Source organism: Bos mutus, chromosome X (genome assembly GCF_027580195.1).
Source record: "Bos mutus isolate GX-2022 chromosome X, NWIPB_WYAK_1.1, whole genome shotgun sequence".
Lineage (NCBI taxonomy): Eukaryota > Metazoa > Chordata > Mammalia > Artiodactyla > Bovidae > Bos > Bos mutus.
Window position 1 is genome coordinate 119,241,118 of NC_091646.1, and position 72,089 is coordinate 119,313,206.

Genomic DNA, 72,089 nt, shown 5'->3' on the forward strand with positions numbered 1-72,089 from the left:
ATGTTTGTTCAAATATCATCTCCTAAAAGAGGTCTTCCCTGAACCTCAATTTATTGTGGCTTCTTTTTAATCCCTTTTTAACTCTTTACTCTGCTTCATTTTTTTAATAGTACTTTTTATTAATCATGATAATGATTTCAAGCTTTGAAAAAAATGCACATTCGTAACAGTACATGTTTGGTTTGTCTTATTCATCCTGTACTCTCATTGTCTGCAACAGTCTGAAAAGTAAGTTAGTGAAGGAATAGATAGTCTGGTTGTTTTAAATAAGTGCAAGTTCTGTGTGAGCCAGTAGTGGGGTTATCAGATATGCTAACACATACTTACATTCCATTAACAGAAATACATTCCCTTAAATAAAGGAAAAAAAAAAAGAATAGACTGATTTGGCCATTGTCTTACCAACCAACTTCTGGAGCTATTTGTTAATCCTGATTACCACGTTTTTAGATGTTCATGTAAAAATTGAATTTGTCTAAATGAATGCAATCAATTATAATGTATTTAGAAGCCATCAATTGGAAATTAAGGGAACTGGGCATGATTGTCCTGAAGACTTGGGGAGATCTTGATAAATGGCTTTTAAGTATTTGGCTCATTTAAGTTCTCCAATAACTTTGATAGCCTGTGATGTGCCAAGTACTGTGCTCAGTCCTGGAAATGAAAAAAGTAAACACATGAATGAGGTAAAGATTTCTTTTTCCTCCTACAAGTGTTATTGGCTTTAATTTGTGGAAGTTTTAGTTGTGAAGATTTTGATTTAATGTAATAAAACAAATTTTTTATAACAAACACTTAAAGGAATATTTAAAAGCTGACATTGGGTTCCCTCAGTTCAGTTCAGTTCAGTCACTAAGTCGTGTCCGACTCTTTGCGACCCCATGAATCACAGCACGCCAAGCCTCCCTGTCCATCACCAACTCCCGGATGTTCCATGTCAGTTCTAACTATTTGCTTCCTGACCTGCATACAGATTTCTCAGAGGCAGGTCAGGTGGTCTGGTATTCCCATCTCTTTCAGAATTTTCCACAGTTTATTGTGATCCACACAGTCAAAGGCTTTGGCATAGTCAATAAAGCAGAAATAAATGTTTTCTGGAACTCTCTTGCTTTTTCCATGATCCAGCGGATGTTGGCAATTTGATCTCTGGTTCCTCTGCCTTTTCTAAAACCAGCTTGAACATCTGGAAGTTCACGGTTCACATATTGCTGAAGCCTGGCTTGGAGAATTTTGAGCATTACTTTACTAGCATGTGAGATGAGTGCAATTGTGCGGTAGTTTGAGCATTCTTTGGCATTGCCTTTCTTTGGGATTGGAATGAAAACTGACCTTTTCCAGTCCTGTGGCCACTGCTGAGTTTTCCAAATTTGCTGGCATATTGAGTGCAGCACTTTCACAGCATCATCTTTCAGGATTTGAAATAGCTCAACTGGAATTCCATCACCTCCACTAGCTTTGTTCATAGTGATGCTTTCTAAGGCCCACTTGACTTCACATTCAGGATGTCTGGCTCTAGGTCAGTGATCACACCATTGTGATTATCTGGGTCATGAAGATCTGTTTTGTACAGTTCTTCTGTGTATTCTTGCCATCTCTTCTTAATATCTTCTGCTTCTGTTAGGTCCATACCATTTCTGTCCTTTATCAGGCCCATCTTTGCATGAAATGTTCCCTTTGGTATCTCTAATTTTCTTGAAGAGATCTCTAGTCTTTCCCATTCTGTTGTTTTCCTCTATTTCTTTGCATTGATCACTGAGGAAGGCTTTCTTATCTCTTCTTGTTCTATTCTTTGGAACTCTGCATTCAGATTTGTAAGGCCTCCTTATATCAATTTTCTTTTTGCATTTCCTTTTCTTGGGGATTCCCTTCTCTTCTTTTCTTGTGTTGTTGGAAGAGAGTGTTTGTTATGACCAGTGCGTTCTCTTGGCTTAACTCTATTAGCCTTTGCCCTGCTTCATTTCGTACTCCAAGGCCAAATTTGCCTGTTACTCCAAGTGTTTCTTGACTTCCTACTTTTGCATTCCAGTCCCCTATAATGAAAAGGGCATCTCTTTTGGGTGTTCTAAAAGCTCTTGTAGGTCTTCATAGAACCATTCAACTTCAGCTTCTTCAGCATTACTGGTTGGGGCATAAGCTTGGATTGCCGTGATATTGAATGGTGTGCCTTGGAAATGAACAGAGATCATTCTGTCGTTTTTGAGATTGCATCCACATGCTGCATTTTTTATTCTTTTGCTGACTATGATGTCTACTCCATCCCTTCTAAGGGATTCCTGCCCACAGTAGTAGATATAATGGTCATCTGAGTTAAATTCACCCATTCCAGTCCACTTTAGTTCGCTGATTCCTAGAATGCCAACGTTCACTCTTGCCATCTCCTGTTTGACCACTTCCAATTTGCCTTGATTCACAGACCTGACATTCCAGGTTCCTGTGCAATACTGCTCTTTACAGCATCGGACCTTGCTTCTATCACCAGTCACATCCACAACTGGGTATTGTTTTTGCTTTGGCTCCATCCCTTCATTCTTTCTGGAGTTATTTCTCCACTGATCTCCAGCATATTGGGCACCTACCAACCCGGGGAGTTCCCCTTTCAGTGTCCTATCACTTTGCCTGTTCATACTGTTCATGGTGTTCTCAAGGCAAGAATACTGAAGTGGTTTGCTTAATCAGTGACTGCCTCGTTATCTTCCTACATCTTAGGAGAAAAAAATTCTTTCTTATAAAAAATAAAAACTGAACCAGTTACCTCTATATTTCTAAGTCTAAAATTCTATGATTCTAGGGAATTCTAGATTTTGTGTGATGATAGCATAAGCTGTTAGGTACAGTAATCCTAAGATCCTACTTAGAAAATGCCACATTTTTCCTACTGCTGGGAGTAGAATGCTTAACCAATATTTTTTCTGTGTGGCATTCTGACAGCCTTAGGTGCCTGCAGTATTTCAGCAGAGACAAGATTAGATTAACTATTGTTAAAATTCTTTATAAGGAAGTGGAGGAGGTCCAAGACTTGATTTACAATCTGATTTCCTTGGCAAAAAAAAAAAAAAAGAAGAAGAAGAAGAAGAGGAAGAAAAATGGGCCTCCAAAATGCTCTCTTTATGCTGCAATTAGAGCCATGATCTCTCTTCAAATGGGAAGGATAACTAAAAAAGATAATGACAATTAGACTGCTGAAAAGTGTCCAATAACTTCAAACTCCCTTCTCACTCAAGATGCCCCATGGTATGGTAAAAAATACTAAGCATTTACAGAGTTATTTTCAAAAGAATATTTGAGTGGTAGTAGAGGAAAATAGAACATATGGCTGAAAACCTTCATGGCTAGAGAAATGTAAGAGTGGAAAGTGTGTTGGAGCTTTCTGTTTATATTGCTCAAGATCACAGCAGGACATAGGTGACATGTCCCAAGGAATAACTGAAGAGTTTTTGTGTATGCTTTTTAAAAAGGAAGTGAGTATTTACAGAGGACTAGGCAGGGTTCGGAGAAGGAATGGCAACCCACTCCAGGACTCTTGCCTGGAAAATCCCATAGACGGAGGAGCCTGGAAGGGTGCAGTCCATGGGGTCACTAAGAGTCAGACATGACTGAGCTACTTCACTTTCATTTTTCACTTTCCTGCATTGGAGAAGGAAATGGCAACCCACTCCAGTGTTCTTACCTGGAGAATCCCAGGGACAGGTGAGCCTGGTGGACTGCCGTCTATGAGGTCGCACAGTCGGACATGACTGAAGCGACTTAGCAGTAGCAGAAGCAGCAGCGGGAAGGGTTAAAGGAACATTGTTGGATGGTCAAATACTTAGTAACAGCAGGAAACCATCCCTACCCCTGGGCCTTAAAGGGAGAGGGGAAGAAGTTGTTACTAGAACCCAGTGAGAACTATGACTGTGCCCGTAAACCTGCCTGACAGGGTCTGTGGTCAAAGGTAGTTGAGTTCCTGAACTGCACTGAGAGAAAGCAGGGGAATGAACACTTCAGATTCTCTCTGTTCTCTGATCTCCTGCTGGTGCTTCTCTCTAACCAGACTTAACCTGGAAGCCAGAGGACAAGGAAGCCTTGCTGATAATCCACAAAGGTCAGCATCCTGGGAGTAGTGTGGAGAAGAGAGTGGATTTAAAGAGGCAAATGGAAAAGAACCAGCACTCTAATTGTCTCCTTGATAATGACCTTCATGGACTCCAAAAGCAAGCAATACCACTTTTGCAGACAAGTTCAGGTTCTATTCATCATACCATGTTGCCATCTCCTGGAGCGCTGTTCTTATTTGTATGAAAACAATTTTCTTCCCAGTTCTAGGTCCTTGTTTCAGCCTGGAGAACAGGAAAGAGAAGTGGAGGCACATTGTTCTGTACTTACGAGGATGTTGGACACATCATTCTGTTCATAGTCGAGTACCACAAAATCATTCACATTCATTTATTTAACACATGTTGATTAAATGCCTATTGCATGCCGGGCACTCTGGGCACTTGAGATGCCAGAGAACAAAACAGAGATCCCTCTCTTTGTGGTGTTTGCATTCTAGTAGGGAAGACAGACAATATATAATACTAATTTAGTAAATTAGACTGTCTAAGGAAGTGGTAAGAGCTATGAAAATAATTAGTTAGAACAGGGTAAGGAGTAGTGGGATGCTGGGAGAAGAAGGATTACAATTTCAAACAAGGTAGGTAGTTAGGCCTTTCTCTTAGAGTGGTAAGTGAAGTGAAGTGAAGTCACTCAGTCGTGTCTGACTCTTTGTGACCCCATAGACAGTAGCCAACCAGGCTCCTCCGTCCATGGGATTTTCCAGGGAAGAATACTGGAGTGGGTTGCCATTTCCTTCTCCAGGGGATCTTCCCGACCCAGGGATCGAACCCGGGTCTCCTGTATTGTAGGCAGACCCTTTACCATCTGAGCCACCAGGGAAGAGTGGTAAGACAATATCAAATAGGGTTTTGTAGGACATTGTGAGTTGGATTATACAGCAAGTCAGCCCTGGTGACTCAGCGGTAAAGAATCCACTTGCAATGCAGGAATCTTGGGTTTGATCCCTGGGTCAGGAAGATCCCCTGGAGAAGGAAATGGCAACCCACTCCAATATCCTTGCCTGGGAAATCCCATGGGCAAAGGAGCCTGGCAGTGAACTCCATATGTGACTATATATGTGTATCACAAACTTGATGTAAATTGACTAATCTTTTAATCTTTTCAGTTCAAAGAGTAAGATTGAATTTTAAAAAATCATCCAGGTAAATCATGAGAAGCATATCTATCTCAAAAAAAACTGTTGAGCCTTGAAAGTCAAAGGGTGGAAAAACATACCATGGAAACACCAATGACAAGAAGATTGATCTAGCTCTCTGAACATTGGCTCTCTGAATATTTTCAGGTAAAAAGTATTACTAGATATGAATAAATTCAATACCTTTAATAAATAATTAATAGATGGGTGAGCTCAGCAGGGAAATATGACTTATTTTTAGTTGCATGCTGCTAAAAGCATAGCTTCAAATATATAAAGCATTATGTCAACAACTAATATTCCTTGAATACTTTTTCAACTAAGCAAAAAAAATAATCTATACTCCAAACTGAGGAATGTATTTTGCGTTCTTCAAAAATATATGTGAATTTGTCTCTTACCAAATATTAATGAATTGATATCTCCTAGACCACATTGTCCTATCACAGTAGAATTAAGTTTCAAAAGAACTAGATTTTTACATTTAATAGCACCTCTAAATTGCTTGTGCATGAAAGAAGAAATCATAGTAGATATAAAATAAAACCAAATCATAATTATACTGTATATATAAAAATTTGTGTCATACAGCTAAAATAATAGAGAAACATTTATAACCTTAAATATGTATAGTAAATGAGAAAAAGCAAAATGATTTAAGCCTCCAACTTAAGATGTTAATAAAAGAACAGAGTAAGCTCAGATGATGCAGGATGAAAATAAATACAGAAAGCAGAATTAAACAGGAAAAAACATGTAGTAGCCAAAAGCCATATATTGTGTTTTTTAAAAGAATAACAAAATTTACAAACCTCTGGCAAGACTGATGAAGAAAGAGGATACAAAAAAGAAATAAATTGGAGACTACAAATAACTATAAGTGCCAGAAAGTTTGAAAATTTATGTAAAATGGACAAACTGCTAGAAAAATATTACTAAAAGTGAGTCAGAAACACATCAGTGGATTAAAGACAATCTCTTTAACAAGTGGTGCTGGGAAATCTGGTCAACCACTTGTAAAAAAATGAAACTGGACCACTTTCTAACACCATACACAAAAATAAACTCAAAATGGATTAAAGATCTAAACGTAAGACCAGAAACTATAAAACTCCTAGAGGAGAACATAGGCAAAACACTCTCTGACATACATCACAGCAGGATCCTCTATGACCCACCTCCCAGAATATTGGAAATAAAAGCAAAAATAAACAAATGGGACCTAATTAACCTTAAAAGCTTCTGCACATCAAAGGAAACTATTAGCAAGGTGAAAAGACAGCCTTCAGAATGGGAGAAAATAATAGCAAATGAAGCAACCGACAAACAACTAATCTCAAAAATATACAAGCAACTCCTACAGCTCAACTCCAGAAAAATAAACGACCCAATCAAAAATGGGCCAAAGAACTAAATAGACATTTCTCCAAAGAAGACATACAGATGGCTAACAAACACATGAAAAGATGCTCAACATCACTCATTATCAGAGAAATGCAAATCAAAACCACTATGAGGTACCATTTCACACCAGTCAGAATGGCTCATGATCCAAAAGTCTACAAATAATAAATGCTGAGAGGGTGTGGAGAAAAGGGAACCCTCTTACACTGTTGGTGGAATGCAACCTAGTACAGACACTATGGAGAACAGTGTGGAGATTCCTTAAAAAACTGGAAATAGAACTGCCTTATGATCCAGCAATCCCACTGCTGGGCATACACACTGAGGAAACCAGAAGGGAAAGAGACACGTGTACCCCAGTGTTCATCACAGCACTGTTTATAATAGCCAGGACATGGAAGCAACCTAGATGTCCATCAGCAGATGAATGGATAAGAAAGCTGTGGTACATATACACAATGGAGTATTACTCAGCCATTAAAAAGAATACATTTGAATCAGTTCTAATGAGGTGGATGAAACTGGAGCCTATTATACAGAGTGAAGTAAGCCAGAAGGAAAAACATAAATACAGTATACTAACGCATATATATGGAATTTAGAAAGATGGTAACAATAACTCTGTATGCGAGACAGCAAAAGAGACACTGATGTATAGAACAGTCTTATGGACTCTGTGGGAGAGGGAGAGGGTGGGAAGATTTGGGAGAATGGCATTGAAACATGTAAAATATCATGTAGGAAACGAGTTGCCAGTCCAGGTTCGATGCACGATGCTGGATGCTTGGGGCTGGTGCACTGGGACGACCCAGAGGGTTGGTATGAGGAGGGAGGAGGGAGGAGGGTTCGGGATGGGGAACACATGTATACCTGTGGCGGATTCATTTTGATATTTGGCAAAACTAATACAATTATGTAAAGATTAAAAATAAAATAAAATTAGAAAAAAAATAAAACTAATTAAAAAATAAAAATAAAAATAACAACCACAAAAAAAAAAAAAAAAAGAAACACATCAGTGGTTCTATAGCCTTTTAAAAAAAAGTTGAATCATTAAATCCAAAAATTCCTACTGCAAACACAAGGTCCAGATGATCTACCAAGCATGGCAGGGACTGATAAATCTAATCTTATACAAACTCCCCCCAAATTCTTCAACTCATTTTATGTGGCAGGTGTAACCTGGCTACCCATTACTAAATCAGGACTGTGTAAGAAAGGAAAATTACAGGGCAACCTCACTCATGAATATGGATGTGAAAACTGTAAACAAGTTATTAGCAAGGAAACTAACAATGCACAGTATTCATAATATGTCATGACTAAGTTGGGTTATTTTAGGAATGCAAGGTTGTTTCAACATTGGAAACATCTAATAATGTAATTCGCCACATTAGCACATAAAAAAATGAGAAAACAACCATCTCAGTAGAGGAAGAAAATAGATTTAATAAAATCCAACAATTCATGATTAAAAAAAAAAAACCTAGCAAAATAGGTAACAAAGGGAATTTCCTATCCCAATAAAGTGTAGTACAGAATATCAAGGGCTTGCTTAGTCATTATGTCCAGACAAGACTGCCCATTCTCATTCAGTGTTGTAATGGGGTCGTAGGCCATCCATTTGTGACAACTCAGGCAAAAGAAGATGCAAAGATTGTAACTGAAGAAGCCCAGTTACCATTCTCAGTTGATGTGGTTTTCTACCTAGAAAAGACATAGAAGAACATGCAGAAGCACATTTGAAACAAAGAAGGATGTTTAGCAGGGTGACAGCTGCATTTAAATACACTGCAACAAACAGAATATAAAATAATATGAAATAAGAGATAGCAACTTACAAGTTTTCAAACTTGGTGAAGGAGCACAGGTGGATAGTTCCCTCCCTCAAACTCAGACCTATACAAACCACAGAAATGGAAGCAAGCCTGGATCAGAGTGACTAACAGAAAATCTGTGGGCTTTCCCTGGGGAATCTGAAAGCTATTGGTTGGGTGATGGTAGACTGGAGCGAGGGCAAGCAGATACAGTGATGGACCGAACTTGCAGGAGACAGCTTTTGGGTTTACTTCGTGCTTCTCTCACAACGCCTGGAGAGTAAAATTGCTTGTTCCATCTACCTCAAGACAAAAGTCAGAAGTGGCTCATCAGATGTGGCCTTTGTATGGAAGTATTATGGCAGCACCATAGCACTGCTGGAGGGTGAGGAACAGATGAAAATTATGGCAACTCTCTCAGGATCTCTTGGGGGAATCTCCACTGCTACCCTATCAACCTATAGGACTACAGCACTGCTTCAAAGTGTTCAGAAGAGAATCCTCGAGCCCTGTGGAAAGGCAGCAATGACGGTAGGCCAAGGTGGTGGCAGTGAATTAATTTGCTTCTTTCTTATGGAATTACTATTGGATACATGTTGGATCTCTTAGTTACACTCTTCAAGTCTTTTAACCTCTAACCTCCAAGTCTTTTAATGCTCAGTCATGTCCAACTCTTTGCAACCCCATGGACTATAGCCCACCAGGCTTCTCTGTCCATGAGATTCTCCAGGCAAGAATACTGAAGAGGGGTGCCATTTTCTCCTACAAGAGATCTTCCTGACCCAGGGATCAAACATGCATCTCTTGCATCTCCTGCCTTGGTAGGCAGATTCTTTACCACTAGCACCACCTGGAAAGCCCCTTTGCTGCTGCTGCTGCTGCTAAGTCACTTCAGTTGTGTCCGACTCTGTGTGACCCCATAGACAGCAGCCCACCAGGCTCCCCCGTCCCTGGGATTCTCCAGGCAAGAACACTGGAGTGGGTTGCCATTTCCTTCTCCAATGCATGAAAGTGAAAAGTGAAAGGGAAGTCACTCAGTCGTGTCTGACCCTCAGTGACCCCATGGACTGCAGCCTCTCAGGCTCATCATCCATGGGATTTTCCAGGCAGGAGTACTGGAGTGGGGTGCCATTGCCTTCTCCGGCAAGCCCCTTTAACCTCTAATATTTTCTATTTATTTATAATTTCTCTATATTACATATACATAAATATATAATATATAAATCTCTATATATTACATATACATATATATAATATATAAAAATCTCTATATTGCTTTGTATCTTGTTTTTTTATTTTCTCTTTTTATTTTTTTAAATGCTGTTTACTTCTTTTTTATTCATTTCAGTAACTTTTATTTCTGAAAGTTCTAATTCATTCTTTTTTTAAATGTACCTTTGTCATGATATTTATTTCTTATGGCTTTTAAAAATTTAGGGGAATTCATAACTTTAAATACATGTACTTTAAAGATTCTTTCTGATTGCTAGTATGTTAGGTTATTGGATTTTCATTTCTCTGCTGTGTTATTGCTAATTCTCACTGATGGTGATGGGATTTTGTCTTGTCTCCCCCATCTCCTGGTCCCTCATGAAAATCCTGTGATACCAGGATTTGGGGTAATGGAAGTATTACTCCAAAGTAGTTTTGCTTTTGCCAGGAGTCCCAGCATATCACCATCATATGACAAATATTTATTGTTATTTTCCCAGTTTGAGAGTTTCTAGCCCATGTAGGTTGTGAAAATTTTAACTTAAACCTTTATGAGATGCAGAACTCTGGCAGAGGGATCTTCCTCTTTAAACTTCTTTACCGATGGGCAAACTTTTTCTTGCTAATCCCTTCCCCAAAGGTGTAGTCTCTTGTTCTGGGACTTCTTTGAGTCTCAGTGCCATCTTGCTCTTCATAGAGACTAGGGCTTACCTCCTTTTTCTACATGAGGATTAAAATCCAATCTCCTGTATTACTGGGGCTAACAATCACCACTACATTTGCTTCTGTTTGAAATACACAGTAAAGATTTTTCAAATGATGAGTGAATTATGATTGATACAGAGCAGCATAGAAGGCAAATGAGGATATTTTTGGGAAAAACATAACTCTTGGGTCTCTCAACCACATATTAAATGGTGGTGGTGGTTGGTGTTTTAGTTGCTAAGTTGTGTCTGACTCCTGTGACCCCATGGATTGTAGCCAGCCAAGCTCCTCTGTCCATGAAATTCTCCAGGCAAGAATACTGGAGTGGGTTGCCTCTCCAGGGGATCTTCCCTACCCAGGGATCAAACCTGTGTCTTCTGCATTGGCAAGTGAATTCTTCACCACCGAGCCATTAGGGAAGCCCAAATTATCTACTACATTTTAATGGTCAAAATATGGGACTATGTTCCATCTAAGCAGTTCTTTTCTTTCCAGTTGTGTTTTTTTGACATTTATCTTTTGTGAGTCTATATGTTTATATTATTACTATATTTATAAGCACAATTTTAGGTCACCTAAAGCTAGAACATGGAGCATTAAGCATTATACTGCAGTTATCTCAAGTTTGGGACTACATTTGGAAAAGGGTTGTATTAAAATGGCATTTATTTGTAAAATCCATTTACTTTATTAAATCATTTGTTAATTTTAAGATTTGACTTCATTGTAAATAACCCTGAGATTAAACACACAGACATATCACAGTCTTCATTATTTGCAAAGTATTTATGTGTCTAGGAAAGCAAATGTGCTAAAATAATATAGTTTGAGCCTGTGGTGAGTCCTAAATTAAATGATGCCTGGATTGCTGCCAATATATAGATTTTTATCAAATTTATATTCTCTTTTCTATTTATCTGTCAGATGAGTATATATTAGATCAGTAAGCACACTTTGTATGGCTACAGTTGTGATTCTGAATAATATAAAAAAGCAGTCCTGATTTGGTTAGGATTAACCAAACAATACTGTAGTAAGAATATTACAGCGTGACAAGCATGGACATAGATACCTGTATTTCATTAGTGTATATGGAATCATCAAAGTTCTAGAAACCAGAAAGAATATGTAAAATGGTGTCTGTTTTGTGTATGTGTGTATGTTGAAGGAGAGGGGGCAGAGAGAATCCTCACTGGTTAGGAATCACTTCTTTAGTAGGTCAGTGGTATGATGACTTCAGGGTTGTGTGTTGGCAATGCCTGAATCAGAATTGCTTGTAGATGTAGTTATGTTGCTGCTGCTGCTACTGCTATGTCGCTTCAGTCGTGTCCCACTCTGTGTGACCCCATAGACGGCAGCCCACCAGGCTCCCCCGTCCCTGGGATTCTCCAGGCAAGAATACTGGAGTGGGTTGCCATTTCCTTCTCCAATGCATGAAAGTGAAAGGTGAAAGGGAAGTCACTCAGTCATGTCCGACTCTTCGCAACCGCATGGACTGCAGCCTACCAGGCTCCTCCATCCATGGGATTTTCCAGGCAAGAGTACTGGAGTGGGGTGCCATTGGGCTTTGCTTATAGATCCCTGAGAGAAGAGATTTCTAAATTATACCATTGGTCCTAAGGGCAACTGTTCACTTTGATCCTATGTGGAAAATAATTCTGGAGAGGGTAGTTCCACTGAGAACTTTTAGTAAAACAACATAGACTTCACTTTGGTTTTCCGATTGCTGCTGCTGCTGTCACTTCAGTCATGTCTGACTCTGTGTGACCCCATAGACAGCAGCCCACTAGGCTGCTGGGATTCTCCAGGCAAGAACACTGGAGTGGGTTGCCATTTCCTTCTCCAATGCATAGAACTGAAAAGTGAAAGTGAAGTCGCTCAGTCGTGTCCAACCCTCAGCGACCCCATGGACTGCAGCCTCTCAGGCTCATCATCCATGGGATTTTCCAGGCAGGAGTACTGGAGTGGGATGCCATTGCCTTCTCCAGGTTTCCAGATTAGGCCAACACATTTTATTCTACCATTAAAAAACCATGAAAAATGATTGCCTTCATAATAGCTAGTGTTTGCTCCTTTGTGAACCAAGGATTTTATGTTGGATGCTAGTTGGTTGATTGTTGGATAAGAGCAATGTGAGTATTTTCTACTCTTCCCTTACTTTTTAAATTTTTTTATTTTTATAAATTATGAAAGTATGATAACACATTTACAGGAGACTTGAAAAATACAGAACAAGTTTACATAATAGTTCCACTATGTATTACAGTTATTTTTTAAGTAGGTAAATTAAGATACTCTTCCCTTGTTGTGAGTGTAAAAGCAAGAACAAGTGAGCACTCTCACAGTGTCCTTAGACATAAAGAACAATTACAAACCAAGAACTAGCAACCAATTAGCAATTCTTTATTAGAACCCTGGGTCCATTTCTTCTTTTATTAAATCAGCACATTGATACCCAGGAGTAAAGAATAATGCTTTTGAAGTGTTTGTTTTGCATTTCAGGGAAGGGGTCCAGGATTATTTAGCTTTTTCAAGTACTGATGCCTTAAAACAAGATTTATTTAGTCTAGTTTAGGTCATTGACCTATGACAGTTTGAAAGCATCATACATGCCAGTATTTTTAGCTTTCATAGATTGTCTCATCTCATAATGTCTGTTATCTTTGAAAGCAAACTTGAAATTCTTAGTAAGAATTAACTAGACAAATCAGAAAACATAAAAAATTTTAAAATTTAGATAATTGTAAAGAATAAAAACTAGAGGTCACTGTGATTCTTGTTTGCAACAGGCTGCCTTTAGGATAATGTAGTTTTTATAAAATTTTATGCAAAGTAGGTGCTTCCCTCATTCAAATATACTATACTTTAAAAGAGGAATTGAACAAATTTGGTATATTGTTTAAAAATCCAGATGCTAGGTTATTTTCTTTTAAAACTTCCAACCTTTTAACTTAGACAACTCTCTGCTTAAAGGAAATAGTCTTTGCTATAGCTGTTTCAGAACAGCTTCATGGAGGTGGGAGAAATTAATTTCAGCTACAATAAACATATGGCATTTAGTAGGCAATTGGCTTTTCAACCTTAACCATAGCAGTCTCCTCCATATATGGCATTATGTTTTATTAACGTAATTTAAATAGGGATGTTCTGGGTTATCATTTACACAGATTAAATTCCCCACCTAATGTACATGTAACTAAATGCACATTTACCCACATAATGGCTATTGGTCACAGTTTTCATGGTGGTCATTCAGCCAGAAAATAAGGCTGTAGTTCTTTATGTGTATGTGTTAAAGAATACATGTATACATGCTCCTTCACAAATCCCTGGGCTGGTATGAGGACTACCCTCACTCAGCTCTCAGCAAGCCCTGCTGATTGGTTGACATCATCTCAGAAACCAGCAGCAACCTTTCCGTCCCCCAATCAGCTGCTTCAGATTTCAAGAAGTTGATCATTTTGTTTTCACTGAGGAAAGTGTTTTAATTGAATCATTTGCAATCAAAACCGTTCCTCACTTTGAGCCAAAACAGAATTTTAAGAGTGCACGTAGTCACTCAAATTGAGGACTACATGCTATAACCTTTCTCAACTGGACTAAATTAAATATGTAATATTCCCAGGAGCAATTTTTGAGAAGAGTACTCGGCCCTACTTTAACTAGTAAATCATTAAAACACATGTGGAAACATTCCATATTATTTTGATTTGACCCTTTGACAGTAAATGGCCACTTCCTTGCAACTTATATTATTTTTTTTTCCAAAAATAATTTATTGCCACCTGGTTTGCCTTTAGGCATTTTCCTGTGTGTTCAAAAACATTGATATGTTTCTCTGGATTTTTATAAGATCCATATATTCTTTTGAGTCAGCTTCTTCTAATTTCTTAATATTTTATCTGCATAATATCTAAGTGTTAGTGACATGAAAACTCTGATTCTATGGTTTTAAAGAGGGGACTATAAGCTGTTTGCCCTTTAATTAGTGAACTTTTAAATATCCTTCCTTTGTTTCTTACATGAGCAGAGAATAAAAATGGCATAGTTTTCATTAGTCCTGACTTAAAGTAAAATTAATTGCTGATATTCTTTTCTTTCTAGATATCTTCCTTATTGCTGAGACCAGTATTAAATTCCGTATCAAATAAGTACTTCTAAAAAGATATTCCTCAACATGACAAATTCATGTAAAAACTACTCTTAGGTCAGTGTAGTGCTATGAATTAAGTACATATGAATTTCAGCAGAGCCTTTGAGCAAGTCTCTGATGATAGCCAGGTTATTTAGATGGTGAAATAGGGCCTATCACCAAAGACAGTGAAATACACTTGACCTCTTGGTGTTTTGAACAATCTCCTAATCCCTGCTGAGGTTATGAAGCTGAATCTGGCCTCTGTAACCCAACACCGAATTAAATCTCAGAGACAAGAGTTTGGAGTGAAGTAGAAAAGAATAGCTTTATTGCTTTGCCAGGCAAAGGGGGCCACAGTGGGCGAATGCCCTCAAAACTGTGTGTCCCCATCAGAAGAGGGTAGTAAGAAGTTTTATAGTAATGGTTCAAAGAGGGCATGATCAGCTCTTGGACATTCTTTTGACTGGTTGGTGATGAGGTATGTGGGCATCAGCATCATCAGTGTTCTGATTCCAGCCAGACTGGGGTATAGTGCTTGTGGGCAGCACACAGTTAACTTCTCCCACTTGGTGAGGGTTTCATTCTCTGCAAACAGTGCAAAGATAATTTTTTGTGTGTATTCTTTGAGAGGGGACCAGGACCCTGCCCCAAGGCTGTTCTTTTCTTCTGAAGACTCCTCCCCGGTCTCTGCAACCCCTCCCTTCCCTAGTTAGCATCTGTTTGAACCTGCTCTTTGGAACTCAGGGAAGATCAGGGAGACTGAATGAAGCTTATTTCCTGTAGTCAAAAAATGGGGGACACAGAAATAGTTTTGTGCCCAGGAGCCCCACAGGGTCCTGCTGGGTATCATTTACTGAGAATTCAAGCCTCTAAAAGTCTCTTGTCTCCTCCCCACAAGTCCTCCTCATTCTTATTGTTGATAGTATTATTGTCCTAAGTTATGACAAACAAAAAATAAAAGGGAGAATTACAAATAACAATAAAAAGGCATGTTACAGAACTGTTGGATGGCTCTGGAGAAAATATGAAGACTGAGCACACAGACAAAAAATATGAAATATGAAGATGAAAATGTAAGAGGCATATTAGGAAATGGTGAAAACTACTAGCATAGATATAACTGGAGTCAGAAAAGATATTTTGTATATAGATAGTAAAGTAAATATCATTTTAAATTGTACAGCTAATTATTATGATATGCCGTTTATATTTATTTTTTTAATATTTTGAAATTTACTTTAGTCAAAGAAGTGAGAAGAGGAATTGATTTTTTAAAAAAATATCATTAGTTTTCCTGACATCATTTAGTATATAATTCATTCTTTCCACAAGATATTAAAATACCCTCTTCGTATGTACGTGTTCAGTCATGTCTGACTTTGTGACTCCATGGACTGTAGCCCACCAGGCTCCTCTGTCCATGGAATTTTCCAGGCAAGAATACTGGAGTGGGTTGCCATTTCGTACTCCAGGGGATCTTCCTGACCCAGGGATCAAACCTACATCTCTTTCATTTCCTGCGTTGGCAGATGGATTCTTGATCACTTTAAATAATAAAATAAATTTAGGGAAGTAATAGTAAAATACCCTCTTTAACATATATAAAATATTATATATTTTGGTATTTCTGAGCTTGCTATTCTGTGTAGGAATGGATCTTCCTCGATCCGTGTGTATAATTGAGCAATGGCTGGATTTTTAACTGATGTGGTTTTATGTTTAAATAATTGATAGGATGAAGTCCATTCTTCGGAGAAGGCAATGGCACCCCACTCCAGTACTCTTGCCTGGAAAATCCCATGGATGGAGGAGCCTGGAGGGCTGCAGTCCATGGGGTCGCTGAGGGTTGGACACAACTGAGCAACTTCCCTTTCACTTTTCACTTTCATGGATTGGAGAAGGAAATGGCAACCCACTCCAGTGTTCCTGCCTGGAGAATCCCAGGAACGGGGGAGCCTGGTGGGCTGCCGTCTATGCGGTCGCACAGAGTCAGACATGACTGAAGCGACTTAGCAGTAGCAGTCCGTTCTTATCCTTCCCTATCAGGAGATCCTTGACTTTCAGTGTGCATTTGTCCTTTGAACTGGTCCTAAAGTCATTTCCTCAATATAAAAACATGCTACTGGGATTTTTAGTATAATTATATTAAACTTACATGTTCATTTGAGGAAATAATAATATTGAAACTTTGAATATTCCTATAGAGGGTCATGGTATCAGTTCAGTTCAGTCACTCAGTCGTGTCCGGCTCTTTGTGACCCCATGAACCACAGCATGCCAGGCTTCCCTCTCCATCACCAACTACAGGAGTCCACCCAAACCCATATCCATTGAGTCAGTGATGCCATCCAACCATCTCATCCTGTGTCGTCCCCTTCTCCTCCTGCCCTCAATCTTTCCCAGCATCAGGGTCTTTTCAAATGAGTCAGTTCTTCCCATCAGGTGGCCAAAGTATTGGAGTTTCAGCTTCAGCATCACTCCTTCCAATGAATATTCAGGACTGATCTCCTTTACGATAGACTGGTTGGATCTCCTTGTAGTCCAAGGGACTCTCAAGAGTCTTCTCCAACACCACAGTTCAAAAGCATCAATTCTTTGGTGCTCAGCTTTCTTCACAGTCCAACTCTCATATCCATACATGACTACTGGAAAAACCATAGCCCTGACTAGATGGACCTTTGTTGGCAAAGTAATGTCTCTGCTTTTTAATATACTGTCTAGGTTGGTCATAACTTTCCTTCCAAAGAATAAGCATCTTTTAATTTCATGGCTGCAATTACCATCTGCAGTGATTTTGGAGCCCCCCAAAATAAAGTTTTCCACTGTTTCCCCATCTATTTGCCATGAAGTGATGGGACTGGATGCCTTGATCTTAGTTTTCTGAATGTTGAGCTTTAAGCCAACTTTTTCACTCTCCTCTTTCCCTTTCATGAAGAGGCTCTTTAGTTCTTCGTCATGGTATAACTTTCTGTTTATTCAGTATTCATTTGTATTCCTGAGTAAAGAATTGTAATTCTTTTCATATACATTTTACATGTTTTTGTTAAGTCTCTTTCCTAACTATTGTATATATTTTATCATTAAAGAGAATTCAATGTTATATTCACAATATTTCTATCTGGTTATTTCTAGTATATAGAAGAGATTTTTAAAAATAACTTGCAACTTGCCACCCTATTGAATCTCTTAATAGTTTTAATTGTTTTAAGATGATTCTCTTGGAATGTCTAGTAAGATAATCATATCACTTTAATTACTATTTTGTTTCTGAAATATTTAAATCTCTAGTGCTTTTATTTATCACATGGCATTTTTCTAGAACTTCTGAAACAGTATTGAATAAAGATAATTATTAGCCCTGTGTTCTTGATAAATTCTCTCATTCACTTATTCAAAAGATTCATTAAGTGCCTACTATATTCTAGTCTATAAGGTTAATGCAATTCCAATAAAATTCCAACAATATTTTTCATATTGACCAAATTACTTTAAAGGTCATATCAAAGAATAAATGCACAAGGCCACAAGGGAATGTAACTGATTAAAACACAAAATATTTCCTTTAATGCATGCATTACCTGGCAGCTCAGCTGGTGAAGAATCCACCTGCAATGCAGGAGACCCCAGTTTGATTCCTGGGTCAGGAAGATCCACTGGAGAAGGGATAGGCTACCCACTCCAATATTCTTGGGCTTCCCTGGTGTCTCAGCTGGTAAAGAATCTGCCTGCAATGCAGGAGACCTGGGTTCAATCCCTGAATTGGGAAGATCCTCTGGAGAAGGGAAAGGCTACCCACTCTAGTGTTCTGGCCTGAAGAATTCCATGGACTGTATAGTCCATGGGGTTGCAGAGAGTCAGACACGATTGAGCAACTTTTACTTCCACTTTCACCGTAGAAGGAACTTAAATTCTAACAGAGGGAAGCAGCCAACAAATAAGTAAACAGGAAATACAGATTTGCATATTAATGTGAAGATTATGAAGAAAACATAATTGAGTATCTCAATAGATAGAGACTATAAGTGATATGGAGAAGGCAATGGCACCCCACTCCAGTACTCTTGCCTGGAAAATCCCATGGATGGAGGAGCCTGGTAGGCTGCAGTCCGTGGGGTCACTAAGAGTCGGACACAACTGAGTGACTTCCCTTTCACTTTGCACTTTCATGCATTGGAGAAGGAAATGGCAACCCACTCCAGTGTTCTTGCCTGGAGAATCCCAGGGATGGGGGAGCCTGGTGGGCTGCCGTCTATGGGGTCACACAGAGTCGGAGACGACTGAAGCCACTTAGCAGCAGCAGCAGCAGCATGAGTGATACTAGTGGTAAAGAACCCACCTGTCAATGTAGGAGCTGTAAGAGATTCGGGTTCAATCAGTCAGAAATATCCGCTGGAGAAGGAAGAGGCAATCCACTAGTATTCTTGCCTGGGAAATACCGTGGACAGAGAAGCCTGGCAAGCTTAGGTCCATAGGAATTGCAGAGTCGGACACAACTGAGCAACTAAGCACATGAGCTACAGGGTGCTGTTTTGTAATTGGAAAAACCTTTCAGAAGAGGTAGCATTTGAGATGAGATTTGTAAGAGGAAAAGGCAGTCATATGAAAATCTGGTGCAAGAGTGTTGCTGGAATGAGGACAGTATGTGCAGAAACTCTGAGATTGAACAAGCTTGTCATGTTGAAGGCACCAGGAGGTTCCTGTGGCTGGATGTAATTGGTCAGTGTGAAAGAGGTAGACTTTAGGGTCATAGAGGTGGGGTGCAGGTGCTCAGTGCCCTTCTAACTACAGGGAAGCCACTGGAAATTGGTAAGCAAGGGCAAGATACAAATTGAACTTTAAGAATACTCTGGATGCTGAGTGGATGACAATAGAGAATCTAGAGTGGAGACAGGGAGACTGAGGTTTTTGTAATTAGCCAAGTGTGAGAAAGGTTGGTGGCTTATGCTAGGTTGTAAGCGATGCTAATATGAAAGATGGTCAGACTCAGCAAACATTTTGGTATTATGACAGTGAAATATGCTGATAGGTGACTAGTTACAGTTAATAGGTGGCAAGTTAGGGTGCACTGATGGCAGGTGCATAGAACTGCAGCCTAAATGACTGGTTGTACAGTAGCACCACTTCCTGAGATGGGGGCGGCTTGAGGAGGAGTGCATATTAAGGACAAAGGCCAATAGTTCTTTTCTAGAAGTGTTAAATAGCAAAATGAGAAGGTTGAATCATCATACAGAAGACCTTTAAAGCCATGGGACTGGATGATGTCACCCAGGAGCATATATAAAGACCATGAAGTGTCCAAGGGAAACAGAACTGGGAAGATAAGGAGAAGCTAGTGAGACAGAAGGAAAACTACAAGTATCCGGTCCTTTGCTAGATACAATGAATACAATAGTAGCCCTATCACTTACTGCTTATTGTCTAGTCTCTTTCCATTTAATGATGATGGTAGTGCCTCTTATTTTACCTTTCACCATAATGATGTGGGCAGCTGTTGGTTTTGATAGATATATTTTCAATGTTAAGCAGGTACCCTCTAATTTCTAATAGACAAGGAGATTTTATTATTTTACAATCATGAATGCTTGTTGAATTTTATCAGATGGCCTGTCAACTTCTATCAGGCTGATCATACATTAATAGATATCCAGAAGTTAAACCAATTTGCATTTCTGAAGTAAACCAATTTTGGTCATGGTGAATTACTTTAAAATTTTCTGATGGGTTGACCCTGCAATTAGTTTTAGATTTTTGCTTCCCTGCTTGTGTGTGTTCTGGCCTCAGTTTATGTTATACTTTTTAAGGTTCAGTATTATGGTTTTGCTAACTTCATGAATTAAATTGGACAGCTCACTTTTATTATGTTTGAAAGTGAAAGTGTTAGTCACTCACTTGTGTCTGACTCTTTGCAACCCCATGGACTAGCCCGTGAGACTCCTCTGTCCATGGAATTCTCCAAGTAAGAATATTGGAGTGTGTAGCCATTCCCTTCTCCAGTGGATCTTCCTCACTCAGGGATCAAACCTGGGTCCTCCTGAATCAGCAGGCAGATTCTTTACCATCTGAGCCACCAAGGAAGTTAAATTACACAAAACATTTTTTTCCTTTAATATTAGATAGATAATCCTTCCATTCTCTGATAGGACATCTGAATTCCAAACTGATCTCTTCAGTGAATGTTGTTTTATTAAAGTTTTTTCTTTCCTTGGTTAATTTTGCATATTGATAGTTTTTCTTGAAAAGCTGTTCATTTCATGAAGATTTTCAAATTTATTAGAATAAATGTATTTATATAAAATCTCCATTCTTATCGTTAAATCTTGTTTCTGACTCATGTTGCATATTTGCAGTTTCTCTTTTCTCTCAGATTTTCAGGAGGCAGGCAATTTTTATTAGTCCTTTAGAAGTACTAGCTCTTGGTTTCATCATTTCTAGTCTTTGCTATTTTATTTTGCTTCCTAGTTTAAAAATCCTTCCTTCTTCTTTTAATTTATTGTACTGTGATTTTTCAAAATTCTTGAATTTGACTTCTTAGTTCATTTATTTTCACATTTTGTATAGCCTTAAACATCTTTTAATTCTATAGTTATCTGAGCAAGCTTTGCCTGAATTTCATATATAGGCTTAGTGTCATTAATTTGTAAACAGTTTACATATGAAATTTAGGTTTTTTTTAAATTGCAGTCATTCCAAATAGAGTATTTACATTTCCCAATGGCTAGAACTCTTTATTCTTTGTTATTAATATCCAGTTCTATTAAAGTTGTATAGTAGATTTTTGAAGGTCCCATCTGTTTATTTTTTGTAAATGTTGAATGCATTTTGAAAAATAAGATATTTTTTATTACTTCTTTTTTTTATTACTTCTTTGTAGGATAACATTCTTGACCCTGGTAGTTTAAGCTAGTCTCATTATTTATAGTATTTGAAGTCACTGTTACTCTTTTTCTGGCTTGCTTATTTGATTTGCCGGTTTCTTAGAGAGATATATTGAATTCTCTATCATGACTGTTTTATTTTTAAACTTTTCATTTCTCATATTTTTGCTTCATATATCTTAAAATATTCAATCCTACTTTTCCACTGGCTGACTACAGATGGAAATTGTATTTAGTTCTGGTTGTCACTTTTAAGGAAAACAGACTATGGATCATAGCTAAAAATAAAAAAAGTGATCAGAGTGATCAAAGAACTGAAGTCATGTCACTTGGTGACTAGTAAAAGGAACTGGGGCATTTCATTTGTATGTTAAATGGGTATAACTTTTTGATATGCCATTGGACAGTGAAGTTAAGGTTGATCTGAATAACTTCAAATAGCAGAACTGGAAAAAGTTTGGAAAAATAATAAGGACGGTATTCTGATAAAGTTGTTCTGAAATGAAGCTGAAAGCTGCTGGAGGTGGTGAAATTGCTGTCACTGAGCTAGGCTAGCAGAGGCTAAATTACTACTTACCAGGCTACTATGGGACTTCCCTGGTGGACTTCCCAGATGGTAAAGCGTCTGTCTGCAATGCAGGAGACCTGGGTTCGAACCCTGGGTTGGGAAGATCCCCTGGAGAAGGAAATGGCAATCCACTCCAGTACTATTGCCTGGAAAATCCCATGGACAGAGGAGCCTGGTAGGCTACAGTCTATGGGGTCGCAAAGAGTCAGACATGACTGAGCAACTTCACTTTTACTTTCAGGCTACTATGAAAGAATTCAAGCATTGGCTCAAAGGTAGGATGAGGAGATTGTTATCACTTTTAGTGTTTCTAAGGAGACTTGTTCTTCATTGTTATGTATTTCCTCATTCACACCTTCTCATATGTAAATAAGATATTTTCAAGGCTCAACTTAGTATTGCAGGTCAAAACTGTGTTGTTTCATGTCTTCAACCTGTGGGACAACAAGCAAGTATAGACCTCCTTCATCCACCTGGTATGATTGACAGAATCTGAAAATGGCAGCCACTCTGTGGAATCAAAGAATGATAGCAATAAATGTGATTTAAAAGACCATCTAAACTCACCTTCCAGTCAGGCAGATCATAGGCCTCAAAGCTGTATTTCTCATTATAAAAGTCATTCAGTTTATTTTTACATCTGACAGTTGTTTTTTTTTTTTTCCCTCCATAGAATAGTGTTCTTTCCTTCTAGTGTCCTTTATGAATTTTTTTGTATTAATTCAAAGATTTTGTGACCCATTCCTCCTCTTTCATGTCATATTTCCTGCCATTTTTTTTGTTATATGAAGTTTTTGTGATGAATCATGTCTTCATTTTTTAAAAAAAATCTTCTCAACATCTTTAGCAGGGTTTTTTTTTTTTTTTTCCCAGTAGGAATTAATGTGCCTGAGTTATTGAAACATATACAGAGGGGTTTTCTGGTTGCTTATTCTAGTTACTCCAGGAGTATTACTAGCTCAGGATTAATTTTTTGGTTAATATCTCAACTTAAGTATACCTGTGGCGGATTCATTTTGATATTTGGCAAAACTAATACAATTATGTAAAGTTTAAAAATAAAATAAAATTGGAAGAAAAAAAAAAATTCAGCATCACTAAAGAGGGCACATTTCAATTCTAAATTGGTATGTGACACCATCTTGAATTTTCACTTCCTCATGAGATTTGTTTTACATTTAGAGACAAAGTGAAAGTGAAGTTGCTCAGGCATGTCTGACTCTTTGCGACCCTGTGGACTGTGGCCTGCCAGGCTCCTCAGTCCATGGAATTTTTCAGGCAAGAGTACTGGAGTGGGTTGCCATTTCCTTCTCCAGGGAATCTTCCTGACCCAGGGATTGAACCTGGGTCTCCCGCATTGCAGACGCTTTACCGTCTGAGCCACCAGGGAAGCCCAATTTAGAGACAAAAGGCTCAATTTTTTTTGCCATTTTATTGAGCTGGTGGAGTATGTCTTTCACTATATATGCAACCCTTCTTTTGAGGGTTCTGGTTTTAAGAAAAATGTCTCAACACCAAATTCTTGTTTTGTACCCATCTAAGCCTTCATTTATTATCTTTTTTTGTTGATTAGAACAAAAATTCCATATCAAGAATATATAAAAAAATCTTAAAAATTTAAAACCTGAACAACCCACTGTAAAAACAAAAAATTAGTGGAGTATTTAAAATAACACTTTACAAAAGGAGATACACAAATGGCCTATGAAAATGTGCTCAAGTCATTACTAATCAGGAAAGTGCAAATTAAAATCACACCTTTTAGGCTAAAATTCAGAAGGCAGTCAAGACCAAGTGTTGATAAGCATGCAGAACAACTGAAAGTTTTAGCTATTGTTTGTAAAAGGTAAAATGGTACAGCATCTTTAGTGAACAATCTAGCAGTTTGTGAGAAAGGCAATCATATACTTACATGTAACCCAACAATCCTATTCCTTAATATTTTCCCAAGAAAGTTGAAAATATATCTCCACAAAAATGCTACTCTATGGAAGCACCCCAAATGGACATTAAGAGGTGAATGGATTAACAAAGTAGTGCGTATTTATACAGTGGAATATTACTCAGCAATAAAAAAGAATGAACTACTGATACATTCTTTATTAAGGAATCTAAAACACATGCTAAGTGAAAGAAGCTAAACATAAAAGAGTACATGGAGTAATATACTATTTATAAAATTTTAGAAAAGGCTAAGCTGCATTGGTGATAGTCTAGACTGGGTAGAGGCGCTTTTTGGGGATTTGAATATGCTCTATAGCTTGAATATCATGGTGGCTACATGGCATGTACATTGAACAAAATGCACTGGATTGCACTGCAAAATAAATGCATTTTAATCATATGTAAACTGTATCAAGTGTTATTAAAAATATAAAACAAAGATAACATCCCCTGGCATGGCTAGCATATCAGCTAGTGTACTACTTTCACTTTCAAGTCCCGCATTTCTGGCACATAATATTTTTCTGTTTTTCTTCTTCTGCATTGTCATTTTCTTTAGCTTTACTGAGATATAATTGACATACAACATTGCATATGTTTAATGTCTACACTGTATTGATTTGATATAATTAGCACTGATTACCACTATAAGGTTAGTTAACAGCTCCATCACTTCACATAGTTGTCTTTGTGTGTGTGTGGCAAGAACGTTTAAGATTTATTCTTCTGCCCACTTTCAAGTATATAATCGGAGAAGGCAATGGCACCCTACTCCAGTGTTCTTGCCTAGAGAATCCCAGTGATGGAGAAGCCTGGTGGGCTGCCATCTATGGGGTCACACAGAGTTGGACACGACTGAAGCAACTTAACAAGTATATAATACAGTATTGTTAACTATTATCACTTTGTTGTACAATGTTGTTTTTCATTGTTCAGTCGCTCATTTGTGTCTGACTATTTGTGACCCCAGGGACTGAAGCACTCCAGGCTTCCCTATCCTTCACCATCTCCTGGAACTGCTCAAACTCATGGCCATTGAGTCAGTGATGCCATCCAACCATCTCGCCCTCTGTTGTCCTCTTCTCCTCCTGCCTTCAATCTTTCCCAGGATCAGGGTCTTTTCAAATGAGTTGACTCTTTGCATCAGGTGGCTAAAGTATTGGAGCTTCAGCATCAGTTCTTCCAATGAGTTTTCAAGGTTGATTACATTTAGGATTGACTGGTTTGATCTCTTTTCTCAAGAGTCCTGTCCAACACCAAAGCTCAAGAGCATCAATTCTTGGGCACTCAGCCTTCATTCTGGTCCAACTCTCACATCCATACATGAGTACTGGAAAAATCGTAGCTTTGACTAAATGGACCTTTTGTCGGCAAAGTAATGTCTCTACTTTATAATATGCTGTCTAGGTTTGTCTTAGCTTTTTTTCCAAGGAGCAGATATCTTTTAATTTCATGGCTGGGGTCACCATCTGCAGTGATTTTGGAGCCCCCCCCCAAATAAAGTCTCTCACTGTTTCCATTGTTTCCTCATCTGTTTGCCAAGAAGTAATGGGAGCTGATGCCAAGATCTTAGTTTTTTGAATGTTGAGTTTTAAGCCAGCTTTTTCACTTTCCTCTTTCACTTTCATCAAGAGACTCTTTAGTTCTTCTTCACTTTCTGCCATAAGGATTATGTCATCTGCATATCTGAAATTATTGATATTTCTCCTGTAAATCTTGATTCCTGCTTGTGCTTCATCCAACCCGGCATTTCACATGATGTCCTCTGCATGTAAGTTGAATAAGCAGGGTGACAATATACAGTTTGACATATTCCTTTCCCAATTTGGGACCAGTCCTTTGTTCTATGTCTAGTTCTAATGGTTGCTTTTTGACCTGCATACAGGTTTCTCAGGAGGCAGGTAAGGTGGTCTGGTATTCCCATTTCTTGAAAATTTTCCACAGTTTGTTGTGATCCACGCAGTCAAAAGATTTAGCAAAGTCAATGAAGCAGAAGGAGTTGTTTTTCTGGAATTCTCTTGCTTTTTCTCTGATCCAATAGACATTGGCAATTCAATCTCTCATTCCTCTGTCTTTTCTAAAGCCAACTCGAGCATCTGGAAGTTCTAGGTTCAAGTACTGTTGAAGCCTAGCTTGCAGAATTTTGAGCATTACTTTGCTAGCATGTGAGACAAGTGCAATTGTGTAGTAGTTTGAACATTCTTTGGCATTGCCTTTCTTTGGAACTGAAATGACATTCTTTGGCATTGCCTTTCTTTGGAACTGAAATGAAAGTTGACCTTTTCCAGTCCTGTGGCCACTGCTGAGTTTTCCAAATTTGCTGGCATACTGAGTGCAACAGTTTCACAGCATCATCTTTCAGGATTTGAAATAGTTCAACCTCCATTAGCTTTGTTCATAGTGATACTTCCTAAGGCCCACTTGACTTTGCACTCCAGGGTGTCTGGCTCTAAGTGAGTGAGCACACCATCGTGGTTATCTGGGTCATTAAGAAATCTTTTGTATAGTTCTGTATATTCTTGCCACCGCTTCTTAATATATTCTGCTTCTGTTAGGTCCATACCATTTCTGTCCTTTATTGTATGCATGTTTGCATGAAATGTTCCCTTGGTATCTCTAATTTTCTTGAAGAGATCTCTAGTCTTTCCCATTCTATTGTTTTCCTGTATTTCTTTGCATTGATCACTTAAGAGGGCTTTCTTATCTCTCCTTGCTATTATTTGGAACTCTGTATTCAGATGGGTATATCTTTCCCTTTCTCCTTTGCCTTTAGCTTCTCTTCTTTTCTCAGCATCTGTAAGGCCTCTTCAGACAACTGTTTTGTCTTCTTGAATTTATTTTTCTTGGGCTGGTTTTAATCACTACCTCCTGTACACTGTCACAAACCTCTGTCCATAGTTCTTCAGGCACTCTGTCTATTAGATCTAATCCCTTGAATCTATTTCTCACTTCTACTGTATAATTGTAAGGGATTTGATATAGGTCATACCTGAATAGCCTTCTGGTTTTCCATCCTTTGTTCAAGTAAGTCTGAATTTGGCCATAAGTAGCTCATGATCTGAGGCATAGTCTGCTCCCTGTCTTGTTTTTGCTGACTATATAGAGCTTCTCTGTCTTCTGCTGCAAAGAATATAATCAGTCTGATTTTGGTATTGACCATCTGGTGATGTCCATGTGTAGAATCATCTCTTGTGTTGTTGGAAGAGAGTGTTTGCTATGACCAGTGCATTCTCTTGGCAAAACTCTGTTAGCCTTTGCCCTATTCATTTTGTACTCTAAGGTCAAAGTTGCCTGTTATTCCAGGTATCTCTTGAGTTCCTACTTTTGCATTGTAGTCCCCAGTGATGAAAATGATATCTTTTTCTGGTGTTCTGAAAGGTCATGTAAGTTTCATAGAACTGCTCAACTTTAGCTTCTTCAGCATTAGTGGTTGGGACATAGACTTGGATTACTGTGGTATTGAATGGTTCGCCTTCGAAATGAACAGAAATCATTCTATAATTTTTGAGATTGCACCCAAGTACTGCATTTTGGACTCCTTTGTTGACTATGAGGGCTACTCTATTTCTTCTAAGGGATTCTTGCCCACAGTAGTAGATATGATGGTCATCTGAATTAAATTCACCCATTCCAGTCCATTTTAGTTTACTGATTCCTAAATTCTCAATGTTCACTCTTGCCATCTCCTGTTTGACCACTTTCAATTTACTTTGATTCATGGAGCTAACATTCCAGGTTCCTTTGCAGTATTGTTGTTTACAGCATAGTACTTTACTTTCACCACCAAACACATCCACGATTGAGTGTTGTTTCTGCTTTGGCTCAGCCTCTTCATTCCTTCTCGAGATATTTCTCTGCTCTTCTCCAGGAGCATATTGGGCACCTACCGACTTGGGAAGTTCATCCCTCAGTGTTATATCTTTTTATCTTTTCATACTGTTCATGGGGTTCTCAAGGCAAGAATGCTGAAGTGGTTTGCCATTCCCTTCTCCAGTGGACCACGTTTTGTCAGAACTCTCCAACATGACCCATCCTTCTTGGGTGGCCGTACATGACATGGCTCATAGTTTCATTGAGTTAGACAAAGCTGTGATCCATGTGATCAGTTCTGTTAGTTTTCTGTGATTGTGGTTTTCATTCTGTCTGCCCTCTGATGGATGAGGATAAGAGGCTTGTGGAAGCTTCCTGATGGGAGGGAAAGGCTGTGGGGAAACTGAATCTTGCTCTGGTTGGTGGGGCCATGCTCAATAAATCTTTAATTTAATTTTCTACTGATGTTGTACACTAGGTTTCCAGAATTTAGTTATCTTAAAACTGGAAGTTTTTACTGTTTGATCAACATCTTTCCATTTTATCCAACCCCGAATCTGTCGTAACAACTGTGACTCTCTCTTTCTATGACTTTGCCTTAATTTCCACATGTAAGTAATACTATACAATATTTGTCTTTCCCCATCTGACTTAATGCTGTCAGACTCCCTTTATGTTGTTGCACATAACAAGGTTTCCTTTTCTCATGGCTGGATAATAGCACCCCTTGCACTGGCAGCAGAGAGTCTTAATTGCTGGACTGCCAGGGAAGTCTCTCTTCTGCTTAATTTAAAATAGGATTTTTGCCATTGATTTGTATGAATTATTTATTTATTTGGGATTTAATCCCTTGTCAGATATATGCTTTGCAAATATTTTCTCCTATTCCATATTTTCTTTATCTATTCTTTATCTAACCATATTTTCTTTATCTATTCATCCATCTGTGGACACTTAGGTTATTTCTGTGTCTTGGCTATTGTGAATAATGCTGCAGTGAACACAAGAGTGCAAATATATCTTTGGAATCATGTTTTCATTTCCTTCATATATATACCCAGATGTGGAATTGCTGGATCATGTGGTAACTCTATTTTTAATTTACTGAAGAATCTCCATGCTACTTTCCATACTGGCTGTATCAATCTACATTCCTACCACTGATGCATAAAGGTTCCCCTTTCTCCCCATTCTTTCCATTGCATGTTATTGCTTGTCTTTTTTTTTTTTTTTTTTAATCTCTTGCCTTTTTGATAAAAGCCATTCTAACAGGTGTGAAGTGCTATCTCATTTTGATATTGATTTACATTTCCTTGGTGATTGATGACATTGAGCATCTTTTCATGTACCTGTTAATCAGTTGTGTGTCTTCTTCAGAAAAAAATGTCTGTTCTGTTATTCTGCCATTTTTATTTAACTAATTTATTTATTTGCTCCATCATGCGGCATGTGAGATCTTAGTTCCTTGATCAGGGATCAAACCTGCACTCCTTGCACTGGCAGCACAGAGTCTTAATTGCTGGACTGCCAGGGAAGTCTCTCTTCTGTTTAATTTAAAATAAGAATTTTGCTATTTATTTGTTTGAATTATTTATTTATTTTGGATTTAACCTCTTGTCAGATATATGCTTTGCAAATATTTTCTCCTATTCCATAGATGGCCTTTTCATTTTGTTGATTGTTTTGCTACACAGACATTTTTCAGTTTGAATAAGTCCCACGTGTTGATTGTTTGCTTTTGTTGCTTCCACTTTTGGGTCATATCCAAAAAATTATTGCCAATACCAATAACAAAGAGATTTTTCCCTTTGATTTCTTATAGGAGTTTTATAGTTCCCAGTCTTAGGTTTAAGTCTTTAAACAATTTTGAGTTATTTTTTGTCTGTGGTGTAAGATAGGGGTTTAGTTTCATTCTTCTGCATTAGTTCTCAAGTTTCCCTACCACCATGTATTTAAGAGACTGTCATATCTCCATTGTTCTTTGTTCCTTTGTCAAATGTTAGTTGATGGTGTCTGTGAAGGTTTATTTCTGGGCTCTTGATTTGTTCCTTTGGTCTATGTGTCTATTTTAATGCCAATACCATACTGTTTTGATTACTTTATCTTTGTAGTATAGTTTGAAATCAGAAGTTGTTCTGTCTCCACCTTTCTTCTTTCTCAAGATTACTTTGACTATTGGGAGTCATTTGAATTTTAGGCATTTTTTCCTATTTCTGTTTAAAATATCATTGGAATTTTCATAGACATTAAACTTTAGATGGTTTTGGATAGTTGGACATTTTTAACAGTATTAGTTCTCACAGTACAAGAACACAAGATTATCTTTACATTTCTTTTCTGTCTTCAATTTCTTTCAACAAACCCTTGTAGTTTTCAGTGTACAAATCCTTCACCTCTTTGGTTTAAATTATTACTAATTTTTATAATGCTATAGTGAATGGGATTTTTTCTTTATTTTTTTCAGCAATATTGTTATTAGTTTAGAAATGTTTTTTATTTGAGCATCACTAGACAGAAGAACTGTACCAAAAAGATCTTCATGACAAAGATAATCACGATAGTGTGATCACTCACCTAGAGCCAGACATCCTGGAATGTGAAGTCAAATAGGCCTTAGAGCATCACTATGAACAAAGCTAGTGGAGGTGATGGAATTCCTATTGAGCTATTTCAAATCCTGAAAGATGATGCTGTGAAAGTGCTGCACTCAATATGTCAGAAAATTTGGAAAACTCAGCAGTGGCCACGGGACTGGAAAAGGTCAGTTTTCATGCCCATCCCAAAGAAAGACAATGCCAAAGAATGTTCAAACTACTGCACAGTTGCACTCCTCTCACATGCTAGTAAAGTAATGCTCAAAATTCTCCAAGCCAGGCTTCAGAAATACATGAACTGTGAACTTCCAGATGTTCAAGCTGGTTTTAGAAAAGGCAGAGGAACCAGAGATCAAATTGCCAACATTTGCTGGATCATCGAAAAAGCAAGAGAGTTCCAGAAAAACATCTATTTCTGCTTTATTGACTGTGCCAAAGCCTTTGACTGTGCAGATCACAATAAACTATGGAAAATTCTGAAAGAGATGGGCATACCAGACCACCTGACCTTCCTCTTGAGAAACCTATATGCGGGTCAGGAAGCAACAGTTAGAACTGGACATGGAACAACAGACTGGTTCCAAATAGGAAAAGGAGTATGTCAAGGCTGTATATTGTCACCCTGCTCATTTAACTTATATGCAGAGTACATCATGAGAAATGCTGGGCTGGGAGAAGCACAAGCTGGAATCAAGATTGCTGGGAGAAATACCAATAACCTCAGATATGCAGATGACACCACCCTTATGGTTGTGTGGAACTAAGTGAAGAGGAACTAAAAAGCCTCTTGATGAAGTGAAAGAGGAGAGTGAAAAAGTTGGCTTAAAGCTCAACATTCAGAAAACTAAGATCACGGCATCTGGTCCCATCACTTCATGGGAAATAGATGGGGAAACAGTAGAAACAGTGTCAGACTTTATGTTTTGGGGCTCCAAAATCACTGCAGACGGTGATTGCAGCCATGAAGTTAAAAGACACTTACTCCTTGGAAGGAAAGTTATGACCAACCTAGATAGCATATTAAAAAGCAGAGACATTATTTTGCCAACAAAGGTCCATCTAGTCAAAGCTATGGTTTTTCCAGTAGTCATGTATGGATGTGAAATTTGGACTGTGAAGAAAGCTGAGTGCCGAAGAACTGATGCTTTTGAACTGTGGTGTTGGAGAAGACTCTTGAGAGTCCCTTGGTGGACTGCAAGGAGATCCAACCAGTCCATTCTAAAGGAGATCAGTCCTGGGTGTTCTTTGGAAGGACTGATGCTGAAGCTGAAACTCCAATACTTTGGCCACCTCATGAGAAGAGTTGACTCATTGGAAAAGACCCTGATGCTGGGAGGGATTGGGGGCAGGAGGAGAAGGAGACAACAGAGGATGAGATGGCTGGATGGCATCACCGACTCAATGCACATGAGTTTGGGTGAACTCTGGGAGTTGGTGATGGACAGGGAGGCCTGGCGTGCTGCAGTTCATGGGGTTGCAAAGAGTCAGACATGACTGAGTGACTGAACTAAACTGAGAGGCTACTGCAAGAGCAATTTCACATCAGTCATATTGCTAGTTCTAGAAATTGTTTGGTTTTCTAAATGGTGAATGTATCTTGGGAATTAGCTTTCCCCCCTGAAAAATATCCTTGATTATGGATATTTGATATTTGAGAAATACACTGAGAACAGTAATATTTATTTTGTATTTATTGTTTTGGGGCACTCTTCTTGGAGAAGGCAATGGCAACCCACTCTAGTACTCTTGCCTGGAAAATCCCATGGACGGAGGAGCCTGGTAGGCTGCAGTCCAAGGGATCCCTAAGAGTTGGGCACGACTGAGCGACTTCACTTTCACTTTTCACTCTCATGCATTGGAGAAGGAAATGGCAACCCACTCCCGTATTCTTGCCTGGAGAATCCCAGGGACAGAGGAGCCTAGTAGGCTGCCATCTATGGGATCGCATAGACTCAGACACGGCTGAAGTGACTTAGCAGCAGTAGCAGCAGCAGGGCGCTCTTCTAAATGCTTTCACATCTGGTGGTGAATTCAGCTCTCTACCAACATTTAGACTAAGTATTATTATCCACATTTTTATGTGAGGAAACTGACATTAATTGACTGACTTTGGTTCCTGCTGGCAACAAATTGCAATCTGGAGTATAAACCAAGGCTTCTGATTCCAATTCCAGGTTTTTTTGAGGTTGAAATTTATCACATCTGTAACACTGACAGATAATTCATAAAATTAAAATATGAACATAGTTTTATTATTGTAAACAGTCTTAAAGACATTGTTCATCATGTAGTTTGAGTCCCCTTATGTTATGGCCCTGGTAATAAAGTCATTCAGTTGAATACCAGTAATATATTTATCCCTTAAAAAATCTATCACAGTATGATTGTTGCCTGATTTGTCCTCATATTTGAAAAAGGTCCTCATGATTTCTGCCTAGGATGATGCTCCCCTAGCTGGGGTTATGTGTGGTAGGCAACAGGATAAATTTATGACCTGTGTTCAAGAATAAGGGCAACTGTTGTCTATATCCCAGGTGAAGGATATCTGGAAATACAGAAAAAGTCTTAAACATAACACTTTGGATTTTCAATGTAGAAATACAATACTTATTTATAGGCTAGAACTTGAAAATAATCCATGAGGCATCATACTTGGAGAGAGAGGGTCTTCTATAGAATGTCTGCTTTTGTAAATGTAGCAGAAAAGGAAATTTTAAAGTGCCAAACTTTTAACAATAATGATTATGCATCCCTCATGCCCTTCATGCTTTGATTGACAGGAAGTTTACTAAATTTAATGCTCAAACAATAGTAACTACATTAGACCAGTATATTTACAAGAAGGTAAGTGGATACCAGATCGTGGACTATCCCATGGTGATAGACTAAGTGGTTAGGATTTTTCCTGAAGTTGATGGGCAACCACTGTATTATTCAAGTGAGGGAATGGTCTGGTAATTTGTACTTTGAAAATTGCCCGGTGTCATTTTGGAGGAAAAATTGGAGTGGGACGACTCAGAACTTAATAAGATCACTGTAAAGAATATTATATTAATCTTTTAGAAAGGATACAGATTTGACCTGTGACATCAGCAGAGAGTCTTAAAAATAGTCACCTTACCAGGGGGATAATAGAGAAAAGGACTCTGGATTTTGGCTTAGACACTTAGTAGATTTAAGGGCTAATTAAAATACTTAAGGCATCCATACAATGAATATGGATGCTCACCTAAATATAAGCTTTGAGTAAATTAAAAAAGCCTTTGTTATGATGAGGCAAGCTTTAAAGAAGATAGAAAAGAATTTCTCAAAATTTTCATGTGAATATATAATAACTGAGCATGTTGATAGCATGGATTCTAATTCAATAGGTCTGCATTTCTAACATTTTCTTAAGAGATGGTGATGCTATTGGTGCTCAGAACTCACTTTGAGTGGCAAAGTTCTAGCCATCCACTGCACTCTGAATGTTTCATCTTCATTTTCACTTTCTTTGGTTCTCTTGTGTTTGTTTTATTTTTGGCTTTGCTGAGTCTTTGTTGCTTTGTGCAGGCTTTCTCTAGTTGTGGTTAGTGGGACTAATCTTTGTTGCAGTGCACAGGCTTCTCATTGTGGTGGCTTCTCCTATTGCAGAGCACGGGCTCCATGGCACGTGGGCTTCGGTAGTGGCAACTCTCAGGCCCTAGAGCCTGGGTTCAGTACTTGTGGCACCTGGGCTTAGTTGTTCCATGGCATGTGGGATCTTCCCAGATCAGGGATCAAACCTGTGTCCCCTACATTGGCAGACTGATGCTTTACCACTGTGCCACCAGGGAAGTCCTCTCTTGTGTTTGTTTGATACTATATCTTGTCTCTTTGTTCTCTTTTCTGGGTCCCTTTGATGAATAGCTGATTTTAAATGACAATTTATGGCCTCACAGTGGAACTCAACTTTTCAGTATTGTCCTTCTTTTAAAATGAGAGATTTGGTAGTCTCTTTGCATGTGTTGGAGCAGATTCTATAGGTATCCTGCCCATATGTCCTTGACCCTTATTTCTAGTCCACACTTCCAGTTGTATTTTTTAATGACTAAAGATTTTTCCTAGTGTCCAAAGAATGCTCTATTTATGGATCCATGTTCTTAGTAAGCTAGAAGAGCCAAACCAGCAACCCTGACCAATGACTGCTTGGAAAATTCACCTTTTGGGGCTCTTTTCCTTTCCCTATCTTACTTTGCTCTTCTTTTATGTTTACCAGGATCACGTCCCAAACAAATTGCTTCCATAGAGAATCCAAAGACAAGGTCGGTAGTTAAAACTGAGTGCATACATGAAATCATCAGGAGAGAGTATGTGAAGTGAAAGAGAATAATGTCTGAGGTGGAGGCATGGGAAATATGATGTATAGTTGTGTGTCAAATAAAATAAGTTCAGAAAAGCAGAAGCCAGAGAGGCAGAATGAAAACCAGATCAGTCCTACTTTGCAACCCAGTTGCAACCCTGGCTTATCTATCCAGCCACTTTTTGGGCAACTCAACTTGAACATGAAGATTTCTGTGAAACAACCCAAGGTCATCCTTAACTTCTCTGTCTCAGTTACTGTGCATATCCTACAGAATTTTGGACTCAGTGGGAGAAGGAGAGGGTGGGATAATTTGAGAGAATACCATTAAAACATATATATTATCATATGTAAAACAGAGGAATAGTGTGAGTTCTATACATGAAGCAGGGCACTCAAAGCTGGTGCTCTGGGATACCCTAGAGGGATAGGATGGGGAGAGAAGTGGGAGGGGGTTTCAGGATGAGGGGGTACACATGTATAACTATGACTGATTCATGTTGATGTATGGCATAAACCATCACAATATTGTAAAGCAATTATCCTCCATTTAAAATATATAAAATAAAAAATAAAACCCACAAAAACTAATGCTTCTACATGTCACATAGCTATTAAATGGAGTCATCCCTTTCTCTTTATTCTTTACTACTTCTCTGGTGGCTCAGATGGTAAAGCGTCTGTCTACAATGCTGGAGACCCAGGTTCAATCCCTGGGTTGGGAAGATCCCCTGGAGAAGGAAATGGCAATCCACTCTAGTACTATTGCTTGGAAAATCCCATGGACAGAGGAGCCTGGTAGGCTACAGTCCATGGGGTTGCAAAGAGTCAGACACGACTGAGCGACTTCACTCACCACCATTACAAAAGGTCTCCAAACTTTTGACCCCTTTAAGCAGTGCTCTAACAGACAGCCACATTGATCATATGTCCTGCTGAAAGCAGTTCAAAGCTCTCCATTTCTTTGCAAAATAATCCAGAATTCCCCAGCATGACATGCGAAGTGTCCTCAGACTTCGCATCCTCTTCTCTCATTGCCTTTGCACCTGACACTTTGAGCTCTCACCATCCTCAGCTACTGAAAGTTACCCATGATCTCTATTATTTCTTGCTTCTCAGCTCATGTACATACTGACCCCTTTTCTGGAACTCCTTCCTCAAACCCCTTCCTCGATGACTTGACTAATTCTTCCAGACTCAGTTTGAATGATACTTGCTGTTGGAGTCTTTACCAGTGTCCAAAGTGTGGGACTGGAGCCCTTCATTATTGAAATGTTTTATTGCTATTTTGTGATGTTACCACTCGGCATTATAATTATCTGGTAATTACTCTTTTTTGAACGATATTCTAAACTCCACTGAGCTTAGAGACTTAAAAAAAATAACTATTGTATTCCACTGCCAGAGATCAAATAAGTGCACAATAATTTTTTTTGAGTGAGTGAAAGAAATAGCTCAGTATCTTCAAATACTAGAGAGAGTATTTAAGCAAGATAAGATAAAATAACAGATAGTTTCTGCAACTAGAGAGAGTTATCAGTGTCTTCAGCAAAAGCAGGTGTATTTCAATATATATATAGTATTTGTGGTGCTTTGAATTGTAAATTAAGATAACATAAAGTATGGAATTTTGGAAAAATCATGAGGCATGAGGGACGGTGTTTAAGAAGTACTTCACATATTCATTTTGGCTTAATTAATGTTCAATTTGGAGAAGATGAGAATTCTATACTTTGTCTTCACATTAAAAACACATTTCTTGCAATACTAGTTTATTTTGAAAACCTGTATTGTTATTCTTTAGCAGATTTTCAAAAGCTGGACATAACTTAAAGGCAGGCAATTCTTCTCCCTTTGGCACTGCTAGTAATGTGCCTGGGAGAAGGAAATGGCAACCCATTCCAGTATTCTTGCCTAGAGAATCCTGTGGACAGAGGAGCCTGGTGGGGTACTGTCCATGGGGTTGCACAGAGTTGGACATGACGGAAGCGACTTAGCATGCATGCATGCATCGGAGAAGGAAATGGCAACCCACTCCAGTATTCTTGCCTGGAGAATCCCAGGGACAGAGGAGCCTGGTGGGCTGCCGTCTATGAGGTCGCACAGAGTTGGACACGACTGAAGCAACTTAGCAGCAGCAGCAACAGTAATGTGCCCTAGTGAGATGTGTGAGAACTCTCATGCCATGTCACAGCATCACTAAATAGCAAGGGTTTGCTTGAGGGGCCATTAGTTGATATGGATTTTTTGAAAATGTCATATGTTTAGAGGGAGCAGCCCTAGCTCACTTCTTTTGGAAACGTGGCACACAGGCTTGGGAAGTTTACTCATCCTGTCTGTAGATAGTTTCTAGCTTTCTGATGTATAAGATTGAAAAAAGGCCCCTAGATTATGAATTATTATTGGTGTGACATGTCAAAAATGTGCTCTATTTCAAGTATGTCTGAGGTATATTTCTTAAAAATTTTACAGACATTGCTACATTTTGTTTATGAAGCGACTCTTACCAAAATGCTTGGAGCAGAGCACATGAATGATAACAATGTTGGGTGTATAATGAAAAGATTGTAAATTATATAAAGAAAGGAACAATGTCCTTTGAACAGTTCTCAATCTACATTTCTATCTTTACTTTGAAAGGACAGAACTATAATGAATTAGAAACAAAAAAATGCTCATTGAACAACTGTATCTACATTTAGATGATCTTGTAAATAAGCTTTGTAAAAAACAACTACTTATCTAGAGTCAGAGTTTGAATAGAAATTTATTTCTTACAGTGTGATTATATCAGGGGGAGAAAATTTACAAATAGACTCAAAGTAATAATACTTTTTAAAGCCAGTTATAACAACTTTAGAATCAAGATCAAATTACCAATCACTGCGAATTTAACTATATGCCCTATGTAATACACATGTAACATACGAATTATATGTAGTATAGTTGTAAGATGTTTAGACTATCTGTCTCCTTTGTCTATGATATCTCTTTACAAGTAAAACACAATTTATCTCAGGGAAATGCAAATCAGAAACCCCAAATCACCTCACACCTGGCAGAATGACTGTCATTTAAAAAAAAAAAACACACAAATAGGGGAGTTGTGGTCTTTCGGGTTGAGCCACCCCTTCTCCTCCATCCATACTCTGCAATAAATGCTGTATTTTCCCCTCACACAACCTGGAGGCAGTAAACCAACTTTACTGCAGGACTGACAAGTGGATCCAAATTAGATTTGAGATCAAGCTCTGAACCTTTGGAGTGGGAGCACTGACTCCAAGACCCTAGACTACCAGAGAACTAACCCTTGGGAGTATCAAATAGTGAGAACTCACACAAAGGATACAACTTGAATATAAGACCCGGCATTACCACCACCAGTAGCACCCTTTACAGGACAACTCATATAAACAATAAATAAAAATACAAACACAATCATCAGCAGACAGGATTACCACCTCATTCAGCCTTGCCCATCAGAGGGAAAAACAAACAAAAACTCAGAACAAATCTCACACTATAAGAAGCTTACACAAACCAACCTTAATTGGGCAGAAACCAAAAGGAAGAAAGCATTCAACCTTGAAGCCTGGGAAAAGGAGACCTAAAACACAATAATTTAAAAAATATAATGAAAAGGCAGAGAAATACTACATAAACCAAGGAACAAAATAGAAACATAGAAGTCCAAATAAATGAAGAGGAAATAGGCAAACTACCTGCAAAAGAATTCAGAATAATGGTAGTAAAGATGATCAAAAACCTTGAAAACAAAACGGAGAAAATGCAAGAATCAATTAACATAGAGCTTGAAGAATTAAAGAATAAACATACAGAGACAAACAACACAATTACTGAAATTAAAAATACTCTAGAAGGAATCAACAGCAGAATATCTGAAGCAGAAAAACTAATCAGTGAGCTGGAAGACAAAATGGTGGAAATAACTTCTAAAGAGCAGAATAAAGTAAAAGAATGAAAAGAACTGAGGATAGTCTCAGAGACCAATGGGACAATATCAAACACACTGACATTCGAATTATAGAGGTCCCAGAAGAAGAAGAGAAAAAGAAAGGGTATGAGAAAAAAATTTTGAAGAGATTATAGTTGAAAAATTTCCTCAATATGGAAAAGGAAATAGTCAATCCAGTCCAAGAGGCACAAAGAGTCACATACACACATAAACGCAAGGAGAAACATGCCAAGACACATACTAATCAAATTAAAAAAGACTAAACACAAAGAAAGAATATTAAAAGCATCAAGGGAGAAGCAACAGGTAACATACAAGGGAAAGCCATAGGCTTAGCAGCTGATCCTTCAGCAGAAACTCTGCAGGCCAGAAGGGAATGGTAGGATATATTTAAAGTAATGAAAGGGAAAAATCTACAACCAAGATTACAGTACCCAGCAAGGATCTAATTCAAAATTGATAGAGAAATAAAAAGTTTTTCAGATAAGCAAAAGTTAAGAGAATTCAGTACCACCAAACCAGCTTTACAAAAAATATTAAAGGAATTTATATAGTCAAGAAATACAAGAGAAGAAAAAATATCTACAAAATCAACCCCAAGCAATTAAGAAAATGGCAATAGGAGCATCAGTTCAGTTCAGTCGCTCAGTCGTGTCTGACTCTCTGCGACCCCATGAATTGCAGCACACCAGGCCTCCCTATCCATCACTAACTCCCAGAGTTCACCCAAACTCATGTCCATCAAGTTGGTGATGCTATCCAGCCATCTCATCCTCTGTCATCCCCTTCTCCTCCTGCCCCCAATCCCTCCCAGCATGAGGGTCTTTTCCAGTGAGTCAACTCTTCGCATAAGGTGGCCAAAGTATTGGAGTTTCAGCTTCAGCATCAGTCCTTCCAAAGAACACCCAGGACTGATCTCCTTTAGAATGGACTGGGTGGATCTCCTTGCAGTCCACCAAGGGACTCTCAAGAGTCTTCTCCAACACCACAGTTCAAAGCATCAATTCTTCGTTGCTCAGCTTTCTTCACAGTCCAAATTTCACATCCATACATGACCATTGGAAAACCATAGTCTTGACTAGATGAACCTTTGTTGGCAAAGTAATGTCTCTGCTTTTGAATATGCTATCTAGGTTGGTCATAACTTTCCTTCCAAGGAGTAAGTGTCTTTTAATTTCATGGCTGCAATCACCATCTGCAGTGATTTTGCAGCCCAAAAACATAAAGTCTGACACTGTTTCCACTGTTTCCCCATCTATTTCCCATAAAGTGATGGGACCAGATGCCATGATCTTCATTTTCTGAATGTTGAGCTTTAAGCCAACTTTTCACTTTCCTCTTTCACTTTCATCAAGAGGCTTTTTAGTTCCTTTTCACTTTCTGCCATAAGGGTGGTGTCATCTGCATATCTGAGGTTATTGATATTTCTCCCAGCAATCTTGATTCCAGCTTGTGCTTCTTCCAGCCCAGCATTTCTCATGATGTCCTCTGCATATAAGTTAAATGAGCAGGGTGACAATATACAGCCTTGATGTACTCCTTTTCCTATTTGGAACCAGTCTGTTGTTCCATGTCCAGTTCTAACTGTTGCTTCCTGACCTGCGTATAGGTTTCTCAAGAGGCAGGTGAGGTGGTCTGGTATGCCCATCTCTTTCAAAATTTTCCACAGTTTATTGTGATCTGCACAATCAAAGGCTTTGGCATAGTCAGTAAAGCAGAAATAGATGTTTTTCTGGAACTCTCTTGCTTTTTCGATGATCCAGCAAATGTTGGCAATTTGATCTCTGGTTCCTCTGCCTTTTCTAAAACCAGCTTGAACATCTGGAAGTTCACAGTTCATGTATTTCTGAAGCCTGGCTTGGAGAATTTTGAGCGTTACTTTACTAGCATGTGAGATGAGTGCAACTGTACAGTAGTTTGAGCATTCTTTGGCATTGCCTTTCTTTGGGATTGGAATGAAAACTGACCTTTTCCAGTCCTGTGGCCACTGCTGAGTTTTCCAAATTTCCATATTGAGTGCAGCACTTTCACAGCATCGTCTTTCAGGATTTGAAATAGCTCAACTGGAATTCCATCACCTCTACTAGCTTTGTTCGTAGTGATGCTTTCCAAGGCCCACTTGACTTCACATTCCAGGATGTCTGGCTCTAGGTGAGTGATCACACCATCGTGATTATCTGGGTCGTGAAGATCTTTTTTATACAGTTCTTCTGTGCATTCTTGCCACCTCTTCTTAATATCTTCTGCTTCTGTTAGGTCCATACCATTTCTGTCGTTTATTGAGCCCATCTTTGCATGAAATGTTCCCTTGGTATCTCTCTCTAATTTTCTTGAAGAGATCTCTAGTCTTTCCCATTCTGTTGTTTTCCTCTATTTCTTTGCATTGATGTGGAGGAAGGCTTTCTTATCTCTCCTTGCTATTGTTTGGAACTCAGATGCTTATATCTTTCCTTTTCTCCTTTGCTTTTTGCTTCTCTTCTTTTCACAGCTATTTGTAAGGCCTCCTCAGACAGCCATTTTGCTTTTTTGCATTTCTTTTCCATGGGGATGTTCTTGATCCCTGTCTCCTGTACAATGTCACGAACCCCCGTCCATAGTTCATCTGGCACTCTATCAGATCTAGTTCCTTAAATCTATTTCTCACTTCCACTTTATCATCATAAGGGATTTGATTTAGGTCATACCTGAATGGTCTAGTGGTTTTCCCTACTTTCTTCAAGTAAGTCTGAATTTGGCCATAAGTAGCTCATGATCTGAGCCACAGTAAGCTCCCAGTCATGTTTTTGCTGAATGTATAGAGCTTCTCTATCTTCTGCTGCAAAGAATATAATCAGTCTGATTTTGGTATTGACCATCTGGTGATGTCCATGTGTAGAATCATCTCTTGTGTTGTTAGAAGAGGGTGTTTGGCATGACCAGTGCATTCTTGACAAAACTCTATTATTCTTTGCCCTGCTTCATTCTGTACTCCAAGGCCAAATTTGCCTATTGCTCCAGGTGTTTCCCGACTTCCTACTTTCGCATTCCAGTCCCCTATAATGAAAAGGACATCTTTTTGGGGTGTTAGTTGCTTCCCTGGTAGCTCAGAGGTTAAAAGCATCTGCCTGCAATGCGGGAGACCAGGATTCTATCCCTGAGTTGGGAAGATTCCCTGGAGAAGGAAGTGGCAACCCACTCCAGTACTCTTGCCTGGAAAATCCCATGGATGGAGGAGCCTGGTAGGCTGCAGTCCATGGGGTCGCAAAAAGTCGGACACGACTGAGCGACTTCACTTTCACTTTCTAAAAGGTCTTGTAGGTATTCATAGAACCATTCAACTTCAGCTTCTTCAGCATTACTGGTTGGGGCATAGGCTTGGATTATCGTGATAGTGAATGGTTTGCCTTGGGAATGAATAGGGATCATTGTGTCATTTTTGAGATTGCATCCAGGTACTGCATTTCAGACTCTTTTGTTGACCATGATGGCTACTCCATTTCTTCTAAGGGATTCCTGCCCACAGTTGTAGATATAATGGTCATCTGAGTTAAATTCACCCATTCCAGTCCACTTTAGTTCACTGATTCCTAGAATGTCGACGTTCACTCTTGCCAACTCCTGTTTGACCACTTCCAACTTGCCTTGATTCATGGACCTAACATTCCAAGTTTCTATGCAGTATTGCTCTTTACAGCATCAGACCTTGCTTCCATCACCAGTCACATACACAACTGGGTGTTGTTTTTGCTTTGTCTCTGTCTCTTCATTCTTTCTGGATTTATTTCTCCAGTAGCATATTGGCCACTTACCAACCTGGGGAGTTCCTCTTTCAGTATCCTATCATTTTGCCTTTTCATACTGTTCATGGGGTTCTCAAGGCAAGAATACTGAAGTGGTTTGCCATTCCCTTCTCCAGCGGATCACATTCTGTCAGACCTGTCCACCATGACCCATCCATCTTGGGTGGCCCCACACAACATGGCTTAGTTTCATTGAGTTAGACAAGGTTGTGGTCCATGTGGTCAGATTGGCTAGTTTTCTGTGATTATGGTTTCAGTGTGTCTGCCCTCTGATGCCTGGAGAAGGCAATGGCACCCCACTCTAGTACTCTTGCCTGGAAAATCCCATGGATGGAGGAGCCTGGCGGGCTGCAGTCCATGGAGTCGCTAAGAGTCAGATGTGACTGAGCAACTCCACTTTCACGTTTCACTTTCATGCATTGGAGAAGGAAATGGCAACCCACTCCAGTGTTCTTGCCTGGAGAATCCCAGGGACAGGGAGCCTGGTGGGCTGCCGTCTATGGGGTCGCACACAGTCGGACACGACTGAAGTGACTTAGCAGCAGCAGCCCTCTGATGCCCTCTTGCAACACCTACTGTCTTACTTGGGTTTCTCCTACCTTGGATGTGGGGTATCTCTTCATGGCTGCTCCAGCAAAGCACAACTGCTGCTCCTTACCTTGGACGAGGTCATCCCTTCTGACCTTGAACATGGAGTATCTCCTCTTGGCCCTCCTGCACCCACACAGCCGCCGCTCCTCGGATGTGGGGTTGCTCCTCTCAACCGCCGCCCCTGACCTCGGATGTGGGGTAACTCCTCTCGGCCGTCGCCCCTGACCTCGGATTCAGTTCAGTTCAGTCGCTCAGTCGTGTCCGACTCTTTGCGACCCCATGAATCTCAGCACGCCAGGCCTCCCTGCCCATCACCAACTCCCGGAGTTCACTCAGACTCACGTCCATCGAGTCAGTGATGCCATCCAGCCATCTCATCCTCTGTCATCCCCTTCTCCTCCTGCCCCCAATCCCTCCCAGCATCAGAGTCTTTTCCAATGAGTCGACCTCGGATAGGATAAGCAAAAGCAGTTCTAAGAGGGAAGTTTATAGCAATGCAATCCTACCTCAAGAAACAAGAAAAACATCTAATAGACAACCTAAATTTACACCTAAAACAACTGGAAAAAGAACAAAAAACCCCAAAATTAGTAGAAGGAAAGAAATCATAAAGATCCAAGCAGAAACAAACAATAAATGAAAGAAACAATAGTGAAGATTAATAAAACTAAAAGCTGGTTGTACTAGAAGATACACAAAATTGACAAGCCTTTAGCCAGACTCATCAAGAAAAAAAGAGAGAAGAATCAAATCAGCAAAATTAGAAATGAAAAAAGAGAGGTTACATCAGACATTGCAGAAATACAAAAGATTATGAGAGACTATTATAAACAACTATTTGACAATAAAATGGATAACCTGGAAGAAATGGATACATCCTTAGAAAAGTTGAATCTTCCAAGACTGAACCAGGAAGAAATAGAAATTATGAACAACTCAATTACAAGCACTGAAATTGAAGCTGTGATCAAAAATCTCCCCAAAAAACAAAAGCCCAGGACCAGATAGCTTCACAGGGGAATTCTGTCAAACATTTAGAGAAGAGCTAATGCCTATCCTTGGACTGCAATGAGATTAAACCTGTCCATCCTAAAGGAGATCACTCCTGTGTTCATTGGAAGGGCTGATGTTGAAGCTGAAACTCCAATACTTTGGCCACCTGATGTGAAGAGCTGACTCATTTGAAAAGACCCTGATGCTGGGAAAGATTGAAGGCAGGAGGAGAAGGGGACGACAGAGTATGAGATGGTTGAATGGCATCACCGACTCAATGGACATGCGTTTGCGTGAACTCTGGGAGTTGGTGATGCACAGGGATGCCTGGCGTGCTGTGGTTTACTGACAGGGCAACAATGGAGAAACAGACATAGAGATTAGACTTGTGGACATGGGGAGAGGGGAGGAGAGGGTGAGATGTATGGAAAGAGTAACATGGAAACTTACATTACCATGTGTAAAATAGATAGTCAATGGGGATTTGCTCTATGGCTCAGGAAACTCAAACAGGGGTCTGTATCAACCTAGAGGGGTGGGATGGGGAAGGAGATGGGAGGGAGATTCAAAACGGGGGGGATATATGTATACCTATGGCTGATTCATGTTGAGGTTTGACAGAAAACAGCAAAATTCTGTAAAGCAATTATCCCACAGTAAAAAATAAATTAAAAAAAAAAGAACACAAATAACAAATGTTGGTGAGGATATGTGAAAAAGGGAACTCACGTACACTGGTAGTAGAAATCTAAATTTGTACAGCCAATGCGGAAAACAGTATGCAGCTTCCTCAAAAAAGCTAAAAACAGCGTTACCATTTGATTCTGCAATTCCACTCCTGAGTATATATCCAAAAGAACTAAAACAGTAATTTGAATGGATTCATGTACCCCAGTGTCACAGCATTATTTACAATAGCCAAGACATGGAAACCACTCAAGCATCATTAACAGTTGGATACAAAAGATGTGGTGTGTGTATACATACACACACACATAGATACACACAATAGACTACTGCTAAAGCATAAAAAAGAATAAAATCTTGCCATTTATAGCACAAATCTTATGCAGATCTTTCATCTGCTAAGTTTATTCCTAAGTATTGTTTTTGTTTTTTTTTTTTTTGCTATTTTAAATGGAGTTGTTTTATTTAGGTCTTTTTTGTACAGTTCACTGTTAGCATATAGAAACAAAATTTGTTTCTGCATGCTGATATTGTATCTTATGAGTTTACTAAATTTGTTTATTAAATTCTAACAATCTTTGATGGACTCTTTACGGTTTTCTATGTAGAAGATTATGTCATCTGCAAACACTGACAATTTTTCTTCTACCTTTTTGATTTGGATGCCTTTTATGTTTTCCTTGCCTAATTACTCTGGCTGTGACTTCATGCTGAATAAAAGTGATAAGGTCATACATACTTGCATTATTCCTGATTTTATGGTAAGAATGTTCAGCTTTTCACTGTTAAGTATGATGTGAGCTGTGGGCTTGTCATGCATGGCCTTTATTATGTTGAGTTATATTTCTTCTATACCTAATTTGTTGAGAGTTTTTTTTTTTATCATGAATGAATGCTGAATTTTGTCAAATACTTTTACTGTATCTATTGAGATGATCATATGGTTTTTACACTTCATTTTGTTACTGTAGTGTGTTATATTCATTTGTATGTGTTGAACTCTCATTGCATCTTAGGGGTAGGCCACACTTTATTTTGGTTTATGATACTTTAATATACTGTTGAATTTAGTTTGCTGTTGTTTTGAATATTTTTGCATCTATGTTCATTTTGAGATATTGGTCTGTGATTTTCTTTCTTTTTTTTTTTTTTTTTTGTAGTGTCGTCTGAATTTGGGATCAGGGTAATGGTGGCCTCATAGAATGAGTTTGGAAGGATCATGCCTTCTCTTTAAATTTGGAAGAGTTCAAGTAGGATTCATATTAATTCTTATTTAAGTATTTGGTAGTGTTCACCAGTAAAGCCATCCAGACCTGGACATTTCTTTGTTGGGAGGTTTTTTTTTTTTTTTTTTTACTGGATCCATCCCCTCATTTGTTCTATTTGTTAAGAAACCAGGTTGGGATTGGATTACAAACATTGGAAATAGTGCTTTGAAACTGAAAGTAAACCAGGTGCAAGATCAATTGCCACACACAAATACTATCATCATTTTGAATATCAGCATTAGCTAAAAGTTAAATATGATATGTTTCAGGATTAAAAATGCATCAAAGAACCTGATACTACTGTTTTTCACTGTAAAATGTATGAATTTATCATAATGTTTTACCACTTTGGTTTTCCTTTTTGTTTTGCATGATGAAAGCAGTAACAGATTCTTTTCAAATTACTGTGCAAATGAATTGCAGGTAAACCTTTGTATTTTGTTAGCATAGTTCTTATATTATATCCACTCACTTAACTAAATATGTGCCCATCATCCACTTCTTTTGTCCTAATTAGGTGAATGTTGAAATGAGCAAGATAAATTTTTACTATCATAGATTTTTGAAAGACATTATACAAAGTGGAGTGGCTTCCCAGGCAGTTCAGTGTAAAGAATCCACCTGTCATGTAGGAGACACTGGTTGGATCCCTGGGTTGGGAAGATCACCTATAGGAGGAAATGGCAACCCACTCCAGTATTCTTGCCTAGGAAGTCACATGGAGAGAGGAGCCTGGAGAACTACAGTCCATGGGGGTCACAAAGAGTTATGTACGACTTAGTGACTGAGCATGCAGGCATGCATACAAAGTGGATGAGAAAAATCACATTTCAAAAAGTATCTATTTATTTATTTGACTGTGCTGGGTCTTAGCGACAGTATGTGGGATCTTTTTTTTTTAATATAAATTTATTTATTTTAATTGGAGGTTAATTACTTTAAAATATTGTATTGGTTTTGCCACACATCAAAATGAATCCACCATGGGTATACACACGTTCCCCATCCTGAACCCCACTCCCTCTTCCCTCCCCATACCATCCCTCTGGGTCATCCCAGTGCACCAGCCCCAAGCATCCAGTATCAAAATTGCAGCATGGACAATCTTAGTTGTGGCATGTGAACTTTTAGTTGTGTTGTTTGGGATCTAGCTCCCTGACCTGGGTTCGCATCTGGGCCCCCTATATTAGGAGCCTGGAGTCTTAGCCACTAGACCACCAGGGAAGTCCTGAAAATTGTATTGGTGATGTACTATAGTGTTGGCATATTGAAGCAACATTACTTGAATTCTAAAGTACAGTCTTTAAATTGTCCTAGGAAAAATATCATTATTAGAACTTAGTCATCAGAATCTTCATACAGAATGTTAGTCTTGCAAAATAAGGTTTATAATTTTCATCTATTATATAGCACTGAGTTTCAGTTATTTCAAAATTCCAGCATTTCAGTAGGGAGTATATCTATTTTCAGAAGGAGTTTCAATCATGACAGTATAATTCTAATACAGAGATTCATCAGTATGATACAAATTGTACAAATTCACAAAGATGCTTCTAGGTTTTGCATTTGTTTTATTAACCATAACAATAGGAAGAATCACTTTAGTTTTTTTAATTAAACAGCAAGAATAACAGACATTTCCCCTTTCTGGTAAGCATATTAAAAAATAATCATTAAAAGAAAGATGAGAATTGCATACTGTAATTTGTGAGATGCCATACCTCAAAAATGACAGAAGCACATTCTTTATAGTGATATTTAAACTTAAAATATTGAAAATCATGTTTCATATTTTAACTTACTTTAAAATTTTCACTAAATTTCAAATACAAAAATATATTTCCACACATTAATTCTGTATACATTATTACAGAAAAAATCAATAGTATTTTAGTTGCATCTTTGGGTATTTATTTCCATTTTTTAATAGCATTTTTTCATTTCGACTTTTTGATTTCCAAGATTTGAATATGCTGATTGACATCTTAGAAAGGAAAATAATTTAGCTTTCTTTTCTCTCCATGCACATATATTAAGATTGCCTGTCATTCTGTCCTGGCAATATAGTTATATGATAGGTTACATTAGTGCAATCTTCACATTAGTGTAACTATGTAAACATTATCCATAGCTGAATTACATAATATATTGTGAATCATTTTTTGTTTCTTGCAGAATATTTTACCCTGAACCTAATAATTGCCTTGTGTTATGGTTACTTATTTTTCATGTACTTCTCACTAGTTCAGTTCCTTTCCCAAATTATCTAAATCTCCCCTTAATGTATTCAAACACATGAGATATTTTGTTAAGTTGTAAATTGAACTGGTTATTAACGCTTTCTGTGCCTGGTGCATATGAATTGTTCTGAGGTACCTTTGTCTCTGAGATCTGTATTTCCTACTCCTGTTTCCTCCTCTGTTCTGGTTTACCCCTTCCATTTTGGTACAACACTTATTTCAGTAGCTAAATGAAAAAAAAAGATGCTTAGAGATAAATTTTTAAGATCTTGCACACCTGAAAAATGTTTTATTTGGTTTGAAGTTTGCTTGAAGGTAGGGTTATAGGTTGGATATCATATTCCCCAAAGTTTTGGAGTCATTACTCCATTGCCTTCTAGCTTCTTGTGTTGATGTTAAAAGGTTAGAAGTGGTCTGATTTCTGATCCTTTGTATGGGACCTGGTTACCCCCCAACCCTTCCTCTAGAAGAATATTCACTATCTCCCAGTGTTCCTTTTCTTGGCTGTACCATGGGACTTGTTAGATCTTAGTTCCCCAAGTAGGGACCAAGCATTGAACCTGGGCCCTCAGCAGTGAAAGAGTGGAGTCCTATCCACTGGACCATCAGGAAATTCTGTCTCCTGGTGTTCTTAAATTCCATTGTAATATTCCTTTGATGAGGGCCTGGTTTAATTTATTGTGTTGGTATTTGGTGAGTGCTTTCAATCTGAAAATCCTTCTGGAAAAATTCTCCTGAGTTTAAGTTTTCTTTCTAGAGGTGTATTATGGTTAGTCATGTTGTATGTTGAAACTCTTGGCTTGATTTACTTTTCTTCTGTCATTCTAAATTTCTGTCTTTTGCTTTACATTTGGAAAATTTTTCTCAATTTTATCTTCCAAGTTTTTAATCTAGCTTTTCATTTCATTGTCATTCTACAGAGATCAACCATCCAGTCTCCTGACTGGAGCATCAAACTCTGGCTGCTGACCTTCTGGAGTTGCTGACGGGGAGATCAGTGTTCTCAACATTCCGTAAGCGAATTTTCCTTTAATTACCATATTTCCTGTATACTACTTGTACCTTCCACTGTGCCTGGTATTCTTTGTGTGGTCCCACAAGTTCCATGTCCATGCTTATGTACTGTGCTCTGTGCTTTAGAAGCCTGACCTCTGTGGATATCATCAGTTGAGATGAGATTTGACCAGTGGGAGGGAAGTGACTATATTTCCATATTAAAGGGCATAGAGTGGCCCTTGTGTACAACCACTGGTCTTCCTGGATTCTAGGTAATTGATCTCTTCCCTTGCCCTTGGAGTCCTGCGGCCTGTAGCCACCTCATGCTCTTGCTAGCCCAGGTACTTCTCCATACCATGGGTGTTAGTTTCCCTTTCCTTGACTGGAACATAAAAGAGATATTTAGAGTCATGTGTAAAGTGAATGTACAGATATAGTCTACATGGAAATAAAGAGATATATGAACATAGAACTTGCAAAATATGTTAGCAGGTGTTTGCAGATGACTATTCATAAAGAAGAATTTATTTCTTTACATAGAATTCATCACAGAAAACACTAACTTATTTTAAGTGCATTTAAAATAAGATTTCTCTCATTGAAATTTAGTATATGCACAACTTTATACAGTATATCAAATGATTAAAGCAGGGAGAAACTGAGAACAAAGATTAATGGCAGCGGGAAAAGTAAAGGGGAAAATTTTTAAATTTTTTTGTGAGGGCTGGCAGATTTTGAATACTGCTATAGATGACATTTTGCTGTGTAATGACTGTACATCTATCATTTTGGTTTAGAAATTATACTCTTGAATCCTTAGCCCAAATAAGTGATTTTAGGTGCATGAAATGGATTGGTGAGAATGCAGTTTCATACATCTAGGGCATGTCTAAAATCTAATAGGGCAAGCACTGGAAAAACACAGCTTCTTTTGCTTTTAAGGCTCTTCAATTTGTCATTACCAATTAAGGGCTGTCAGGATTGGCTCTCCTGGTCAGGCAGATTATCCCAAGAGCTATCTCATTACTGGGAGATGCTCACATGAGATGAGAATCTGTTTTATTCCTTTGGACACATCAGCTTTGCTTTGAGTGGGACTATTGGACTCTACACTGTATCACTAACAGGCTATGATGTCTTCAATAACATTTCTCAAAAGCTGTATGTCAATTGAGTCTTAGAAAAAGGAATTTTTAAAGGGAAAGTGTAGGTTAAACATAGTTTCTCTGTCTTCCAGGGATATTATCATTTCTTAATCATTGCATAAGCCACATTTTATATAGTGATTAAATTCAAACTAACTACAGGGTTCAGTCTCTTTAAAAACTGGTTATCAAAGCAATTATCCTCTTGAGTAAAAGGTATTAATAGGAAAAATCTCTAAAACTATTGGCATAGGAGAAACACAGTGGCAGCTTACATTAGAAATTTCACTGAAGATATTTGCAATGTCTACTAAAACCTTGGCACCCAAGATATGATCTGCAGACTAGTAGCTTGAGCATCACCTGGGAAATTGTTAGAAATCCACTTTCAGGACCCATCCTACAATTATGGAATCAGAATGTGAATTTTGAACAAAACTCTTGAAGGATTTGTGTGCAGGTTAAAATTTGAGAAGCATGAGATTAAAGTGTAGTTTCATGGTCATTGAAACTCTGTTGAAACCTTCTCATCTGGCTCAAAAAGAGCATATTTTCCAATGGTAGCCATGCTTTCTAAAAAAAAGCATGGAAAGTATCTCACAGACTTTCTTTCTTGCCTTTAATCCAAGGGTTACATGGCTAATTTTTAATTAAACTATTAATAAAGATACACTAAGAAGGGATTACGTGATATGCTGGTAGATGATCATAGAATTTTGAAAATGTATAGTTAAAATTCTTACAGGAACAACTTTCTTTTTTAAAAATTATTTATTTTAATTGGAGGCTAATTACTTTATAATATTGTAGTGGTTTTTGCCATACATTGACATGAATCAGCCATGGGTGTACATGTGCCCCCCATTCTGAACCCCCCTCCCACATCCCTCCCCATCCCATCCCTCAGGGTCATCCCAGTGCACCAGCCCTGAGTGCCCTGTCTCATGCATTGAACCTGGACCAGTGATCTATTTCACATATGGTAATATACATGTTTCAATGTTATTCTCCCAAATCATCCCACCCTCACCTTCTCCCAGAGTCCAAAGCACTGTTTTTTACATCTGTGTCTCTTTTGCTGTCTTGCATAAAGGGTCATCATTACCATCTTTTAAAGTTCCATATATATGCATTAATATACTGTATTGGTGTTTTTCTTTCTGACTTACTTCACTCTGTATAATAGGCTCCAGTTTCATCCACCTCATTAGAACTGATTCAAATGCATTCTTTTTAATGGCGGAATAGTATTCCATTACGATAGTAAAGTAATACTCAAAATTCTCCAAGCCAGGCTTCAGCAATATGTGAACTGTGAATTTCCAAATGTTCAAGCTGGTTTCAGAAAAGGCAGAGGAACCAGAGATCAAATTGCCAAGATCGGCTGAATCATCGAAAAAGCAAGAGAGTTCCAGAAAAACATCTATTTCTGCTTTATTGACTATGCCAAAGTTTTTGTGTGGATCACAATAAACTGTGGAAAATTTTGAAAGAGATGGGCATAGCAGACCACCTCACCTGCCTCTTGAGAAACCTATATGCAGGTCAGGAAGCAACAATTAGAACTGGACATGCAAAAACAGACTGGTTCTAAATAGGAAAAGGAGTAAGTCAAGGCTGTATATTGTCACCCTGCTTATTTAGCTTATATGCAGAGTACATCATGAGAAACACTGGGCTGGAAGAAGCACAAGCTGGAATCAAGATTGTCGGGGGAAATATCAATAACCTCAGATATGCGGATGACACCACCCTTATGGCAGAAAGTGGAGAGGAACTAAAAAGCCTCTTGATGAAAGTGAAAGAAGAGAGTGAAAAAGTTGGCTTAAAGCTCAACATTCAGAAAACAAAGATCATGGCATCTGGTCCCATCACTTCATGGGAAATAGATGGGGAAACAGTGGAAACAGTGTCAGACTTTACGTTTTGGGGCTCCAAAATCACTGCAGATGGTGATTGCAGCCATGAAATTAAAAGACACTTACTCCTTGGAAGGAAAGTTATGACCAACCTAGATAGCATATTCAAAAGCAGAGACATTACTTTGCCAACAAAGGTCCATCTAGTCAAAGCTATGGTTTTTCCAGTGGTCATGAATGGATGTGAGAGTTGGACTGTGAAGAAAGCTGAGCACCAAAGAATTGATGCTTTTGAACTGTAGTGTTTGAGAAGACTCTTGAGAGTCCCTTGGACTGCAAGGAGATCCAACCAGTCCATTCTAAAGGAGATCAGTCCTGGGCATTCATTGGAAGGACTGATGCTGAGGCTGAAACGCTAATACTTTGGCCACCTCATGCGAAGAGCTGACTAGTTGGAAAAGACCCTGATGCTGGCAGGGATTGGGGGCAGGAGGAGAAGGGGACAACAGAGGATGAGATGGCTGGATGGCGTCACCAACTCGATGCACATGAGTTTGGGTGAACTCCGGGAGCTGGTGATGAACAGGGAGGCCTGGTGTCCTGCAATTCATGGGGTTGCAAAGAGTTGGACACGACTGAGAAACTGAGCTGAACTGAATATTCCATTGTGTATAAGTACCACAGCTTTCTTATCCATTCATCTGCCAATGGACATCTAGGTTGCTTGCATGTCCTGGCTATTATAAACAGTGCTGCGATGAACATTGGGGTACACGTGTCTCTTTCAAGTCTGGTTTCCTCGGTGTGTATACCCATCAGTGGGATTGTTGAGTCGTATGGCAGTTCTATTTCCAGTTTTTTAAGGAATCTCCACACTGTCCTCCATAGTGGCTGTACTAGTTTGCATTCCCACCAACAGTGTAAGGGGGTTCCCTTTTCTCCACACCCTCTCCAGCATTTATTATTTGTAGACTTTTGGATTGCAGCCATTCTGACTTGCGTGAGATGGTACCTCATTGTGGTTTTGATTTGCATTTCTCTGATAATGGCAACCCACTCCAGTGTTCTTGCCTGGAGAATCCCAGGGACAGGGACGCCTGGTGGGCTGCCGTCTATGGGGTCACACAGAGTCGGACACGACTGAAGCGACTTAGCAGCAGCAGCAGCAGCAGCAGATAATGAGTGATGTTGAGCATTTTTTCATATGTTTGTTAGCCATCTGTATGTCTTCTTTGGAGCAATGTCTGTTTAGTTCTTTAGCCCATTTTTTGATTGGGTCATTTATTTCTCTGGAATTGAGCTGCAAGAGCTGCTTCTGTATTTTTGAGATTAATTCTTTGTCAGTTGCTTCATTTGCTATTATTTTCTCCCATTCTGAGGCTGTCTTTTCACCTTGCTTATAGTTTCCTTCATTGTGCAAAAGCTTTTTAGTTTAATTAGGTCTCATTTGTTTATTTTTGCTTTTATTTCCATTTCTGTGGGAGGTGGGTCATATAGGATCCTGCTGTGATTTATGTCAGAGTCTTTTGTCTATGTTTTCCTCTAGTAGTTTTACAGTTTCTGGTCTTACATTTAGATCTTTAATCCATTTTAAGTTTATTTTTGTGTATGGTGTTAGAAAGTGTTCTAGTTTCATTCTTTTACTGGTGGTTGACCAGTTTTCCCAGCAGCACTTGTTAAAGAGATAGCCACAGCAATCAGAGAAGAAACAGAAATAAAAGGAATCCAGATTGGAAAAGAAGAAGTAAAACTCTCACTGTTTGCAGATGACATGATCCTCTACATAGAAAACCCTAAAGACTCCACCAGAAAATTGCTAGAGCTAATCAATGAATATAGTAAAGTTGCAGGATATAAAATTAATGCAGAGAAATCCCTTGCATTCCTATGTACTAACAATGAGAAAACAGATAAATTAAGGAAACCATTCCATTCACTATTGCAACATAAAGAGTAAAATACTTAGGAATAAATCTACCTAAAGAAACTAAAGACCTATATATAGAAAACTATAAAACACTGATGAAAGAAATCAAAGGTGACACAAAGAGATGGAGAAACATCTCATGAATTGGATATGGAATTGAAAGAATTTCATATCCATGGATTGGAAGAATCGATATAGTGGAAATGAGTATACTACCCAAAGCAGTCTATAGATTCAGTGCAATCCCTATCAAGGTACCAATGGTATTTTTCAGAGAACTAGAGGAAATAATTTCACAATTTGTATGGAAATATAAAAAACCTCAAATAGCCAAAGCAATCTTGAGAAAGAAGAATGGAACTGGAGGAATCAACCTGCCTGACTACAGACTATACTACAAAGCCACAGTCATCAAGACAGTGTGGTACTGGCACAAAGACAGAAATATAGGTCAATGGAACAAAATAGAAAGCCAAGAGATAAATCCACACACTTATGTACACTTTATCTTCGACAACGGAACAACTTTCTAAATGGGAAAACTTCCTCCCTATCCTCTCAGATCAGTGCATTTATGCTTTATTTGTAATACTGAGTTTCTCCAGAAAGCACAGGGCATCACATTTAGGGGCTGAGAGAGTCAAATAAAATGTTTCTCTTTTCCCAAGTCTCAAATATGAATTGTTTAGAATAATTAATCTAATTTACATTGCACTTAAAATAACTGCTAACACCTTTTAAACATGCTGTAGAAAGATTAATGGGGGATTTTTGAAAAGATTAGTTTTTCCTTAGCATGTTTTTCCTTTATTTGATATCCCTGATTTCCTTAAATTAGCTAGTGAAGTATAACTCTCTAAGAAGCAAAGTTCCCTATAGCTTGAACTTCCTGTGTTTCCCCTTTTGCTTCAATAAACCTGTATTGTTTATCCACTGTCTACCATGTGTGAGAATGCATAGACTGAATATCCACCCTACTGCTCACAGTCTCATGGGGAAGAAGATCAGAAACACCATTATCATGTCATAGCATCAGTGCTATAGTAGTGTTGGCAACACATAATAGGAAGTAGAGAAGAAGGGGCTAATTCAGCCTTGGGAATCAGAGAGTGATTGTAAAAGAGGTGACTGCTTTTGGTATTTCATTAGTATGTGATTTATGATACAAATATACACAAATATTGGCTTGTGTTTTCAGAGAAAGTAGTTGAATGAGTCTTTAAGTTGAGCCAAGCCTAATATTGGCAGTTTTGATGAAACTGAACTTTGTCCAAAATGTAACTTGATGGACAGGATTAGAATGAAATGACCTTTGCTAACACCATAGAACAAAAGTAAATTGCCTCCTGCATGAATCTGAATGATTAGCATTAAGATATTCACTCTTTACCCTGAACAGTTGTAATATTTGCTGCAGTAGAGATAGGAGGGCACTTGTGGGATAATCATAATGGTAACAGTTAATATCTGCAGTTTACAAAGTGCCTTCGTACTCATGATCTCATTTAATTTTTCCAACAACCCCATGAGGTAGGTGTTATTTGCATTTCCTAGTTGAAAACAAATTGTCAAAGTATGTTGCAGAGCTTTGATCAGACACCAAGTCTTTAAAACTCCAAGATGAATTTTCTTTCATATAGACCTAGAGCTTTCAGATATCAATAGAAGTCTCTCTTCATTCTGGATCTTGCATAGAAACTTCTCCCCTGACCTGGGGGAGCTTCATTGGCAAATGTTTCTGAAAGGCGAACATTGAAAGTTGTTTTTTTTCCTCTAAAACAGAAACTTATTTCTCCTGCCAATCCTGTCCGCCTTCTGTGTCATTTGTTTCTGGTAACCAGAACAATAGGGTGATTGAATAGTGGTGGATAAAGGCAGAGTGGAATTGAAAATGACTGCAAAGTTTTTAACTTGAGCATGGGTGAATTATGGACTTTTTAAGGGAGATGTAGATGGTATAGAGAAAGTTGGGTTTGGAGCACAAACCAAACCATAATACTGCAAAATTGTGGAATTAAAGCTAATTTAGATAGTGCTTGTGAGAGTTGGACTATAAAGAAAGCTGAGCACCAAAGAATTGATGCTTTTGAACTGCGGTGTTGAAGAAGACTCTTGAGAGTCCCTTGGACTGCAAGGAGATCCAACCTGTCCATCCTAAAGGAGATCAGTCCTGGGTATTCTTTGGAAGGACTGATGTTGAAGCTGAAACTCCAATCCTTTGGCCACCTGATGTGAAGAACTGACTCTTTTGAAAAGACCCTGATGCTGGGAAAGATTGAGGGCAGGAGGAGAAGGGGACGGCAGAGGATAAGATGGTTGGATGGCATCACTGACTCAATGGATATGGGTTTGAGTGGACTCTGGGAGTTGGTGATGGACAGGGAGGCCTGGCATGCTGCGGTTCATGGGGTCACAAAGAGTTGGACACGACTGAGTGACTAAACTGAACTGAACTGTCATCAGGAATCTTGAGTAAGTGGCTTTCCTGGAGCTGAGAGTTGGGTTATGGTTGGGTGTGGTCCATCTCAGTTGGAAGAGGACCTGAGTGCCTGGAACATAAGCACAGTTGGATAGATTGGCAAGGGTCAAGGAAGATGTCAGATTTATTCTATCTAATGTTTCAGTTAACGTTCTAATCAATGAATGGGATTGAAAGGTAAATCAGAAAACCAAAGCAGCTGCTGCTGCTGCTAAGTCGCTTCAGTCGTGTCCGACTCTGTGCGACCCCATAGACAGCAGCCCACCAGGCTCCCCCGTCCCTGAGGTTCTCTAGGCAAGAACACTGGAGTGGGTTGCCATTTCCTTCTCCAATGCATGAAAGTGAAAAGTGAAAGTGAAGTCGCTCAGTCGTGTCCGACTCCTAGCGACCCCATGGACTGCAGCCTACCAGGCCCCTCCGTCCATGGGATTTTCCAGGCAAGAGTACTGGAGTGGGGTGCCTTTGCCTTCTCTGAAACCAAAGCAGAGTCCTAGTCAAATGGCCTGGGCTAACATGTCACTGTCAGGCACACGTAGGAATCCTATTTTTAGGCAGGACCCAGGGCAATGTATGTGTTCAAAACGGAACAAACCTACCCAATGTGTCAGGCTTATGGTAAAAAATACTTTGCTTTTAATGTTTTTAATGTTAGGTAAGAATTTTTGAAACACTCTGATCTCATTTAGGACTGACTCAATCATTAGGCCTAAATCTATCAGGTTTGGGCAAAGCTAGAGAAGGTATAATTTGTTCTATTGAATATAAATGGATTACCACACATGTCAATAGCATTTGTATTATGTATCAGCTCACTGGAAATATTGTCCACTGGCAAAAATCAAATTAATCAGATTGAGTATAAAATTATGTGATGATATTTGTAGTAGACAGATAATGGTTACTTAAAGATGTTCAGGTCCTAATCTCCAGAACCTGTAAATATGTTACCTTACATGGTAGAAGGGACTTTGAAGATGTGATTAAGGTAAGGAGATTGTCCTGATTTATCTAGGTGGGCTGAATCTGATCACATGAGTCCTTAAAATCAGAGAACCCCCTCACTACATTTGGGTGTAGTCAGAAAGAAAAATGGCAGCGGGAGAATGACTCAGTGAAGTTTGCTCATTCTGAGATGTGGGGATCTGTGTTTAAGGGATTGCATTGTGCCAAGAATCATCATCAGCTAGAAAACAGATCCTCTAGAAAGTAACACAGGTATGCCAAGGGCTTCGTTTTAGTCTGATGAGACTCATGTTGGACTTCTGACCTACAGAATAGTAAGATAATAAATTTGTTGTTTTAGGCCATTGTGTTTGTGGTATTTTGCTATGGCAGCAGTAGAATACAGACACACCATATAATTTGAGCACTTTATAGATTTTTAAACCACTCATAGACCAGGATTTCTATATTTTGTTCAGTGATATACAACAAGTGCTTATAATAATGCCTAGTGGAGAAGGCGATGGCACCCAGTGCTCTTGCCTGGAAAATCCCATGGATGGAGGAGCTGGTAGGCTGCAGTCCATGGGGTCGCTAAGAGTCAGACACGACTGAGCGACTTCACATTCACTTTTCACTTTCATGCATTGGAGAAGGAAATGGCAACCCACTCCAGTGTTCTTGCCTGGAGAATCCCAGGGATGGGGGAGCCTGGTGGGCTGCTGTCTGTGGGGTCGCACAGAGTTGGACACGACTGAAGCGACTTAGCAGCAGCAGCAGCAGGAAATAATAGACACTCACATAGTCGAATTATTTATTGGTCATTCCAACATATATATTTATTGAGTACATGTGAACACATGATTCTGTGCTAGATGTTGCATCAGCTGTAAAGATATAGAGACTCTTTTTTCATAAAATCTGAGTCAAGAAGTTTATATCAGTCTTCAGTAATAACAGGGGTCAGAAAACTCTTGCCTGGAGGCCAAATTTGGCCCACTATCTCTTTCTGTAAATGACTTTTTAAAAAAACAACTATGCTCACTAGTTTACATAGTATCTATGGGTGCTTTTTAAGAAATAATTTCTATTTATTTACTTTTGTCTCTGCTGAGTCTTCATTGCTGTGTGGGCTTTTCTCTAGTTTTGGCAAGAGTGCTCTACTCTTCATTGCTGTGCATGAGGTTCTCACTGCAGTGACTTCTTGTTGTAGGGTGAGGCTTCAGTAGTTGTGGCTCCAGGGCTCTAGAGCTCAGACTCAATAGTTGTGGTGTACAGACTTAGTTGCTCCACGGCTTGTGGGATCTTCTTGAACCAGGGGTCGAACCCCTGTCTCCTGCATTGGCAAGCAAATTCTTTACCACTGAGCCATCAGGGAAGCCCTATGGCTGCTTCTGTGATAAAACCACAGAGGTTAATAACAGCAACAGAGACCATGTGACCCACACAGCCAAAAATGTTTATTTTCTGGCCTTTTATAGAAAAAAAAAATTGTCAACCCCTGAATTGGAACCCTGTCTTTCCAACTTGCAGTGTCCCTTTGGGAAAATATATAATTTCTTCAAGCTTCCCTTTTGTCTTTGCAAAATTTAGATGGTAGTACTTTTCTCAAAGGATGGTTGTGAGAATTAAATGTTGGATGAGGATTAGATGATGTCTTCACTCCAGTATTCTTGCCTGGAGAATCCCAGGGAGAGAGGAGCCTAGTGGGCTGCCATCTATGGGGTTGCAGAGTCAGACACGACTGAAGCAACTTAGCAGCAGCAGCAGCAGCAGTTCCAGTAGAGAAGAATTCAATAAATGATGTTTTTCTTTTTGTTTCTACTTCTGATCCTTCTACTATCACCATCAGTACCATAATCAAGTTGAAGAATAAAGGTGTTCACAAAAAGTATAGATACCACAATTATTCATTAAAACTCAAATCTACTTGGAATTTGTTATGATTTAGGATCTACTATTTAGCTGCTAGCTTTGCAGCTGGTTTTATCTGTATCTGCTATTCCATCCTGATGAATATCAGGGTAGATATTTATTTTCTCAATCAAATTTTAAATTTCTTATTAGTTTTTAAGACAGCGTATAAAGGTTGTATTGTTTTGTATAAGTTTTTCATCACATTTACTGTTGAGCCTTGATGTCTCTGTGTGTGGGTTAGTATATAGACTTGTGTAATAAGTGTGGTAGATGATATTTTCAAAGATGGCCTCAGCTCTATCTCCTATCTCATCTACTCTTTTGCAATGTGATCTTGCCACTCCACCAACAGGTAGACTTTATTTTCCCTCTATTTGAGTCTGGTCTATCCCTCTAACTTGTTTGGAATGGAACACAACTGAAGTGATATTGTGTAACATCCAAGGATGAACTTTAAGAGATCTGCAGCTTCCTCATTAACCTTTGGGAATGTTCCTACTTAAAACCCATATGCCATATTGTGAAAAAGCCCAAGTAGCTCTGTGGAGAATCCTGTCTGGAGGAGAAGTAAATCATCCAGCTGAAAGTGCAGGCTTTACAACCATCTGGCTGGTGGCCATGTGATTGCAGCCATTTTTAGCTCTCACGTCTCTCAGCCAACATCATCTGAAGCAAAAGAAATGCCTGGTCAGTTCACAGAATCATGCAAGATAAGAAATTGTTTTTGTAAGCCACCTAATGTTGGGATGCTTGCTACACACCACTAGATAATTGAAATACTCAGTTCATGTGACAGATAATTTATTTCTTCAGGATCTCTAACTGCCCATGGTCATCTGTAACTGTTCAGTTTAGTCACTCAGTTGTGTTTAACTCTTTGCGACCCCATGGACTGCAGCACACCAGGCCTCCCTGTCCATCACCAACTCCAGGAGTTGAGTCAAACTCATGTCCATTTAGTCAGTGATGTGATCCAACCATCTTATCCTCTGTTGTCCCCTTCTCCTCCTGCCTTCAATCTTTCCCAGCATCAGTCTTTTCAAATGAGTCAATTCTTCGCATCAGGTGGCCAAAGGATTGGAGTTTCAGCTTCAACATCAGTCCTTCCAATGAACGCCCAGGACTGATTTCATTTAGGATGGACTGGTTGGATCTCCTTGCAGTTCAAGGGACTCTCAAGAGTCTTCTCCAACACCACAGTTCAAAAGCATCAATTCTTCAGCACTCAGCTTTCTTTATAGCCCAACTCTCACATCCATACATGACTACTGGAAAAACCATAGCCTTGACTAGATGGACCTTTGTTGGCACAGTAATGTCTCTGCTTTTGAATATGCTGTCTAGGTTGGTCATAATTTTCCTTCCAAGGAGTAAGCGTCTTTTTATTTCATGGCTGCAGTAACCATTTGCAGTGATTTTGGAGCCCCCAAAATAAACTATGACTGTAAAGTTCTGTAATTTCAAATGAGGACTAGCAATACAGATATTAGGCCATCATTTGGACTCATTTTTGAATAGGAGGAAAGGATGAAGAGGGGTGAGAAGAAATAAGCAGGTTTCTAATACTGGAAGAGACAGTTTTTAGAAACTTTTCTAATTAAAAGGAAAATGTCCTTATCCTGATGTTAAAGGCTCCATAATCTTGTAGTGTATTACCTTTCTTCTTCATATCCTCAGAAGTTACCTTTTACTTTCTTACTAGCATTTCTTCACCTCTGTGGTTTTTTCTGCCTATAGGGACTTTCTACTCTTGAATTATTTGATGAATACCTAGTTATTGTATGAAGGCAAGTTCAGAGGCCATCTCCCCCAGAAAGACATCACTGGTTGTCTCTAACATTTTTTTAAAAAATTTTGTTCAAACTTGCATCTATACCTTAAGTATCACTGTTTTATGATCACTGTAGTTAGCCCTTTTGGTTCTCTAACATCGTTTTCCAGAAGATACCATCTTCTCTACTTCCTGTGTTGCTCAAGCTTACTTCATGTGGTGCTGTTATTGGAAAATAATCCAAGCTGCAAAAACCCATGACTGTGGGATGAGAACAATGTTTTATTTCTTTATTTTCCATTCTTTCCTTTAGGCTCAGGAAAGTAATTTCCACAGATTAACCATGTATTATCATTTGCAAATGTAAGGTCACACGCTCTAGGAAGAATTACTGAATGTGGGTCAAATGTATTTGCTTCTTTAAGAAACTCTTTAGCTGAAATTAATTGGCATTTATCTAAAACTTTTGTTTTCAACTCTGGATTTATCCTTGAATCACCAGAAAAGCATTAATAACTACAAGTGGGGATTCTAGTGGGCTCTTCCCTAATATTATAATTTATTTTCTCTGTGATGGAACCCAAAATTTCGTTTTTGAAAGGTCTCGAGATGATTCAAATGTGCATCCAGAGTTGAGAACTGCTGATCTAACCTACTAGCATTGCTAGAGTAGTGGTTCTCAAACTGAGGTCCTCAGGTCAGCAACAACAGCATCACCTGGATATTTGTTAGAAATGCAAGTTCTTGGGCTCCACCCTAGACACACTAAATCAGAAACTCCAGGGGTGAAGCTCAGCATTCTGGACTTTAACAGGCCCTCCTGGTGATACATTTAAGTGGAAACCTACTTATCTGGCTCATATGTCTTCCTTGAATAGCATGTTTTCAAATGAAATTAATTGACAGAATAGTATGTAGCATAGCAAATTTATAAGGAATCTAATGTGAAGAGATCTCTTCAAGAAAATTAGAGATACCAAGGGAACATTTCATGCAAAGATGGGCTCAATAAAGGACAGAAATGTATGGACCTAAGAGAAGCAGAAGATATTAAGAAAAGGTGGCAAGAATACACAGAAGAACTGTACAAAACAGATCTTCATGACCCAGATAATCACAATGGTGTGATCACTCACCTAGAGCCAGACATCCTGGAATGTGAAGTCAAGTGGGCCTTAGGAAGCATCACTACAAACAAAGCTAGTGGAGGTGATGGAATTCCTATTGAGCTATTTCAAATCCTGAAAGACGATGCTGTGAAAGTGCTGCACTCAATATGCCAGCAAATTTGGAAAACTCAGCAGTGGCCACAGGACTGGAAAAGGTCAGTTTTCATTCCAATCCCAAAGAAAGGCAATGCCAAAGAATGCTCAAACTACTGCACAATTTCAGTCATCTCACACGCTAGTAAAGTAATGCTCAACATTCTCCAAGCCAGGCTTCAGCAATACATGAACCGTGAACTTCCAGATGTTCAAGCTGGTTTTAGAAAAGGCAGAGGAACCAGAGATCAAATTGCCAACATCTGCTGGATCATCGAAAAAGCAAGAGAGTTCCAGAAAAACATCTACTTCTGCTTTATTGACTATGCCAAAGCCTTTGACTGTGTGGATCACGATAAACTGTGGAAAATTCTGAAAGAGATGGGAATACCAGACCACCTGACCTGTCTCTTGAGAAATCTGTATGCAGGTCAGGAAGCACCAGTTAGAACTGGACATGGAAAAACAGACTGGTTCCAAACAGGAAAAGGAGTCCGTCAAGGCTGTATATTGTCACCCTGCTTATTTAACTTACATGCAGAGTACATCATAAGAAACCCTGGGCTGGATAAAGCACAAGCTGGAATCTAGATTGCTGGGAGAAATATCAATAACCTCAGATATGCAAATGATACCACCCTTATGGCAGAAAGTGAAGAACTAATGAGCCTCTTGATGAAAGTGAAAGAGGAGAGTGAAAAAGTTGGCTTAAAGCTCAACATTCAGAAAATGAAGACCATGGCATCTGGTCCCATCACTTCATGGCAAATAGATGGGAAAACAGTGGAAACGGTGTCAGACTTTATTTTTTTGGGCTCCAAAATCACTGCAAATGGTGACTGCAGCCATAGAATTAAAAGACCTTGACTCCTTGGAAGAAAAGTTATGACCAACCTAGGTAACATATTGAAAAGCAGAGACATTACTTTGCCAACAAAGGTCCATCTAGTCAAAGCTATGGTTTTTCCAGTAGTCATGTGTGGATGTGAGAGTTGGACTACAAAGAAAGCTGAGCGCCAAAGAATTGATGCTTTTGAACTGTGGTGTTGGAGGGGACTCTTGAGAGTCCCTTGGACTGCAAGGAGATCCATCCAGTCCATCCTAAAGGAAATCAGTCCTGAATGTTCATTGGAATGACTGATGTTGAAGCTGAAACTCCAGTACTTTGGCCACCTGATGGGAAGAACTGACTCATTTGAAAAGACCCTGATGCTGGGAAAGATTGAAGGCAGGAGAAGGGCACAACAGAGGATTAGATGGTTGGATGGCATCACTGACTCAATGGACATGAGTTTGACTCAACTCCTGGAGTTGGTGATGGACAGGGAGACCTGGTGTGCTATAGTCCATGGGGTCACAGAGAGTTGGACACAATTGAGCAACTGAACTGAAGTGACTGAATGTGAAGGAGAAGTAATTTGTGGAAAAAATGACTTGTGTAATATGCAAGCATAGATAGTAATGTCTTCTATGTGATTTAAGTCTTATGTTTTCACTGTGTATCTATTAACCAATGGGCAATGCATTGGTCAAGTTATTCTTTGAGGACTGGCTAGCTCTGTGCATTTTCAAAAGGCAAGCAAGTGCTTTCTACCCAGAGGTACCCAGTATCTCTGAAGACATATGGATAGATGCCTGTACAACACAAGTATTTTGGCCCACATTCTCATATCTTTTGTTGTTAAAAATAGCTTTAGGATGATGCCATTCACGTTAGGCAGAGACACCTAAAGTATAAACCTCCATTATAGTGATCATCTTAGGATTCAGCCACATGTGGCTTCTTCGGTTGTACAGATAAAATTACAATATTTAATGTTACCTCAAGGCCTTAATTTAGAAATTGTAAACTTTTGGTTTCCATGCTGGAGAAGGCATCAGTAATAACTTTAAAATACCCTTGAGTTTCCCTCTGCTCATTTATCTCCCAGATCTGTACTTCATGTTTTCTTTCATTGACATCCTTTTGCTTCTAGGAATTGACTTCTGAGATTAATAAATCCTTAAAATCAGAGAAAAATGAAAATTTGTCTCCTTGAGAACAGGGGCGAATAATATTTTAGGAGAGAGAAGTGAAAAGATACAGTTATTGTTTTGTAAAGCCAGCAGCAGCTTATGCTGGCCATAAAGGACAGTTGGTGTGATGCTTTATGGAACTGAAAGTTTTGTTTTTGCTTTTCCTGTGCACTTAGAAAGTGTGTTCATCTGTTCTTTGAACACCACCAGAATTTTTATAAGCATGAGAAACGTAGCCAAAAACTATCAAACCCTTAATTGCAGTTGAAACAAGCTGTAGGAAAGACAAGATGGATGATGTATACAATGAACATTCGTTGCTCTGTAACATCAGTAGAAGAGAACAAACACCTTGAGATGTCACCAGTTTTGATCAAATATTTCCTTGGGGAGTGCATACAGGAGCAGTCCCATTAATTTGCATGAAGTGTGAATTGAATTCCTTAAAAAGGACAATGGGAATCTAGGCAGTAGTTCCCTGCTTGTGTATCACACAACAGACTGCTTAAACACCATCCCAATCTGCTTCTAGTTGTCTTCCAGTGCCCCAAACATGGGAATGTTAAAGATTACATTCCCAATTCTCTTGAAGATGATGTTTCTTATGTGATCTAGCTTCTGCCAAAGGGATCTGTATGTATACACACACAGGAGATCAGTGAGGCAAAAGCAAGTAACACATGGCACAGACCAGCAATTCTTTTGATAGGTGTGGTGATGAAGTCATTTGACTCTTCTGAGGCATGTGTGGAGAAGTTTTAATGTCCAGTCCTAGTTTCATTGGTGTCAAGTAGAGAGCAGTAGCCAAAACTTATAGGATTTGTCCTGGGATACTCCTGTGATGTGATTGGAATTTCTTTTGCTGGGATGGCTATTGGCTACGTGTCATCCAAACTCATTTGCTCAGGTCCTTCCCAAACTTCTTAAAACCTTTGGCATCTACAGGTTAGAAGGAAAATTTAGCACCCAGGACACCTTTCTAAGAAGGATTCTATGGAGAAAAGGGGTATAGTGAACATGAATATAAATATTTTGAAAAGATGAAAGTGCATTTTCCATATACTTCTCTACCTCACCCTAAACTCCATGTGCCATCGCCCTCTGCTCTTGTCTGTGGATCTGTCTCTAGTGCTCATGTCTTACATCCACAAGCTACTTGAAGTCCTTTAAGTAGCATCTGGGCTCCACTTTCTACTATCTATGTGACCTTTGGCTTGTCATCAGCCCTCCTGAGCCCACATGATAATACTTCACTTTCCCTGTTCATATCTACATATAATTATGTTGTTTCTATTAAATGAATCAGTTAAAACACATAGGAAATTAATTTTTTTAGTTGCCCTGCTATATCAAAACAGAGTTCACTCAACCATCTTGCACATCTGTGTGTCCACACATGCATGTGTGCACACAGACACACAATGTCTGACAACACACATGTCTGACTGTGTTGGGTTCCTTGGTTGTCTGTTGAAGCTGATGTAAATTGTGTTTGAAACCTGTAACTTGGAAGTACTTGCTAATCCCAGGCCCCTTATAATGTCTATCACTGGTTTCAGGAAAAGCCAATATCACCTTGAGTATTTGTTTACCACAGAGGCTCTTAAAAAGGAGCCAATGAAGGAATGATGAGAAGACCAGAGGAGAAGCAAGGAATCTGATAGCGGCATGATCTCTGTGTGTGTTAATGTGTGTGCATGCACATATGTGTGAAAGATGCTTCAGTTTCCTTTGATTTGATGGCACATCAGGATAATTCATATTAAGATACCCATTTAAAAAAATTATATATTTGTCCATGCTGGGCCTTAGCTGTGGCATGCAAACTCTTAATTGTGGCATGTGGAATCTAGTTCCGTGACCAGGGATCAAACCTGGGCCCCTACATTGGGAGTGCAGAGTCTTAGCCAGTGGACCACCAAGGAAGTCTCTGCATTTGTCTGAGCTGATGTATTATATATGAATTCATATAAGTATGTATGGGGAAGGTATGGTGTTTTACAGTGTCAAAATAGAAGGAACTTTAAAAAATAAAGCAGATATTATTTATTCCTAAAGTGTTTTCAGAAAGGCAAGAGAAAGGTTTTATCTCATTGTCAGTGATTTTAAAGCAGAGTTGAAATATAATTGCCAAGGGACAGGAATCCACAGTATACTGTTGGAGAGTCAGCCATCTATAGAGACTATGGTGACTATGCAGGGAGGTCTCTTATCAGTCTAGATTTTTAAAAATCGTTTCCAAAATTAAAGTGGATTATAGAAGAAACAAGAACCATATTTACATACTGTGTTAGTTTTTTTTTTTTTTAATTTTAAGTATCATGGTACTAAAAGCATAGCAAGTAGGATGAAAATGACTAAAAGGCAAGTAAACAAAAAGATATCTAAGGAATAAGGGATACCGAGCTGCTTTAGATGAATGAATCTATTTTCAGAACTAGATGAATTACCTACAAAGATATAGGAACAGGTGTTTGTATATGATAAAAATATATGGAACCTTTCTGAGAATTGTGTAAAAACTGTGTCTAACAGTCTCCAGTCACAGAATGCATATGCTACCAATGACTATAAAACTAATTCTTGCTTGTTGAAATTGCCAGATTGTTAATAGATTGCTAGATTGAGCACTTAGTAAACAAAATAATGATTACTAAGAGATAGCATAGGTTCCTTAACACTAAGAAATGGCAAATTCATATTTTTTCACTTTTTACTTTGAATTGTAAGTGGAAAGATACGGAAAAAAGTCCATAGATATAATGTATTTTGATTTAATTAATATATTTCAAAAATATTTTGTGACATCTATTTATAGAGAAAAATGGAGAAATGTAGATTGGATGATATTCAGCAAAATGGATTTACAGTTTATCAAATCATTTCAGCTCCTGCCCCCACCCCATGCACAGTCCTTATTTCAAAACAAATAAAATGTGCAATATTTCTGCTCTTGGTCTTGTCCTACTCAACATTTTAATGATATGTATAATGACACAGAAGGCATACTTATCAAATTTGCAGATGACATAAAGCTTGGAGCAATAGCTAATACACTGAGTAACTGAATCTTAATTCAAAACAATCTTGACAGGCTGGAACTCTGGCCAAAGCTAACAAGATGAAGTTTAATAGATATAAATGTTAAGTCCTGTGTTTAGGTTCAAAAAAACCCAACTGTACAAATACTGGATGAGAGGAAATTTGGCTTAGAGGCCATTTCTGTGGGGTGAAAAGTCAGTTATTTTTTGGCTTATAATCTCAATGTGAGCCTCCAACTTCCATTGATAGAAGACAGTTGATTGAAAAAGTATTTGTTATAGCCCCACTAAGTGCCAACTACATTCATTATATTATTTAACTCTTATATTAGTATCTCTCCAAGATAGTTATACTTATTCCTAGTTTACAGATAAAAAACCAAATTAATTTGTTCATCTGTATGCTGCTACTAAATGTTAGAACTGCAATTCAAATTTACTTCTCCTAGTGCCAGGTTTGGCATAGACCTCCTGGATCATAATCAGAATTTGCATTTTAACTGGATCCTGAGGGGAACTGTCTGCACAGTAAAACTTGAGAAGCACACCTGCCTCAGGTTAGCATTATAGAGACAAAAAAGTAACATCATTTGGGGAGAAGGCTGGCTGGTTGGCTAGTGGCTTGAGTGGACGTCATGGGATGGCATTATTATTCTTTTTTATTTTATCACATTTGTAAGTAACCATGTCTGCACTGGTTAGATAATATCTGAGAAATCCTCCTAATTTCCATATGTCAGATTTTAAGATGGAGTGCTAATAAACTGGCAGGTCCAGGAGACAGAATTAAGTAATGAGAGATTTTAGAAACCGATCCTAAGAAGAAATGAAGAAATCATGAATGTACAACTTTGAGAGACATCTTAGATAAGGTAGGATCATTTTTTAAAAAGTATTTTGGGGCAATGTCTTTAGGAGAAAAGAATGTTAACAGTTCAGTGATTCATCTTTTCCATTTTTTGTTTCACCAAATATTTATTGAGCACCTACTGTGTATATGGCATTGAAATATGCCTATCATTAAAATATTAAGTAGGATAAGACCAACAAGAGCAGATATATTCTATTTTTTATTTGTTAGAATAAAAAAAGAAAGACTGCACATGGGTGTTGGTAAGGAGCTAGGCATTAAGATTCCTGTTGTGGGGACTTCCCTGGTGATTCAGTGGTTAAGACTCTGAGCTTTCACTTGCAGGGGGTGCAGGTTCGATCCCTGGTTGGGGAACTAAGATCCTGCATGTCATATAGTGCAGCCAAAATAAATAAATAAAAGATTACTATGTGTGAGTAAGAAAAAGAAAGTGGCTGTCCTAAAGGAGGTAACAATACAGTGATAATGTGGTACATAGTTCACTAAGTGTACAGGTAATATTCATTAAGTAAACATTTGCCAATATTATTTCAGAAACTTTTAAGAAATCTATAGATAATAGACTTGGGGGAAGCTAGTTTAGTTTGAAAGCATCAAGTGGTCAGGAAAGGCCTTTGAGCTAAAGTCTGAGTGACAACATGGCCCTAGCTATATGATGAGCTAATGGAAGAGCATTCCAGGTAAAAGGAAGAGTAGATGCAAAGACTGTGAGGAAGGAGTGAGCCAGGTGTGGTCTAGGATGGTATGAAATGGGGACCATGAGGATGAAAAGGCCAGATGTCCAAAGGTAGATTGTGATTCACGGATTTTGGAGGGCCTTCCTACCAATGGCAACATACAGCAATGAAAGGGAGAGTGAGCCCCTCATCACACATACATTCCCATGCAGGCCAGGTGACTCATCAGGGAAGGTACAGAGAAGAATTTTACAAGTAAGACATTGAGGGGATGTTCTCCAAGTCTTAACCATCCTAAAAATCACATAGGATGGTAAAGAAGTATTTTTGTTCCTTATCGCTATAGCTCTTCCTAGAAAAGAAAACCAATTGCTATTTTAAATATTTATTTTTTATTTTTATTTATTTGTTTGTCTGTGGTGGTTCTTAGTTGTGGTACATGGGATCTTTAATTGAGGCATCTGAACTCTTAGTTGTGACATGTGGGGTCTTGTTCTCTGACCAGGGATCGAACCCAGGCCTCCTGCATTGGGAGCACAGTCTTAGCCACTGGATCACCAGGGAAGTCCCCCAAAGTTGGTATTTTAAAATGTCTTTATTATTATCTTTATTAGTAGTATTTATCTCTCTCTCCCCATGCCCTCTCATAATTGCAAGTATAAATCAACCCCAGGGTAAATTGTGGCTGCAATTAAAATGGTATATTAGCTTAATCACAAATAAATAGCCCTTCTGCTGTTATCTCAAGATGGAATGTATGTGATTATGGCTAGAGTACCTTTTCTCCTCTGTGCCACTCTAAGCTATGGCGGCAGGCTGAAAAGTAACTGATTGGTTACCATGGTTTCCAAATGGAGGCAATGTAGCATGTAATTATTGCATACAGCTATCATTACTAAATTTTGTATGACATTTGATGTAATTCAATAAATAATTTGAGTCATAGCTCTAGAAGGAGGTGCAACTGCTTAAAGGGTAATGTTTTAGGGAAAATTACATAAACTATTTATATACAGCTGTGAGGGGCGCTGAGGAGTAAAATTTGGTACTGGTTCTAATTGCTTTGCTCCTATCACAAGAAAAATTGGATAAATGAGGTTTCAGGTCTGCCTTGATAGGTAAAGTAGTGTTGATTCAGGTAAGAAATGAAGTAAAACCCTTCATTTGGTTTTTAGCATGGTACTTAGTGAATCTTATTTCCCTGGGTTTGTACTTTAACAATGAAATAAAAACGTATGCTTTGTGAAACATATAATAAAGAAGAGAGAGAGAGAGACTTTCAAACCAGTCTCCCATCTCCTCCCTCCCTACAGATTCCAGAGCAAGTTTCCCCAATTTGTCACCGAGTGCTAACTAATTAAGGAGTTGTCACTTTCCTGGCCTTCTCTCAGTGCTATGCTCACTACAGCATATAAATGTGGGTGTGAGGGTAATCCTTCATTATATATTCAAGGGAACTGCCAAGTGTTTCCATTTGTATTGTTATCATTTGAAGATAAATCATTCCAATTTATTTTAATAAAAGGCAAACAGACATGTATCTGTGTTAATCTGCTTTATGTCTTTGATAACCTGCGCTCTTAATCGATTTTCCCAATCACTTGCTTTCTGTATTACTGTGTGAGAAAGCCAAAGGCTTAACTAAGTCACAAATTGGTACTAGCACAGGGAAATGGAGAAAGACTGATGCACAATTCTTGGTAACCTTTTTATAAACCACATGTCCTTCTGTTATGTTTGTAATTCATCAGGAGCAATCTGGGATACTTGTGGGAATCTTCTCATGGCTTCCCTATCTCCTGAGTTCTTCTCAAGCATATGTATGATGTTATGTGCTCTTTGTTATTCAAGATGATGTTGGAGGTGGGGTACAGAGAAGGACAAGGAAGGGGTATTAGACTCAGTTCCTTCTCAAGTCTACTTGGGGGAAATGAGAAGCACACACAACATGGGCAGCATATTAGTAGAAACACATTAGACATTGTAGTGTAGCTAAGCTGGGTTTAACACCTTCTCTCAGTTTATCTACAGTCCTAATTCACCTCTCTGGACCTCTGTTTTCTTAGATGTCAAATGGGGATACTCAAAGCTGGCTAAGAGTGTACATGCGAGGATCCATCTGATAAAATATTAAATTGGCCAGAAAGTTCATTCTGGTTTTTCCATACACTCTTACTGAAAAACCCAATGAATTTTTTTGGCCAACCCAATAGTATGTAAACTTTATAAATGCTGTACTTGACATGGGGAGGGTATTCAATGGACTACAACAAAAATAATGACATTTGCATGTTTTACAGAGATACTGAGCATTACACACTTGGGTGGGAAAAGGAATTGGAGTGATTGGGGGAAGACATGGATGAAGTAGGATTTAAACTTAGACTTGAACAGGTAGGCATGCTTCCAAGGTATGGAAGCAAGGGAAGTATTTTAGGTGAAGGAAATATGTAGCTATCTTCCCAGTTGATTTGTTTCCCTCTCAATTTGACCTTTTTTAAATCTCAGTTGATAGAACTGAACTGTTTTATTTTTAATCTATGTTTGTATTTTCTTATCTGCATGGTCATGTTCAGATTTTTTAATGTAAATTTTCTCTAACATTGATTTTATTTATTTATTTGGCTGTGATGGGTCTTTTTTGGGGGTTCCCAGGTGGTGCTAGTGGTAAAGAGCCTGCCTGCCCATGCAGGAGATGTAAGAGATGCAGGTTTGATCTCTGGGTCGAGGTCTTCTTTGGGCCGCACAGGCTTTCTCTAGTTTCAGTGAGTGGGAGCTACTCTTCATTGTGGAGCACAGGTTTCTCACTGCAGTGGCTTCTCTTGTTGTGGGGCACAGGCTCTAGGCACGTGGGCTTCAGTAGTTGTAGAACTCAGGCTCGGTAGTATGTGGGCTTAGTTGCTCCTCAGCATGAGGAATGTTCCCAGATCAGGGATCGAAGTCATGTCCCCTGCATTGCAAGGTGGATTTCCAACAACTGGACCACCAGGCAATTTCCAGATTTTGACTGATGAACACATTCACTGTTTCCCAGCAA